General features: G+C 42.2%; 1 protein-coding gene and 1 pseudogene across 1 annotated transcript; both read right to left on the bottom strand.

Annotated features, from left to right (window-relative positions):
* Window positions 1-22,924: 22,924 nt before the first annotated feature.
* LOC147439851 (uncharacterized) lies at window positions 22,925-29,189 on the bottom strand (annotated as a pseudogene).
* A 661-nt stretch (window positions 29,190-29,850) lies between these two features.
* Window positions 29,851-33,249, bottom strand: LOC147439850 (pentatricopeptide repeat-containing protein At3g09040, mitochondrial-like). The gene has a single exon (XM_086485584.1). It carries the CDS (start codon window positions 33,132-33,134, stop codon window positions 30,612-30,614), a length of 2,523 nt encoding a protein of 840 aa, XP_086341710.1. The 5' UTR covers window positions 33,135-33,249; the 3' UTR covers window positions 29,851-30,611.
* Between the last annotated feature and the right edge of the window lie 38,840 nt (window positions 33,250-72,089).

The raw sequence follows: 72,089 nt of genomic DNA, 5'->3' as shown, positions 1-72,089 counted from the left end.
CTCTTTTGGCAGGAAAAGCAACTGAGCCTACAAAGGCTGAAATCCTGTCACAAGCTCTGGGTCTAGTTTCAGCCTCTTCTGTCTATTGGACCTTAATCCTATCCATCAGGAAATATGACAAGTCTCTCTCTCTCTCTCTCTCTCTCTCTCTCTCTCTCCCTCCAAAGCACAAACAAAGATACACATAGACTCTCTCTCTCTCTCTCTCTCTCTCTCTCTCTCTCTTTTTCTTTCTCTCTCTCTCCAAAGAACATTAAAAAAACACACAATGACTCTGTGTGTGTGTGTGTGTGTGTGTGTCTCTTTGTACTAAAGGCGCACATAGACAAAAACATACTCTTTGCAACTCTCTACGCGCACCTTGAGTACAATTGAGAGAGAGAGAGAGAGAGAGAGAGATGGTAGGTGTCATGAAGGTACTATAGGCGCGCAGAGACAACTGCAGCCAGTGTTTGGTTGGCTCTGCGCGCCGTTAGTACACGGGGAGAGAGAGAGAGAGAGAGAGAGAGAGAGAGAGAGAGAGTGTTTGTTTGTGTGTGTGTCTGTCTATGTAAGTATGTGTTGAGGTCTGTGTGTGTGTGTGTGTGTGTCTTTGTGTGTGTGTGTGTGTGTGTTGAACAACAGTATGGGTTTTTCTTTGTTTCCACACACACACACAATTTTCTACCTACCAACTGTTGGAAATACAGAGAGACATAGTGAGAGATCACCTTTTGTTGGTGGAGTTTGCAGAAACTCCATGGGAGGTGTCTCCTCCATTGCTTTTTCTCTGTCAATCTCTCTCTCTCTCTCTCTCTCTCTCTCTCTCTCTCTCTCTCTCTCTCTCTAGTTCTCTCTCTTTCTCTCTCTCAAAATCACACTTATAACGGATACACACGGCGGCGCCACACGTGTTACTTAAAAATAGAATATAATTGCATGATGCCGCACGTGCGGTCATTATTGAGCCCGTATAATTTCGTACGTCACATATAAAGGTGATGAGAGAGAAAAACCACACCGCGTCAAAGAGAGTGAGAGAAAGAGAGAGAGAGAGAGAGAGCCGTCGTTTGCATCTTCGACAGAAAGCACCTGCAAGATTGACTTGACCCATCTTCGATATAACGCAGGTCTGCGTCCTTAGAAGGTTTGGCCCTCTCTCTCTCTATCTCTCTCTCCCTCTGCTTCTGAAATGTCCCTCTATATGTTCCTCTACCTCTCCCTCTCTCTCTCTCTCTGTTTCTTTGTCTATTTTTCTCTCTCTGTTTCTGTCAGAGTACATTCCATATCTAGCTCTGTCTTAACAAACAACACACACATACACACACAAACACACACAAATACAACACACAGACACACACACAAAAACACACACACACAGACACACATATGATGCATGGTTTTTAGGACCCCTTCTGAAGATGCAATAAAGGCACAGTCAGTTGTTGGGGAGATGAGGATACTCTAGTCCAAGGAATCTCGAAAGAGAAGAAAAATCTACTTCACAAGCACCAAAGAGTAAAAAGTGCCATGGACAGAAGATACGTGGGAACGAGCTCTTATGCATGCCTACAACCTATATCTTACAGAATAGCCCATTCTAGGTGTGAATTTCTAGTGAAATTTGCACGAAGATGTTCGTGTGGACTCACAGCACAGCATACTCCGTTTTTACTTTTTTACCGACAGTAAATATTTTTCACCTACATGGTAAATACAAATCATTTTTTACCTACAGTAACTTTTTTTACCCATGGTAAATATTTTTTACTGCACCATAAGTATTTGGTAGGTAACAGTTCACTGTTACTAGAAGCAGTGATTGGGCATCAACAATGCAGTTACAGGAGGAGAAAAAGGGAAAATCTTATGGTAAAGGTGAGTCAACAGGGATAAAGACTTTTGAGTTGAAAAGAGACATGCTGATTTTTTCAAAGAACACATGTCAAAAGAAGCCATGGTTGAGGATTTTTTGAGAATTTGATATTCAGGAGGACCCAGCTGCCACCTCCTCCCCGCAGGTCCCCCCCTGACATGTGCAGAACCTCCAGTTTCAACAGCCACCTTACCTGCTCTTAAATGCTGGTCAAGGCCTTATCCCCATGTGTCACAATCAGAAAAAATAAGCATTTATCCTCCCCTCTCACATCACTCTAGAGAATATCTTGATGGTGACATATCAGGTGACCTCAATCTGTTGACCACCCTAAACAAAAAGTAACCCCAATCAGCGGATTTAAGCATGTTTATCCCTAATCCTAAACCCTCTCAGAAACCTATATAAGGAGGCCTTCTCTCACTCAAAAACAACACTTCACCCACTTCACCAAGCAATGAAGCTATGACGACATTGCTCACAACGAGGAGCTATGGATGGAGCTCTACTCTCTCTCCCTCTCTCTCTCTCTCCCTCTAGTATGCTACATTACTAGCCCTAAAACCTAAATAAGGAGTCTTCTGTCATGCTCCATGGCCACCATCCTCGCCATCATTCTCTAAGGTATTGATGTGTTGCTAGTAGGATCATACCTACTTGCTGGGTTGATTGTTTTTGACAAGGGATTATGCCATCCTTGGCTTGCTTCTCTATATCCTTGTTATGTATGATCAGATGCCGTTGTATTGTTAAGCTGATGTCTTGTGTATATATATGCTACATAAGGTCCCTAAGCTTCGTTTCTATGTGTTTTGCCATATGTTTTGATGCCATCATAATGCCAGAAGTCTCACTTGCCTATGTGCACTATGTGTGAGGTCCCTAAACCTCTTAATTTAGGGTGGTGCCCTCGTTGTTTTGTTCTTTGCTTGTTTGCATGAGGCGTGGTTTGTGGAGTGTGCACGAGTACAGAGGCCACTCGATTGCACTGCTCTTTTTCCTGCTTTCATTTTGGTGCCCCCACGGAGGAGGGCTACACAGACCTTCAATCCACAAGCAATGAAGATGTGCAATCTACAACATGGACGAATGGCGTGAGGAGTTTGCAAATTGGAGAACAGAAGAGGAGGAAGATCCCCTCTACACCTAAGTGGCCCAAGGCCGCAGCGCGTGCTCAAGCGTAAGGTAACATTTGGCTTAATCTCATTAATAAGGGATTACATGACCACTACAGGCAAGAAAAAGTCTAGTGAGCAACCAACTTCAACCTCCAACTTGCAACCACGACTCTGACCCCTAAATCCTCCTGAAGCAAAGAGGCGAAGGCTTGCCTACAAGATTGCCGCCCGTCTGCGAGTGCTCCCAGTGCACTTTGTGAATCCAGACACCACCAATCCCAAGCCAACCTCCTGTCCGCGTGAAGATCACTTTGGATATTGTCCAAAGTGCTTTGGAGACCGGGTGAAAAGCCTCCCTACCCTACCTTTGCTGCTAATTTTCAAGAAGTTATCTCAATCTAAGGAAACTATCTTAGTTGATGATGTGCTGCACATTAATGGTGTCACTTTCATTCGTCATGCTGATTATGGTAATAGCATCCAATTGTTGCTTGCTAAAAGGCTCGGCATTGTACAAAGTGTTGCCATCACGCCTTACGTCTTCACAGATGCATCAGGAAGAGTCGAAGTGATCCGAGGTGCTGACCTTCTGTGGCTGATCAGGCTCATTGGTCCCAAGGTGGTGCAACTAAGCTAGGCTCTTGTGTGTAAGTATGGATGCCAATAATGAGAATGATGATCCCCGCATGTTTCCTTTCCATTTTGTGCGTCATATCCGTGTGAATATTTGTATTGATAGAAAAATCTTTTATCAGCAAAGAATAGCCCTGTTGTTTGGAGCCGAGAGACTTGGGGAAATCTTGCGCTCTCCTCATCCTGTCATTCTACCCTTACTAGACTATTACCATTCCTTTGATGTGTCGATCTTCATCCTATTTTGAGCTAAGTTGTGCTAAAGATCCAAATTGTAATTACCATACTCTATTTTAAAATAAATTGGAGCTGTTTGTGTAATTGTTTACTCTCTCACTTATGGCCTTCCCTAATTTTTATGGTAAGCCCGGGGAGGTTGCTCCAGACTTTTTGGATAATTTGGAAATGGCCTTTCTGGTATCGGGAAGGGATGACGAAGCTACTAAGTTAAGGGCCTTTCCTTTGGTCTTGAGGGAAGGTGCAAAATTATGGTATCAAACTTTGGCACCTGAAGAAAGAAGAGACTGGGAGTCCTTAAAGATGGCCTTCATCGAAAAATTTCGCCGCCATGAGCCTCCAGAGGAGATATGGAGACAGCTCTTAGAGCTACGCCAAGCATCACCCAATGACTATAGAAGCTATGAAGGAAAGTTTTCCAACCTGTGGGAGAAATGGTGTGCATCACTAGGTGAAGGAGAAAGGGCGCCAGAATGCCTAAAGAAGGACTGTTTCCTGGCACGGCTTTACCCCATCCTTCGAGAAAAGGTAAAAGGTAAATTCCCAGATACCTTTGATAAAGCTATGACTTATGCAAGGGAGAAGGATAGGAAGTTAAAATTCCAAGCTCAACTACAAGGGGGAATGGAGCCTCCACCGCTAGCTCAACCTACGGCAAGGGTAGTAGCAAGGACAGGAGCAACAGACCAAGAGTCCTCTCAACAAGAATTACTTCAACAAATCACTAATCAACTAGAGAGCCTGTCCATCAATCTGGTTCAAGGTGTAAGGGCTCCCCAGCCAGGAAATGAACGAAATAGACAAGAAGGACAAAGGCAAGCACGTGAGTACATTTGCTACACTCCTCCACCTTTCCCCAAAGATGCGTAGAACCTGGTCTAAGATGGTCAGCACCAGGAGGGCTAAGGCAAAGTCAGTTGGGTCTATTAGTGCAAGAGGCATGAAGGATATCGTGCCAGTCATTGATGCAGAGATTAAGAGTCAGCAAGTCTCCAATGTGTACGTAGATGGTGGAGCCGAGATTTGTGTTATGACAGAGAAATTAATGCACAGGTTGGGTTTGGAAGTAAATGAGCAAACTTCCTTACAAGCTAAGATGGCAAATAATGTAAGGGTGGCTTGTGTGGGAAAGGTTAATGGAGTGAAGGTTTCAGCTTTTGGTGTTGCAATCTCAATTGATGCTTATGTGATCCCAACTAAGGGGGAGGGCTATCCGCTAATCCTTGGAAGACCTTGGCTTATGGCTATGAAAGCTAGGCAAGATTGGGAGACAGGTTCCCTTGAGTTGCGACCAAATCATAAGGTAGGTGGCAAGCAACAAAAAATTGTGTATGACATGAAGCAGGGTAGACAACAAGACCTAGAGATGGAGACTTCTATGGATGAATGGAGTACAAGCAGCTGCTCTTCATCTGAGGATGAGTCATCTGAGGAGGATGCTAGCTCTTTGGAAGTCATGGGTATAATACTGCGAAACCCAGAAGGAGAAGGTGGTCAAGACTCTCTAAACAAGGAAGAAGCCACAGGCTTAGAGGAGATGCTAGCTAAGGACCTACTAGAAGAAGAGAGAGAACCCTATTTGCAGGTACTAAAGAAGCATGCTGGCCTCTTTATAACGGATTACGAGCACATTAAAGGAGTGACGGTAACCCAACACCATATCCAATTAAAGGAAGGCGCCAAACCAATGGTGCAAAGGCTAAGGAGATTAGGGCTAGTGCAACAAGATGCACTCTTAAAATAAGTAAAAAGATTACTCAAGGCAGGATTTATCTACCCAGTGGAAGATTCTGAGTGGGTGTCTCTAGTTGTGGTAGCACCAAAGAAAAATGGGAAGTGGAGGGTATGTGTGGATTACAAGCCTCTAAACACAGCCACAAAAAGGGACCATTTTCCTTTGCCTTTTCAAGATGAAATACTAAATGAAGTGGCTGGTCATGAAAGGTACACAGTGTGTGATGGGTACTCAGGCTACTTCCAAATCAGAATTGCAGATGAAGACCAAAGAAAGACTACCTTCATAACACCTTGGGGGTGTTTTGCTTATAGAGTTATGCCTTTTGGTTTAACTAATGTCCCAGCTACTTTCCAGAGGTTTATGAACTTGGTGTTTCAACCTTACTTTGGTAAGTCCATACGAGTCTTCATTGATGATTTTTGCATTTACAGCTCTAGGGAAGTACATCTGTCCAAGGTTGACTGTCCAAGGTTGACGAAGGTTTCACCCGTCTGGCCCAATTGGGTGGGCAATTGAATAAAGACAAGTGTCACATAGGTGAGAGCAAGGTCACTCTACTAGGCCATGTTGTGTCTCAAGATGGTATTGAAGCTGACCCTGAAAAGGTAAAGACATTGTTAGCTTTACCTACTCCTTCAAACGTGAAGCAACTAGTCTCCTTCATTCAAAAGGTTCGCTACATGGGACGATTCATACATCTCCTTTCTCAGGCAATCTATCCTTTGCAGCAGCTCACTAAACACACTACATTGACATGGAGTGAGGAGGGTGAAAGGTGCTTTCAAGAAGTTAAAACCATTTTGAGCTCATTGCCTGTCGTCCTACAACCCACATGGGGAGAATTATTCTATGTAAATCCTAGTGTAGGTCCAGAAGCTCTAGGAGATGTCTTGATGCAAAAAGACCCAAAGACATCTCTCATGAGACCAGTCTACTTCTCTAGTAGAGTGATGACAGCTGCTGAAAAGGGTTTCAGCGCAACTGAGCAATTGGTGCTAGCTCTTAAGTTTGCAGTGGAGAAGTTTCGGGCTTACTTACTTCCGAGACAATTTGTGGTGATCACAACTGAGGAGGTTTTTCCATATGCCCTACAACACATGGAATTGTCTCAAAGAATAGCAAAGTGGGTGGTGCATCTTCAAGAGTTTGACTACACACTACAAGTAGAGGATTCCACCCGTGCTTGTTTGGCAGATGTCCTCACACAAAGGTGTTATGAGAAGGCCAAGAAAGAGGCACCTAGTAAGGTACCGCCTATCCCGGAGCCTGAAGTTCTACTGGGAGCACACAGTCTGTATTTTGATGGGGCTTACAAGAGGACCAAAGACAAGGCATCAGTAGGCATTGTAATATTAGGTCCAGAGAAGGAGAAGATCTTTGCAAAAGGGTTTCATCTAAAAGAGTTTCATTCTAACAATGAGGCAGAGTACCATGCCCTTGTTTTAGGGTTGCAATGTTGTCTTTCTCAAGGCATCACAAAGCTAAATGTTTTTGGTGACTCCATGTTGATTGTTAAGCAAATGGTTGGTGTATGGGCCTGTAAAAATGACAAATTGTCTGTTAAGATGAGGGAAGCAAAGGCCTTGTTGAAGGGTTTTAAAGAAGTTCGAGTGCACTTTGTACCTAGAGATCAAAATCGAGAAGCAGATGCCTTAGCAGGTGAAGAACTACAAACTCTCATAGTAGGTGCTATCCTTGTGAAAAGTCCTTTATACCAGGGAAAGGAGGAGCTGCATGATTTAATTTACTTTCTTGAGCATTGTGAAGCACCCTCTAGTATGAGTAAAAGTGAACGTAGGTGGTTGGCAAAAAAGGCTACCAGCTATAGCTTAGTGAATGAGGACTTGTATTGTAGAGGGAAAGATGGTGTCTTAATGAGAGTTCCTGCATCCCAAGAGATAAAGGATATTTTGTTTAGTTGTCATGAAGGTGTGTGTGGTGGCCACTTTGCACAAGAGATTACTAGCAGAAAGATTTTACAAGCAGGGTTCACGTGGCCAAGCCTCCATCGAGATGTACAACATTGGTGCCGTACATGTGAGGTTTGCCAAAAAGCTGGACCAAGGCGTCTTACCCATGAAAATCAGCATCCAATCAAAACCTATGGGCCATTTGAAAAATGGGGGATAGATGCAATAGGGCCACTACCTTGCACTCAATTAGGGAAGGAATACATCATTATGGGGGTGGAGTACATGACCAGATGGGCAGAAGCTCGTCCCACAAAGCGCATCACAGCCAAGGACGTGAGTGATTTCATTTTTTAATGCATTTGTTGCCGTTTTGGCACACCTTTGGAGATTCTCTCGGATAGGGGACCGGGATTTCGAGCTGATTTAGTCGGGCAATTGATGAGCAAGTTAAAAATCAAGCGCAGGCACTCTACACCATACTACCCTCAGTGCAATGGTCTTGTCGAAAAGGTAAATGGTCTTATATGTAAAATCATCACTAAGCAAGTGCATTTACATCCTAAGGCATGGGACAAACACCTAGATGCAGCACTTTGGGCCTACAGAACATCCTTTAAAACATCCTTGGGGTATACACCTTTTCACTTGGTTTACGGGCAAGAGGCACTATTGCCTATAGAAGTGGAGCTAGCGAGCCTCCGAGTTCTAAAAGCACATCAAGAGGATAGTCAAGAGAAGCAGGTGGAAGGAAGAATCATCGATTTGGAGAGGTTAGGGCTAGATCGAGAGTCAGCAGTGAAGTACTATGCAGCCCAGGCAGAGAAGAAATGAAAGAAGTTCAATCGCAACCTTGTCAAGAAAGGTATCAAGGAAGGTTCTTTAGTGCTCAGATACGACAATCGCTTTGATCGCAGGAAGGATGGTAAGTTCTTGCTTAAGTGGGAAGGCCCTTTTGTAGTGATACAGAGGTTCTCAAATGGTAGTTACCAACTAGGTGACCTAGATGGTAAGGTACATTAGACCCCGGTAAATGGTTGGCGATTGAAGGCCTACCAATGTCGTCTTTCACAGCCATATGCTGGTGAAATCAATGCTAAGGATCATTCAGAGGAGAGCTCATCATATTCGAGCTCCAACTAAGGTAACAATCATGTACATAGTCGTTTCAAAAAAAAAAAAAAAAGGGAAGACAAAAAAAAAGGGAAAAAAAGAGAAGAAAAAAAGAAAAAAAGAGAATGCTATCAGTGAAAGCGGATATTGACAATGGATGGGGTATGGCTTTCAAGGGTCTAGGAGACCAGTTGTTAGTCATGGATGGATACAATTATTTATCAGAAAGGACTAAACAGGGTGCATCAGCCAAGAAAGCAGTAACATGGCAAATTCAATTGGTACCAGGTGGGTAAGTATTCAAGAGAACCCTATTGTAGCACAACCTACAGCTAGAGGCATCAAATACCTCTAGCTTAAGGGGGAGGGCTATATGATGCATGGTTTTTAGGACCCCTTCTGAAGATGCAATAAAGGCACAGTCAGTTGTTGGGGAGATGAGGATACTCTAGTCCAAGGGATCTCGAAAGAGAAGAAAAATCTCCTTCACAAGCACCAAAGAGTAAAAAGTGCCATGGGCAGAAGATACGTGGGAACGAGCTCTTATGCATGCCTACAATCTATATCTTACAGAATAGCCCATTCTAGGTGTGAATTTCTAGTGAAATTTGCACGAGGATGTTTGTGTGGACTCACAGCACAGCATACTCCGTTTTCACTTTTTTACCGACAGTAAATATTTTTTACCACAGTAAATATTTTTCACCTACATGGTAAATACAAATCACTTTTTACCTACAGTAACTTTTTTTACCCATGGTAAATATTTTTTACTGCACCATAAGTATTTGGTAGGTAGTAGTTCACTGTTACTAGAAGCAGTGATTGGGCATCAACAATGCAGTTACAGGAGGAGAAAAAGGGAAAATCTTATGGTAAAGGTGAGTCAACAGGGATAAAGACTTTTGAGTTGAAAAGAGACATGCTGATTTTTTCAAAGAACACATGTCAAAAGAAGCCATGGTTGAGGATTTTTTGAGAATTTGATATTCAGGAGGACCCAGCTGCCACCTCCCCCCCGCAGGTCCCCCCCTGACATGTGCAGAACCTCCAGTTTCAACAGCCACCTTACCTGCTCTTAAATGCTAGTCAAGGCCTTATCCCCATGTGTCACAATCAGAAAAAATCAGCATTTATCCTCCCCTCTCACATCACTCTAGAGAATATCTTGATGGTGACATATCAGGTGACCTCAATATGTTGACCACCCTAAGCAAAAAGTAACCCCAATCAGTGGATTTAAGCATGTTTATCCCTAATCCTAAACCCTCTCAGAAACCTATATAAGGATGCCTTCTCTCACTCAAAAACAACACTTCACCCACTTCACCAAGCAATGAAGTTATGACGACATTGCTCACAACGAGGAGCTATGGATGGAGCTCTACTCTCTCTCCCTCTCTCTCTCTCCCTCTAGTATGCTACATTACTAGCCCTAAAACCTAAATAAGGAGTCTTCTCTCATGCTCCATGGCCACCATCATCGCCATCATTCTCTAAGGTATTGATGTGTTGCTAGTAGGATCATACCTACTTGCTAGGTTGATTGTTTTTGACAAGGGATTATGCCATCCTTGGCTTGCTTCTCTATATCCTTGTTATGTATGATCAAATGCCGTTGTATTGTTAAGCTGATGTCTCGTGTATATATATGCTACATAAGGTCCCTAAGCTTCGTTTCTATGTGTTTTGCCATATGTTTTGATGCCATCATAATGCCAGAAGTCTCATTTGCCTATGTGCACTATGTGTGAGGTCCCTAAACCTCTTAATTTAGGGTGGTGCCCCCTTTGTTTTGTTCTTTGCTTGTTTGCATGAGGCGTGGTTTGTGGAGTGTGCACGAGTACAGAGGCCACCCGATTGCACTGCTCTTTTTCCCGCTTTCAACATACACATAGACACGCACACACACACACACACACATACACACAAATATAACATACACACAAACACACAGAGACAGCAAATATAACATACACACACACACACACAAATACAACACACACACACAGCCTCTCTCTCTCTCTCTCTCTCTCTCTTTATATATATATATATATATATATATATATATATATATATATATATATACACTAAAGGCGCGCGTAGACAGGCACATCCGGTTTGTATGTCTCTTTGCGCGCCTTTAGTACTGTGCATCCACGAGTGAGAGAGATGGAGTGTATCCACGAGTGTGTGTGTTTGTTTGTGTATGTGTGTGTGTTATAGAGAGAAGAAGAAAAAGTGTAGAGACTGGGGAAGGCGGGAGAAAGAGAGAGAGAGAGAGAGAGATTCTTTCCGTACCCTTATACTAACGGCGCGTTGAGGTGTATTTTGGGGTCAAAACATGTTTCACGCGCGCCGTTAGTAATGGGAGTCTCTCACACTCTCTCTTTAAATATGCTAGGCTATAGAAAGGAGAGAGAGAGAGAGAGAGAGAGAGAGAGAGAGAGACAGAGAGAGACTCCTCTATTTTTATACAATGAAATGGCTAGAACAAAGTCCACTGCAAGGAAGGCAGGCAAGGGACCAGGATTAGCAGCTAAGGCAAATAGCAGATCTGCAACCCCAAAGAAGAGACCTGGAAAACCAAATAAAATTTTGAAAGGTCCAAGGGTGAAGAAGTTACAGAGCTGCATGGGACTTTTCAGAGAAATCAAAAAGGCACAGAAATGTGTAGATTTGTGCATACCAAAGCTGCCCTTTCAGAGGATGGTGAGGTCCATATGTGAAGAAGCTACCTGGGGCACTAAAAGGTGGAAGGTGGTGGCATTTATGGCTCTACAAGAAGCAGTAGAGGACTTCCTACTCGAGTACTTCAGTGAAATCACCATTGTAGCAGCCCATGCCCACAGGGTTACTGTAATGGACAAAGATAGTGAGACACTAAAAAGAATAAGGTGGAAGTATGACAAACTACTGGTCCCCAATGTCTGCAGGGATAAGAAAATGAGGGAAATTTTGTTATACCCCCCTAAGCTATTTCCACAACTCACAGTTGTAGATGTCACACATGATGTGAATACAAGGGCAAGGGCAGAGACGGTTGCTCGCCAAACAGAGGACATAAGGGAAGCAGAGCTTAAGGAGAAAGCAAAAGTAGCAGTGGAGTCCCAGAGGCAAACAGAATGCAATGTGACTCTGTCCATAGAGGCAAGCAATAAAGAAACTCTACTTTCAATGAAGGATGGTTTGCTTGCAAAGATACCATTTGTAGATGGAGCCAGAAAGCTGGCTCTGGAAAAAGTGGACATTAATTTATTGCTGAATCCAGATGCTCAGATCTCAGACACAATTATCTATGCTTGTCTTAAGTAAGTGTTACTATCTTGCTAACTTTGAAAACTCAGATAATAGGTTTACTAACTCAGGTATACTCTCTACAGCTTGATCAAAAGTCAACTCCCACCGCACACCCACACGGAGGTGTTTCTTCTTGATCCACAAATGTCAATGATTATTAGACAGAAGAACAGTCCATCAGAGACCTTTGAGAGTTGGTTTCTCCACTGTGCTATGCTGGAAGTAACTGTCATCATCTTTCCATATGAGAACAACCATCAGTGGAGTCTCATATGCCTTGATGTTGACCAACCAGTAGTGTGGGTGTTCAATTCAATAAAAGGAACCCACCCTGAAATTAGGCTGTAAGTGTTATGTATCAGAAAGTGTTTCTTATAGATATCCATGTAAATTTGAAGCCTCAAGCTAACATCTTGATACTGCTTTGTGCAGTTGTATAAAGAGGTTGTTGCTTGCTTATGGCAAGTTATGTGGAAGGTATGAACTATACAAGGCCCAATTAAAGATGTACCTGTCCCAAATCAAACCGATGGAAATTCTTGTGGCAAGAGATGTCTTCTCCATGCAGAATATGTCCTACAAAGCTACTTTGCATTAAAACCTTTCATGACTAAGGTAACCATTTGGCAATGCATTCAGTCAGTTTTGGTTTAGTTTATACAAGACTTCTCACCATGTGGTCTTTCAATTTTACAGAGTGCTTTAAAAAACTACACATATGATTATTTGCAAAGATACCGGGTAAGTTTAATACAACACCTGCTTACTATGTCGAGCCCCAGAGAACCTGAAGATAGAGGCTTGGACGACCGCACAATTGATATGACAATACATGACGTGCCACCACGACAAACCCCTGCATCAGATACAGTGGAATAACAACGGGCCGAGGGGGTCACATCAGTCGAAGATGAACGAGCCGAGGATGAGGAAAGGTCAAATGAGCATATGGAAGGTGCTAGTGTACAACTAGAGGGGCTTATGGAGGAGACAATGAAAGAGCCAAGTCAACCAGTGGAGGAGACAAAAGAGCCTATGGATGAAACCCTGGATGAGGAAAGCAGGCCTAGGGATGAGCAAACTGATATGGATGAGGAAAGCAGGCCTAGGGATGAGCAAACTGATATGGATGAGGCAAGGACGGATGATGCAAGCCGGCCAACCGAGGCAGAGGAAAAGACCTTGGAGGAAACACTGAATGAGGCAGAAAGAGCCATGGGGGAGACCCTTGATGAAGATGTGAATGATGACTATGAAGATGTGAATGATGAAGCTAAAGCAGAGGAGAGCAACAACGACAACAACACTACAGAGACCCAGTATGGACCCTTGCTACCTGTAGATACAGTTGTTCCGGTAATGTCTATTCAAGTATGGAAAAATATGAAGATAAAGATGTGAATGATGAAGCTAAAGTAGAGGAGAGAAACAACAACAACAACACTACAGAGACCCAGTATGGACCCTTGCTACCTGTAGATACGGTTATTCCGGTAATGTCTATTCAAGTATGGCAAAATATGTTCAGCTTCTAACTACTTATATGTACTTGTCAACTTTTACAGAGGTTGATTATCTTGGACTTCAATGGATTGCTGCTGATGCGCGTGCCTCTCGGTGACACAGAACCCTTTGAGGATTTGCAAACATTTCGGATGGGAACTTATCGAGTCGTGGTTCGTCCAGGAACCAAGGAATTTATTTAGTTTCTTCTTCCGTGCTTTAGAGTTGCCATATGGTCCTCAATGCAAAGGCAAAACTTGTCGCCACTAGTTACAATAGTTTGCGGTGTATGCGGCGCTCACACATCAAATTTTGCCTTTTTGTATGATCAAAGAAAATGTGTTACCGTCGAGGGCCACTACCACCCTAAAAAACCACATTTACCTCTTTTGTACAAACCGTTTAGCCAAATCGGTGTACCCTTTGATGCAACTAATACACTACTAATTGATGATACTCCTGAAAAGGGAGAACTAAATCCATCGGGAACAACTATCTCACCACCTTCTTTCGAGGAGCATTCCTTTGATTTTTACCTTGAAGACATTCTGATTCCATACTTACAGAAATTGTATCTCAGTCCATTGTTCACGGACGAGTTTGTACTTTCTAATGAATTAAGATGACTCTTCTATCATGTCTTTGTCTTGTCTAACATGTTGAGATGTCGAGCTCTACACCTTGAGTTGGCATCCACTACGTGTCTTGGCCGCTTACGGCATTTACTCACTGGCGCATTAGGTGACCCACACGGAGGATCTCTGCCAGTGATTCTACAGATGGACTACACTTATAGTGCCAGCCTAGTACGCTTCTAGCGAGTTCACACTTAGTGACAGCATATACATATGTGCTACTTTTCAGCTTTAGCACTTAGTCATTTTGTACTCTCGTTTCTGTGAAGAAGAAGAAGAAGCTTTCCATCTCTGTGTGCTTTGTGCTTGTCTTGTGTAGCTCTCTTGCATCCTCATTCTTTACATGGTATCAGAGCCTGGTGCAGGCAAGAGAGGCTAAGAGAGCAAGAGCATCACAATCCCTTCGTATACAGAGATTTACTCTCCAAAGTGCAGTATACAGAGATTTACTGTACAAGTACAGTGGTTGTATGTACGCTTGATTGTGGACACTCGTTGAGTGTAGAAAGCGTTACAGGTACCACGATAGCAGGTTCAACAAATTTGTAGGTTTTTGCAGATTGCAGCTATTTTGTCTTAGTGCTTCAAGATGTCTGACGGTTTCAGTCAGATTGTTACTGAGAAGCTTGAGAAAAATAACTACCCTGCATGGAAGTTCAGAATAACAAATTTCCTAAAAGGAAAAGGTTATTGGGACTATGTAGAAGGAGACAATGAAAAGGAACCAGAGATTCCCGAGGCAAATACTACAGCAGAACAAAGGAAAGCTTTGAGGGACTGGCAACAAGGCCAGAGCAAAGTGATGTATTGGCTTTCTATGAGCATCACAGATGGCATGATGGGCTATCTACAGGATGCTGAAACCCCCGCCATTGCATGGAGAAACTTAGGCAGAGTGTTCGAGGTGAACACCAAGGCCAGGAAGCTTCAACTAAAGTCGGAGCTAAATCAAGTTAAGAGGAACAACCTCTCAATCAATGATTATGCCTTGAAGATCAAGAGTATCATTGAAGCTCTTGGATCTATTAAAGTCTCAGTGGAAGACGATGACATTGTCCGTGCATGCTTGGATGGTCTAGGAGATGAGTATGTACATTTTAGGTCTTCCATGAATACAAAAGACGACATCCCCGTGTTCCAAGATTTGATTTCTATGCTTATTCTTGAGGAGAAGAACCTTGACACATCTTCTTCTCATGGCAGAAATAATTCTGAACAGGCCTTCTATTCTAACTCCAACAGAGGTAGAGGTAGAGGTCGTGGTCGAGGCCCAAGGGATTGCAGGGGCCAATTTCTGGAAGGTCAATCAAATCAAAACAATACAGGTGGCAGGGGAAACCAATCTCAAGGCAGGGGGAGTCAAAGAGGTCGTGGTGCAGGATCAAGCAGGCAGCAACATACTCCAGATAGCAGAGAATGTTGGACTTGTGGTGAAAGAGGTCACATGTCACGTGACTGTCCAAAGGGAAAAGCAAGTGGAAAGAGAGAATAGGGCAACTATGCATCTACTAGCAGAGATGCAGATGATAGCAAAAACGAGCGCATGTTTGTTATGCAGCATGTAATGAATACAATGACTGTAGAGAATTCCACCCAAGATGATGTTTGGTATGTGGATTCAAGTGCCTCTAATCACATGACGTCTCTTGGAGAGTGGTTTAGAGATATGCACAAACCTGATGTGTCAGGCTATGTGCAGACAGGAGATGACACAGCTCACCCCATTGCTCATGTAGGGGATATACCTCTAAATACGAAGAGTGGGAAATCAAAGTACTTAGCATATGTACTTCATGTCACAAACATTACAAAGAATCTTGTTTCTGTTGGACAAATGGTTGAGCAGGGTTTGCAGGTTCGCTTCAATCCAAATGGTTGTTATGTAGAAGATTTCCAGAATGGCTGTAAGATGATCACAGAGGGCAAATGTGTGGGCAGAATGTTTACGCTAAATGTAGACATGCCTGAGGTAAAAGCTGCATTATTTGCACAGAGCACAGGTGTTGTGGCTGATGTTGATATTTGGCACAAACGCATTGGCCATGTCAATGAGCAGAGATTGTGCAGCATGCAATCAAAACAGATTGTAAAAGGTTTGCCCAAATTCAAGGTGGATGGTATGCATAAAGTGTGTGCAGCATGCCAGTTTGGAAAACAGTCAAAGGGCTCATTTCCACATGAGCGCAATGTATGTAAAAAGCCACTTGAGGTGGTGCACACAGATGTTTGGGGTCCAACCGATATTGCAAGTATACATGGTTGCAGGTATTATGTCTCTTTCATTGATGACCATACAAGGAAAGTATGGGTCTACTTCATGCGTAACAAAAGTGAAGTGTTTGGTCACTTTCAAGACTTCAAAGTCATGATTGAGAAGGAGACAGAAATGCAAATCAAGACATTGAGGTCAGATGGAGGGGGAGAGTACTTCTCCAATGATTTTTCAGATTTTCTGTGAATGCATGGTATACGCAGGCAGTTTACATGCAGATATACTCCACAACAGAATGGGGTCGCAGAAAGGAAAAACAGGCACATTGCAGAGGTTGCACGTGCATTGATGAATGAGAAGAACATGCCTCATCATTTCTGGGCTGAAGCCGTAAATACAGATGTGTACATTATGAACAGAACACCTACAGCTGTGGTGCATGATGTAACACCTGAGGAAAAGTTTACAGATACAAACCCTGATTTGGCACACTTGAAAGTGTTTGGCTGCATAGCTTACGTGCATGTACCAGATGAATTGCGTAGGAAATTAGATCCTAAAGCAGAGAAATGTATTCTTGTGGGATATTCCCTTGAACAAAAGGGGTACAGGTGCTACAATCCTACTACATGAGAATTACGAGTGAGCAGAGATGTAGTCTTTGATGAGATGAGCAGCTGGTACAGTAATGGACATGGCACTATTGGGGCTGATGTAAAAGATGATGTGGTTGTACAAAATGTGAGGCCACAGTCACAGGTTTTGAGTGGACCACAAGAGTCCTCTTCTTGTGGCTCTGTTGAGAAACCATGGAATGGTAGACTACGTACGCAGGTTACTCCACCAACAGGTACAGGGAATGTATCACGAAAAGGAAAGGAAAAGGTTGATGAACCTCCCTTTATGGCTGATGCATCATCAGTTTTTTCACATGTAGACATGGATTCAGATGGTTCTGAACAAAGTCTTGATGAGGAATTTGGAATTCCGGCTGTCAGGACACCTAGTGTAAGGAAAGTACAAGAAGATGCTAGAGGGCAAAGGAGTGACCCAAGACCGTGCAGATCTAATAGAGTCAGAAATCCAGTTCAAAAATTGACTTATGATGGGTATCTAGCGCATCACCAAGACTACATGGCTAAGGTGATACAGGATGTGGAGCCCACATGTTTTGAGGATGCAGTTGGAAATGTGCATTGGGATGATGCAATGAATGAAGAGATGGCTGCATTGGAAGCAAACGACACATGGGAGTTGGTGCCATTGCCAAGTGGCAAGAAAGTTATTGGCTGTAAATGGGTGTATAAAACCAAGCATAAGGTTGATGGTAACATTGAGCGTCACAAGGCAAGGCTGGTCGCAAAGGGTTATGCACAGACGTATGGCATAGACTATGAGGAGACCTTTGCTCCAGTGGCAAAGATGACGACTGTGAGAGCTGTCATAGCAGTGGCTGTATCTGGAGGATGGATTATGCATCAAATGGATGTAAAGAATGCTTTCTTGAATGGTGAGTTGCAAGAGGAAGTGTATATGGATCAGCCACCTGGTTATGTCGATCCAGGTTACCCAGATTATGTATGCAAACTTCTCTAAGCTTTGTATGGTTTGAAGCAGGGCTCTAGAGCATGGTATGACAGGATTGCCAAGTATTTTTTCAGTATTGGTTTTAGGAGAGCTCATGCTGATCATTCACTCTATGTACGTGAGAGTGATGTGGGGATTGTGGTCATTACCATATATGTAGATGACCTTATTATTGTTGGTGACAATGCTATGGAGATTGACCATGTGAAGGGTCTTCTCAAACAGGAGTTTGAAATGAAAGATTTAGGCGAGTTGTGCTACTTTCTTGGCATTGAGGTGATCAGGACTCCAAAGGGTGTATGGCTATCACAGAGATAGTATGTTTTGGACATGTTGTCAAAGTATGGTATGGCTGATTGTAAGCCAATTTCTATTCCCTTGGATGTGAATGCAAAGCTGAGTGCAGAGAAGGGTGATGTTGTTGAGGATGTCAACATGTACAGAAAAATTGTGGGTAGTCTAATCTACTTAACTATCACGAGGCCAGACTTGAGCTACACAGTAGGCTTGGAGAGTCAGTTCATGCAGCTTCCGAGGAAGCCACATTTGGATGGAGTACGACGCACACTTAGGTATGTGCAAGGTACTCTTGACTACGCATTGTTCTATGCAGCAGATTCACCATTAGCATTGTATGGGTATACAGATGCAAATTAGGCAGGTAGCATTGTTGATAGGAGATCTAAGGTGGCTTCATGTTCTCTTTTGGGAGTGCTGCTGTTACTTGGAGCAGCAAAAAGCAGCCTACGGTTGCTTTATCGAGCACAGAGGTGCAGCAGTTGCGGCGTGAGAGGTAGCTTGGCTACGCACATTACTTGAGGACTTGGGAGTGCAGGTGGAGCAGCAGATTTTCATCCATTGTGACAACCTCAGCAGCATGCAGTTGGCTAGGAACCCAATGTTCCATGCCAGGACCAAACACATAGAGGTCCATTACCACTACGTTCGAGAGCAAGTGTTGGCGGGTGACATCGACTTGGTCTACGTCAGCACAGAGGAGCAGATAGCGGATATCTTTACCAAGGCCCTCGGAGCTGAGAAGCTTCGATGTTTCTGGACTATGCTTGGACTCTGCAACATGCAGAGCTTGAGGGGGAGTGTTGAGATGTCGAGCTCTACACCTTGAGCTGGCATCCACTACGGGTCTTGGCCGCTTATGGCATTTACTCACTGGCGCGTTAGGTGACCGACACAAAGGATCTTTGCCAGTGATTCTACAGCTGGACTACACTTATAGTGCCAGCCTAGTACGCTTCTAGCGAGTTCACACTTAGTGACCGCATGTACATATGTGCTACTTTTCAGCTTTAGCACTTAGTCATTTTGTACTCTCTTTTCTGTGAAGAAGAAGAAGAAGCTTTCCATCTCTATGTGCTTTGTGCTTGTCTTGTGTAGCTCTCTTGCATCCTCATTCTTTACATAACATTGAGAGAGAGAGAGAGAGAGATATTTGACATGCTAAAGAAATGTATTTCAAGCACACTTATATTCAGAGGGCACAATTGACAAATGAGCTCAAAAAACTTCATGTATTGAAAGTCATTCGTATACACTTGGGTTCACAAGAATCTCTATTACATTGACACTATTTCAACCCAACCATCCAACTCTCTGCACAAAATATCTTTTTCCCTTCGCCGCATCAGCTTACGGCCAGCTAGGAAAAAGGAAAAATCTGATAGGTCCCTATCCATTGACTCTTCAATTATGTCATGCCGCAACTGCAGAAGACTGTATAGCTCCCTTATTGTAACCACCAACATTAGGCCATGCTCTTTATCAATCACTTCCACATCCACAGCAGGATTATCTTCCAAACCTGCAGAAACCTGGTCCATAGGAATGTACTTACCTTTGAGTAGTTGTGATCGCATATACCGAAAGGAGACTAACAGTGATTGGGTTGCAATCATGTACTTGACAACTAGAGTATCAAGCGCAACCTCGCATTGTAAGCCAATCTCTTCCTTTACATACCATCCTCTGTCAAGAAGTTTGTCACAGGATGACTGCTGAAATGACTTGCACATGAACATAGTTTTCGTAACACGGATATTGTAGCTATGAAACAACTCTATGAAGAGTGCAACAGGACAGAGGTTTGCAATTCTAACCAGTTTGGTGGGAATAGAGCTACGTAGAGACCTCTGTATATCCTTGTAGAGCTTACTTCGCATTGCCTCCACCATTGTTTCCTCGGGAATTGGCCAGTCCACAGTGTTCCAATCGGTTGGTAGAGGCAGTTTCACCAACATGCCATTCTTATTCCCTGAGCTGAGTTGGTAGAAGTGGTCATAGAAAAATATTCATTCATTAGCCAGGCTTTTGCTGCTCCTCCCTGAATACTGTAGAGAACCAATGTGTGCATGAACAACAAGGAAGAGACCTATTATGCACTCCACAAGCTCCCATTGCTCATAAGAAGAGGGATAAACATCTACAATATATATAACAAGAGTTAAACTAAGAGTATCAATAAGTAAAAATGACAAATCTAATGTAGTTGAGCTGTGAAGAATGGAGACATTGCTCATAAGAAGAGGGATAAATGTTGCAAAATATATAAGAAAAGTTATAATGAGAGTATCAATAAGTGAAATGACAAATCAAATGAAGTTCAGATGTCAAGAGTACTTACAGTTGCAACGTGGTTGATGTATATCTGATACATTTCCACCGTTTGCTATCACGTCTGGATGGGTAAACACATGCTGAACAAGAACTTCCTTTACAGATCTTTTGCCGATTTCAATTGAAATCCAACACTCTGGCGTTCCATGTTGAGCGGTAAACATTGATACCAATAGACCTCTTGGGTCTTCTTGGTTGCATGAGGACCCATGAACCTTTGTTTATCCTTTGTTCAACCCATTGGTTCTCTGCATTTATTGAAGTTGATATTGTAATTGAGGATATGCTACTACTTGGCCTTCTAGGCAAAGTGCAGCTGTTGGTTGTTGGTGTGAAAGACAGTAAACACCTAGAGCTTCTTAGGCGAGAAGACATGGAAGCCATAGCTCTCAGAGAAAAGCTTTAGTGGAGGGAGATTCACTTTGAAAGCATTCTAATGGAGGGAAAGTGTTTTAGAATTCCAATATCTTGTGCGGGCTTAATGGTCACCCTCCAGTACGTTAATGACCATAAGAGAATATCAGCAGTGGGACCACTGGCAAGTACCTATCAGCTCGGTAAAAGCAAGGAAGTTACAATGCCACAATCCTAGATTCGTGAAAGTTTTTAGGCTATTTTTCTATTTTTTGAGTCTTTCCATGTACTTTCCTACGTAACGTAGCTCTCCTGCTCATTAGACGCGCTCTATTTTTCTCTCTCTTCATATGGCCCTCCAAATGACCTCCGAAATTTCCTAATGGGTGTTGGGGTTGCTTTCTAGGAAGGCGAACATGCATCAATGACTTACGGAGTACCTTATTTTATTGATGGTGATGTTCATTTATGTACCTTGACATACATTGAGTGTTGGAATTTACGTAGCTTGACACACATCTTAGAATGTACTCTCACTTTCCCTCTCTACAGACAAACTCCTTGCTTGATTTTAATTATGGTTTGAAAAAAAATTATTAATTATGGTTCAATTACGTAGATGATGATGTTATTGTGCAAGATGTTGTGGAGTACATGAATTACTTGAAGTTGACTTCATTGAGTTCTATTTTTTGTAAGTGAACCTTGGTATACTCTTGATCTACCGTGTCTATGTGAAAGTGAGAGAGAGAGAGAGGTAACTATGTTAACTCTCAAATGTAACTCTCTCTCATACACACCACCTCTTTAAACAATAGCAAAGAGCTTTCATTACTTTGATCTTCCATAGTTTGTGTGTGTGTGTGTGTGTGTGTAGGCCACTGTGAGAGAGAGAGAGAGAGAGAGAGGTAGTGTGGTGAGGGATGCCAACAAGGGAGAGATAGAAAGACTTTGATGTGTGCCCTATGAAGATATATAAGGATAGACTCTCTCTCTCTCTCTCTCTCTCTCTCTCTCTCTCTCTCTCTCACACACACTCACTCACTCACTCACACACACACACACACACACACATTTTTATACACACTTAGGTATGTACACACATAATCACATGTTTGAGCTTGAAAAATTGTATAGGAATGACCTTGGTAAGAGCGAACGAGACCCGCCCTCGACGGGTCGCGTGAGCTCGTGGGTGCAAAGGACATGGAAGATAGGCTCCTATAAGAACGATCTGTCCTTGAGAGGGAAGGTTTTTTAAAGCAAGGAGCTGCTCATTGCAACATATAATTTACTCACCATTGCAAGCTTTGTCAAAAAAAAAATTACCATTTTGCAATATCCACCCATGGCCTACTGCAAAAAGGAAGCTTAAACTCTTCGTTCCACCACATCCACTTGGAGAGTTTATGTTTCCTATGCGAAGGATTTTTTTGAGTGGAGGATAAGTAAAATAGTTCTCATACCCTTTCTTCAAGGGGAAATGGGCGAGAAATACTAACAAGAGGTTTTCAAAACATTAAGGTTCCTATCCCAAGCTACACTCTAAATATGCAACCCTCGAAAAACTCCCTCCCACATCTAAACTAGAGTGCGTCGTTAGCTAAAAATATTGGGAACAAAATATTGGAAACTGAGAGAGAGAGAGAGAGAGAGAAGAGAGAGACATTTCATGAAAGAGTGTTAGATTTTTTTACCTGTGAGTGTTTGGGATACCGATCGTCGTGGTTTAGTGGTGTACCTTCGCATAAATTGGTTACCGATCGTAGTGCTTCAAAGGGGTACCTTGCCAAAAACCACAAGGAGTGTAAAGAGTTTTGTCAAGCTCAATGTTCATGATCATACAAGATATTAATGTTATTAATTCTATGTTGTTTCATTTTTATGTTTTAATAAAAAGAAAACATGCAAGTCTCCTTGCATGGGGGAGTTTGCAGAGCCCTCCCCAATTATTATAATACGAGGGAACGTGCCATTCCCACGGTAGTGTGCAATTTTCAGTGTGTTGATTAACTGCATTCTCAGTGTCAAAAATCAGAAAATGATAATGTTTACTCACTGCGCGATTGAATGTCTATCGCCAATGGACTTCCTTGCATCAACGATGTTGGGCATCTCCCGCACTTAACCCGCTGCAAGAGACGACATCCCAAGGAGGATACCCTTCAAGAAGATTTTGTGCTATTGTGACCTCAGCAACAGATTGTTCGCCATCAGTGGGCAGGTTTTCCTTTGACTTGTTTATCATGGGTGACGGTTCTCTTGTGAAGTTTTACGAGCGCATAACCTTTGACACTGTCTACGGTGCATTCTTCCATAAAATATGTGCACCCATCATGATGCTTAGCTTTGTACGTGAAATAATTTAAGGTATAGTCATTGTTATTTTTCACCACCGGTGGCCCTTGTTGCTATTGGGGTATAAAGCCCAATGTGGTCGCCCAGGTAAGTGGGCGGGCCGCCAGGTATGTACACATATTCTTTTGTAAAAACCTAATAAGAACTCACTATGCTCTACACATTACAGTAGAGCGAGTTCACCATATCGTCGTGCTCTTCTTCTCGCACTCTCTCTCGCGTCGCACTTCCACTCGTACTCCTTCAACTGGTATCAGAGCTCAGATCGAGGCTCGGGGCAGCACTGCAGGAGGCTAGAGTGACCAGCTCAGATTGGAGTGAAATTCGACAGGCGAAGACACGGCCCCAAATCCTGTGGGTATGCCCAAAGGGCTCAGTGTTCTCAGAATTTCATTCTGAGGTCATCTCGGCCACCGTTCAGCTTCAACAAAGGTCTACGCAGGCCATTTTCGACTACGTGGTCTCGACGGGTGCAGATCCGACTCTGCAAATTTGGGGTTTTCGGCCTACGACTGCAGGTGCTGAGGATATCGACACTCCCAAAGTGTTGATTTGTGGCTGTCTACACATCGGAGAACGGCTCACAGTTCTTGGAGGCGTGTCACATACGACACGGGCGCATCTACACACAGACTGTAGGCGACATCCACTAGTTCATCAGGTTGATATTGGTTCAGAGGTCAGTTTACAGGGGAAACTCTGCCGAATTTTTCCCAGGAAAGTAAACCATTGTGAAGCGTAGCTATGGCTGGATCACAGGACACTGCTCTTTACAATATCAAGAAGCACGATGGAACCAATTTCCCATTGTGGAAGAAGCAGATTTGGCACGTGTTGGTACAAAAGAAGCAGATAAAACCTATAAAGCTCAAGGGGATAAAACCAGAAGATATGGACGAAGATGAATGGAGCGAAATGGATGAATTGGCACTTTCTACCATTATGCTAACTTTGGCAGAAAGCGTTTACTTCAATGTAGCAGACGAGATGTCAGCTTATCAAGCATGGTTAAAGCTGAGTGATCTTTATGAGAAGCAGAGTGCAGCTTCACAGGTATGCTGTCTTAAGAAGCTTGTTGACTTGAAGATGAAAGAAGGGACACCTATGTCCAATCATCTGAATGAATTCAACACAATCTATAGTCAGTTGTCAGCTCAAGGTATCAAGTTTGATGAACCTGTTAGAGCTATGTTCCTGTTGATCACATTGCCGGAAAGTTAGGACACTTTTTGCACAGCTTTGAGTAATTCTGCACCTCCATATGGTTTGAACATAGCAGGTGTAGAAGGAAGTCTGCTTACTGAAGAAACCAATAGAAAGACAATGGACAAAGGCAAAGGAACGGCCTTAGTTGTCAGGGGAAGGACCAAAGAAAAGTACAAAGGTGGAAAGAGGAATCAGTCTCGTAGCAAGTCCCGCAGTGCTAAAGGCAAGAGTGACATAGAATGCTACCATTGTGGCAAGAAGGGTCACATGAAAAGAGACTGCAGAGAATGGAAAGCAGAAAAAGGCAAAGAGAAAGCTGAAGACCATGGTGAGAAGAACAAGTCCTCAGTGAAGATTCAAGAAATAAATGTGACAAACACTGTTGCAATGGATGACAGTCTAGTGTCAGGAGACAACTACTTCTTGAAGAATACAATGGACTCAGCTCTTCTTACAGCATCTGATGGAAATGCACTGAGTGACTGGATTATAGACTCAGGGGCATCACTTCATGTGTCTCCAAACAAGGAGTGGTTTACCTCTTATGTGCCCACTAAAGATCATGTTCGGCTAGGCAATGGGCAGACATGTGAGATCTTAGGTGTTGGAGATGTTCAATTGAAGTTTCAGAATGGCTCTTCTTTCACGCTGAAGAATGTGAGACATGTTCCCTCAATTACAAAGAGCTTGATCAGCACAGGTTTACTTGATGATGCTGGCTACGTCACCACTTTTGGACAGAACATGTGGAAGATATCCAAGGGTTCTATGACAGTAGCACATGGAGTAAAGTCTGGAGGACTTTACATGATTTATGTATCAAATGTCTCTAAAAATGTAATCAATGTAACCGAGCAGCCGAACATTTCTTTGTGGCATAGCCGGTTAGGACATATGTCCAAGAAGGGAATGGAAATCTTGTCTCATTCTGGTTATTTGCCTGGCTTTTCATTTAATGATTTTGAATTCTGTGAACATTGTCTGTATGGTAAGCAAACACAGCAGCCACATAAGCATAGAAGCAGTAGAAGAGATACACAGTTGGCACTTGTTCATAGTGATTTGTGTGGACCTATGCCTAACCTATCTCTAGGGGGAGCTTCTTACTTTATGACATTTATAGATGATTACTCGAGGAAAGTATGGGTTTACTTTCTCAAGCACAAGGATGAAGCGTTTAGTGTTTTCAAAACGTTTGTGACACTTGTGGAGAATCAGAGTGGCAAGAAGCTTAAATGCTTACGCACTGACAATGGTGGAGAGTATGTTTCAAAGGCCTTTCAGGACTTTTGTGAGTCAAAAGGTATAAAACGTGAACTTACTGCTCCTTACAATCCTCCTCAAAATGGTGTTGCTGAGAGGATGAATAGGACCATACAAGAGAAGGTCAGAAGTATGTTGTCTAATGCACAGCTGCCAAATGGGTTTTGGGCTGAAGCTGTATCAACAGCTGTTCATCTTGTAAATAGATCTCCTAGCAAGGTTTTGCAGAAGGATTCAGTGCCAGAGATGGTATGGTCAGGCAAAATGCCCTCATACAAGCATCTCAGAGTCTTTGGCTGTGAGGCATATACTCACGTTCCAAAGGAATTTAGGAACAAACTTGAGCCAAAGAGTAGAAAGTGCATCTTTCTAGGCTATGGTAATTCTGGTGAGATGGGGTACAGACTTTGGGATCCCGAATCCAGAAAGGTTGTCCGCAGCAATGATGTTCACTTTAATGAATCCAAATATCATTCTAAACCAGAGAGGGTTGAGGAGATTAGAAGAGTTGTCTTCCAAGAAGATGGACCTGCACGTGCAAGACAAAATGCCAGGGCTCAAGAGGAGCAAGGACAGGATAGATTGGAACCACAGGTTGTGGCTGAGCCTGAGCCACCTATTGTGCGTAGATATGGACGTGTCACGCGACCTCCTGATAGGTTTGTTCCATCTATGAACTATGTCATGTTGACTGATTGCAATGAGCCTTCATGTTACAAGGAAGCAGTGCAAATGAAGGACTCCGGGAATTGGCAATTGGCCATGCAGTCAGAGATGACAGCTCTGCATAAAAACAAGACATGGAAGCTAGTTAAATTACCACGGGACAAAAAGGCTCTACCCTGTAAATGGGTTTACAGGTATAAGATCACCGCTCATGATAGTCAGCCAAAGTACAAAGCAAGGCTTGTTGCCAAGGGCTTTAAGCAAGAACAAGGCATTGACTTTGATGAAGTCTTCTCTCCAGTGGTCAAAATGACTACATTGAGATGCTTTCTTGCATTGGTTGCCATATTAGATTTGGTGTTGCACCAAATGGATGTCAAGACAGCGTTCTTGCATGGTGATTTAGATGTGGAAATTTACATGCAGCAGCCAGAAGGGTTTGTTGAGAAAGGCAAGGAAGATTGGGTATGCCAGTTGTTAAAGAGTCTTTATGGCTTAAAACAATCACCGAGGGAATGGTACCATAAATTCCACAAGTTTATGCTTTCTCAAGGCTACAAACGTAGTGAGTTCGATCACTGTCTATATACAAAGAAGGCTAAGGATGGTAGTTGGCTGATCCTTATTTTGTATGTGGATGACATGTTGATTGCTGGCAAGCACTTGGAAGAAATTTCAGCTTTGAAGTCAAAGATGGCAAAATCGTTTGACATGAAAGACATGGGTGAGGCAAGTCATATACTTGGTATGCGCATTGAGAGAGACAGATCAAAGAAGTTGATTTGGTTATCTCAAACAGAGTATATTGACAAGGTTTTGCAACGTTTCAATATGGAGAAGGGAAAGGCACTGAGTGTTCCATTGCCACCATATGTGAAACTTAGCAAACAAGATTGTCCTGTGTCTGAGGAAGAACAGGCTGAAATGGATAAGATTCCATATGCGTCTGCAGTGGGTAGTTTGATGTATGCAATGATTGCCACTCGCCCAGACATTGCATTTGCAGTGGGAGTAGTAAGTCGATACATGTCAAACCCAGGCAAGAAACATTGGGAGGCAGTGAAAGGAATATTGAGATACCTGAAAGCTACAAAGAGTATGCGTATATGCTATGGGAGTCAGGAGCTAAGTGTAAAGGGTTTTACAGACTCAGATTATGCAGGTGACTTAGACAACCGAAGGTCTACGTCAGGGTATGTCTTTACATTGGCTGGTGGAGCAGTATCATGGCGTTCTAGATTACAAGATTGTGTTACTCAGTCTACTACAGAGGCTGAATATGTTGCAACATCAGAGGCATGCAAAGAATCAATTTGGCTTAATCGACTAGTAACAGATTTGGGAATCAAAGAAGAGATGTCTGTGTTATATTGTGATAGTCAAAGTGCTATACAATTGGCTCGCAATCCAGTTTATCACTCAAAGACAAAGCATGTGGATGTGAAGTATCATTTCATCAGGGAAATGCTCGAGGATAAGAAACTTCAGCTTGTCAAAGTTCACACCACAGAAAATCCTGCTGATCTACTTACAAAAGGACTTCCCTCAGAGAGCTTTGCGCATTTTCGCAAGCAGTTAGGTGTAGGGTAGTACATCACTTCTCTACATCTCTTGTATATTAGCTTGTATAGTAGCTTCTCTCACACTTAAAGTACCACATTGGACTTTAAGTGGGAGGTTGTTGGGGTATAAAGCCCAATGTGGTCGCCCAGGTAAGTGGGTGGGCCGCCAGGTATGTACACATATTCTTTTGTAAAAACCTAATAAGAACTCACTATGCTCTACACATTACAGTAGAGCGAGTTCACCATATCGTCGTACTCTTCTTCTCGCACTCTCTCTCGCGTCGCACTTCCGCTCGTACTCCTTCAGTTGCTTCCAATGATAGTCATCCTTGGTAAGCATCACTCTTTTCCCTTTACTCGTGTATTTGCAACATACTACCAACAAGTATGTGTGATCATTTGCTACATCATATGATGAGAGAAAGACGAACTCACATTTACTGAAGCTAGAAAACTTCCAAGTCCACTTAAAAAATAAGAAAATGTGCTTTTCTCTACCTGTACATACATCCCATGGATGCTTGAGAAAGAAGTCCTCATCCACTTGAATGTTTCTTAGTGACATTGTTTTGAATGCATAATCCCGTAGAGTAGGCACAAGTGATTCCAAGGAGGGCACATGACCACATTTTCTCTGCATTGTCGTACCTTGAAACATTAGAGAACTACATGATAATACTAGAGTGATCTTCATGTGTCGACAGGCTACTGTTTTGGACTGTGCATCCATATGATTCGTAATTGGTGATGACCTATACATCCAGATTGCAATGCTTCACTAGAATATACCTCAGCACAAGACGACGGGGATGGCGGACTGTCCTGCTAAGGTGGTTGCTGGCGTTGGCGTTCCAGAGCAACAAGCATGACATGCTCCTGACAGTGGCGCCATCCACAGTATTGCGAAGGCCTGGAGTTATCATCAACAAAGACATGGTGGGTGCAACCAGGCAGCTTGCAGATTTGATCTGGATGGAGGTGTGAGGTAAAGTCGGAGAGCCACACAAGGTAGTGAGACCGGGAGCACCATGAATGGCCAGGGTGGGGGGATTGCAGAAAGAAGGTAGGGCGCAAAGCCCAGCCGCGTTGCGATCGAGTATTTTATGATGAGGGTGAGGCAGAGACAGACGGAAGCGTCCGGCCATAAGAAGCTGATGATGCAGATTGCCGTAGGTCAAGTGAGATTTGGCACATCCGGGAGAGGAGAAAGGGGGATGGCTGCATCCTGGGACAGTGCAGGTCTCTCGTCCTGTCATATTCTTAAAATAGTGATGGAGAAGCTGAAGATCGCAAAAGGTCCGGCATTCTGCTGCTTGCTGGTGGGTGCAACCAGGCAGCTTGTAGATTTGATCTGGATGGAGTCGGAGAGCCACACAAGGTAGTGAGACCGGGAGCACCATGAATGGCTAGGGTGGGGGGGATTGCAACAGGAAGGTAGGACGCAAAGCCCGACTGCGTTGCGATCGAGTATTTTCAGATTGTCGCAGGTCAAGTGAGATTTGGCATATCCGGAAGAGGAGAAAGGGGGATGGCTGCATCCTGGGAGAGCGTAGGTCTCTCGTCCTGTCATATTCTTAAAATAGTGATGGAGAAGATGAAGATCGCAGAAGGTCCGCTGCGATCTGATGAAAAAGCTAAAAAGTGTCGCCACGTGGACGAACCTCCAGCCAGCATTGCGATTTCAGCTTCTACGCTAACGAAGTAATAATCCGCCAAAGCTCCCCTCTCCTTCTCGCTCTCTGGAATATGGCAAAAACAGAGAGAGAGAGAGAGAGAGAGAGAGAGAGAGAGAGAGAGAGAATGCATCTCCCGGTGCGTACGTGCTGCGTGTGCAGCCAGAGAGAATGCGTGTCATGCATCTGAGAGAGAGAGAGAGAGAGAGAGAGAGAGAGAGAGAGAGAGAGAGAGAGAGTACCTATATACCTCCCCCATCGCCTGCGGGCCTGGTCGAGAGAGAGACAGAGATTTCTTTTAGGAGACTATCTTTTTACTCCTCGGGTACCTTTTCGAGGTAACGGAATTGTTCAACCTCATATATTCGACCTCATATATTTAAGCAAGTATCCTTATCCACAAAACCCCCACATGACAATTGATGAGTGCTAACTTCCCGCGCCCTGAATATGTTGCTTGCAAGAGTCAATTGAGAGGGGCTGTTAAGAGATTGGCCCTCTCTAGGTTCGTCTTGGTATCTCCCTAAGACGGGTTACAAGGAGTGGGTTGTTTGTGGCTCTGTCCGGCCAAGTGAGGTAGATATTGCTCATTGTTGGGTGATGTATGGTCGTGCTTGTGACCAGGGATTGGCTCTCTGTCTAGGTTGCCCCCTACGGGCCCCCATATAAGACAGTGGAAACTCCCTAAAGAAACCTAATGTAGGAATTTACAAACTGTGAGACAACTTGTTCTTGTCACATCTATTATCAGCTACACATAATGAGCAAGGCACACCTATCTTGCGTATGTTTGCACAACCTTTACACAATAAAATGTTGCTTGATACCTTCAGGTAGTGGCACAACATGAAGTACATAGATGTGGACCTAGACCTTCCAATTAATCAGCACAATGCAGGTAGTTACATCAATGAAACATGTATAAAGCGGTCCCAACGCTACCAACGTATGCGTAATTGAGAGTGGAAAAGAGGCAAAAATTGTGCCGCTCACAAATCAATTGTTGTTACATTGAATTGATGTGTCTTTAGAGAAGTAACAATGTGAGATGTCTCTACAAGCCGCATGAAACCAAATTTTCTAGTCTCCTTGCATCCTCCCACATTAGATTTGCAGCGAAAATATTAGACAACAATACTGCAGCAGTAGTATTTCCTGTATCAAGATTGATCAGGGCATTATAGCTACGGATTCCTAGCTCTACATCTCCAAGCCTAGCACAAGAACCTAGCAAAGCAATCCAAACAACTGGGTCTGACTGGATTGGCATGTTTAATACCAAACCTTCAGCTAATTTTAGTTGCCCAGCTCGACCAAGAAGGTCCACCAAACACGCATAGTGCTCAGGCCTTTGTGTGAGGTCATAGTCAACGTTCATTGACATGAAGTAAAGATAGCACTCATTAATCAGCCCAGTATTGCAACAAGCAGAGAGTACACTAATGTAGGTCACATCCACTGGTTTAAATCCATGATTTCTCATCAAATGGAAAAACTTCAAAGCTAGGTGTGAGTGTCCATGGTTGGCATACCCCTCAATCATGGCAGACCAAGATATCACATCTCGTACATGCAGTGCATCAAAAACGCGGCGTGCATCCTGTAAATTGCCACATTTCGCAAACATGCCTACCAGGCTATTCCCAACAAATAGGTCAAATTGAAGGCCTTGCTTCATAATTTCTCTGTGCACTAATCTGCCGTGGTCAAGGGATGCTAAGGTAGCACAAGCCTTAAGAATGCAAGCAAAAGTAACCTCATTGGGTTGTATACCATCTTTGTGCATTCTTTCATACAGGTGAAGAGCTTCCTCTGCATTTCCAAACTCAGAGTACCCTGCAATCATTGCTGTCCAAAGTATCACATCCCTTGTTTCTGAACCATCAAATACATTTTGGGCATCCAGCAGGTTGCCAGACTTTGAGTACATGGCAACGAGAGTCACTTCGACTACCTGAACTGACTCGACGCTTTGCTCTACTATACTCATATGTGTTAGCCTCCCCAACTTCAAAGACGGCATGCCCAAACTCGCTTTAAGCAAGCAAATAAATGTAACTTCATTTGGGCTTATACCCTCTCGCTGCATGCTCCCGAGCAACGTAAAGGCTTCTAGACAATGACCTTGCTGGACCAATCCAGACATTACAGCAGAATATGACACGACACTTTTTACAGGCAGCAAGGCAAAGAACTTCTTGGCACAGCTAATGTTACCAGACTTTGCAAAGGCGTCGACTACAGCACCACCAACAGCCACATCGGAGTCCAGCCCTTCTTCAATGCACTCAATATATGCAACTCTCGCAAGATCCAGGTCGCCCACGCTAATGCAAGCTTTGAGCACACACAGGAATGTGGCAGCAGCAAGCTTTGTTTTTTCTTTCTGCCGCATTCTATGATAAATTTCAAGAGCTTTCTGACAGTTTCCACACTCCACATGTCCTGCAATTATTGCAGTCCATGTCACTGTACTTCGAACACCCAGGTTGTCAAAGACCATGCACGCAGAAGGCATGCTGCCACATTGGACATAAAAGTCAACCAGACAACTTCCAATGATAGAGTCTCCTTCAAAACTCCCTCTAAGAATCCTTTCATGAAATTGCATGCCTTGTTTGAGAGATGGTATGTCACTACATGCTTTCAACGCAGCCGTGTACGTGATCTCATTGGGCTCAAAGCCAGCATGTTGCATTGCATCGAGCAAATGCAGCGCTTCTAGGTTAAGTTTAGAGGAAACATAACCTGCAATAATAGCATTCCAGCAAACCAAATTTTGAACAGGCAAGCAATCAAAAACTTTTCGAGCTTCTTCAATGCAATTGCACTTTCCATACATATCAATCAAAGTACTACCAATGAAAACACCAAGCTCAAACCATTTTGTAATCTCTACATGTACAAGCCTACCATCTGTGAGTGCCCTCACACTTGCACATGCTCTGAGAATACACAAAAATGTAACTTCATCAGGGCTAGGATTTTTATGCCACATTTGGTGGAAAATATCAACAGCTTCCCAACCATAACCAGAATTTGTGTAGCCAGTTATGATTGCAGACCATGATGTCGCATCTCGCAAAGATAACTGATCGAAAATTTCTCGCGCTTTCACAAGGTTGCCATGTCTGGCATACTTGTCAACAAGGCAGTTACCCACAAAGGAATCTTTTTCTAGCCCATGTGTGGTTATGTCACTGTATACTTCGTCGAGCAACAGAGAGTTATTGCATGCTTTGATGATGGCAACAAACGTATGCGTATTCGGTTTTATGCACGAAATTTGCATTTGGTGATACAGCAGCAGTGCTTCATCACCATAGCCGTGGTGAGCATGAGCAAGGATGATGCAAGACCATGTGTAAACATTTTGCTCATGAGTGTTGAAAATGTTCAAAGCGTCAAAAATGTTTCCGCAAGCAGCAAACATCTTGATAAGAAGGCAAATCAGCTTAGCTTTTAGATAAAGCCCGTCTTCAACAATTAGGGAGTAGGCTGCTCTACCTGCAACTACGTCCTTCTTCCATGCCGATTCTTGCAGAAGATCCAGGAGGTTTGCAAACGAGACCCGCATAACATCACATTGTTCCACCCGCCTACTGATCCCACTAAAACACTGCTAGCCAACACCAAGAAGTTAATGTTGCTTTTTCATGCTTCCTATTTCAAAATTAGGCCTATACAAAGGCAAAGTTTCAAATTTCAGTAGAAACTTTGCAAAACTTTCCATACTTTTGCTAGAATGCATAAGTTTTAGTATACGTATGGGTGAAGGTCGTTCAATTTTAGTTGTGTGACATGTGTCCTGCTGAGCTTAAAAATTTTCAAGAGAAGAAAATTTTGTCCCTTTCAAATGCTATTTACCAAAGGCTATATCCATTTTTTGGCATCAAAGTCTTAGCCATAGGTTCGCAAGGCATGGATTAGCAACAAGTGGTGTGTTTTGTTGAAAGGTAGGTTTTCTAAGGTTTAAGTCACTTTCCTTGGGCAGATCGCATGCTCTGCAATGCGAAGCACAAGGGGATGGAGGCGGGCAGTGTTAATGCAAGGTACGAGGCGTGAGGAGATGAAGGCCAGTGCTATCGCATGCTCCTTGTATGAATTAGAGAGAGAGAGAGAGAGAGAGAGAGAGAGAGAGAGAATCGATAAGGACCCCGTGTCTGTGTATTCATCTCTCGACTCTGGATGTAGTTTATGGGGACAGAGCTCAGGCAAAAATGGCCCTCTTCGTTGGTTTGAGCAGATCACCACAAGAGGCCTTTTTTTCAATGTTGTCATAGACGATGTCTTCTTCATCGTCATACACCAGTTGAATCTCAGCATCAGTGGCATCCCCTCTATTAAGAGGCAGCTGGCCTTCTTGATGGTCAAGCTCATTGAAAGACAATGAGTGTGATATAAGACACTCACAACATCACATTAATTTCTTGGGGATTTTATCAAAGGATTAGTGGCTTCGATACTCGGACATCGAAAGAATGGGATAGAGTAAACGAGGAATCTGAAAGAAGAAGTTTTTCTTACCCATGGTTTCGTTCAATGCCCATGTGTTAGTGAACCAGGGGAAGGTGTGCCTGCTTGATGTTGTGCACATATATCAATGAATGAGAGAGAGAGAGAGAGAGAGAGAGAGAGAGAGAGAGAGAGTACGTTATTAGATATCCTTTAGGAGTAAGTTTTTTGCAAGAAAAAACACTAGAGAGCAGATACACCAGTTATTTGCAAAAAATACCCAAAAGCCTTTTGCATTATGTAATTATAGGAAGCACATGTTAAGAGAAGGGTGAATTTTTCAACTAGTAATGGGGAGTGTTTATCTTGAAGCAGCGTAACCGCGAAACGTTTCAAGGCCGAAATGTTTCACCTTGAAACGCGACGTTTCACCACGAAACGTCTCAATCAAAATTTAGAGAGCAGTGAAACGTGCGATCGAAACGTGCGTTAGCGACTTTGAAACTAAAACTATGCTTGTATTTCACTTAGTGAGCGAAACGTTTCACCTATCCTGACCTGCCGAAACGCTTTTCATGGTGACGTTGTCTTGAAGTAGAGGCATAAGAGAGAGGAGTGTCATGTTACCTGCTACAATCACTCATAAAAAAACACAAGAGTATGTTAATTCAAGGGTGGAAAGCAGGTGTCATAGACAACTCCTACATGTTATAGATGTCACTCAAATGCATGCATCTAAGATAAAGCACCACCCGATTAGTAGGGTCCATCTTGTGTTATGTGTAGAAAGTGAGTGAGACAAGAGCTTCTTGAGTGAATGTTCCTCTTGTGAAATTGAGTAGGAACTATGAACCTTTTATAGGTGCTTCCCGTTTCTTGGTTTCCCTCCAAGAGGTAGTTTCTTTTGAGGGGAGTAGTGTAGTTTTTTATTTAAGAGAGGGGGAGTGGGAATCAGTTATCATGTAGTACTAGGTCTAGCCTTTGGTATTCCCAAATTGAAATAAGCCTACGGTTTCCTCTTCCCTCTTTCTCCTATTCCTCTTGAGACGCCCTTAAAATTTTTTGTAGAGGAGAGTATGTGGGCCTACTAGGCCAAGGTCACACCATAGAGTTGCTACTCTTTAAACCAAAGGGGTAGATGGTAGTATGTGTCAAGAGGGAGGGACCCTCTTGCACCCACACTAGGAAAATTCTTCCATTCCATCTTAGGGGACACTAGGCCCCCTAAGGGGTTCTAGTCCCCTCCAATTTCTAGGTGTTCTAGGACTTCACTTAATTGGCATGTGTATGAGGATGATTCGTGCTCCAATAGATGCCCTCTAACTAGTTTCCATAACTTGGCCTTCTCGAACTTGTTATTACAAAATGCCTTAGTGAGTGCTTGTATGTTGTGAGCGGCTTCAGAGGGGTATGTATTGCAAAAAAAGATTGGTTTAAGTTGTGATAGAATGACCTTGTGTGTCCAATCTAATGGTCAATTGCTTGACCATTGCAGGTATTTGATAATAGGGCATGGGAGGATATCATCTTTGTTTGTGAGGTGCTTGATTATTTTCCCAATTGTTGATGGAGAGTTGTAAGCTAAGGAAATTAGCTTGTGTGCCTTGCGTACTCTTAATGGTAAAGCAGATAGGGTAAATTATTTGATTGTGCATAAAGTAAAGAGGATCTTGAGAATCAATAACGAGGATTTCATCGAAGTATCTAAATGGTGCACCCAACTTTTTATGTGTGTGGGTCGAGACTCCTAAGGAAGTCAAGTGTCTTGGCAAGGAAATATGTCAGAGAGTTAGAATTGAGGTGCATCAAAAATTATATATTAACTAGAGTAATCAATCAATTGTGTAACATTGAGGATATTTGATCATAATTGTAGAGCATGCATTAACTTAGATTCAATCACACATCACACACATGTATCAAAACTGCAAGAGAGAGAGAGAGAGAGAGAGAGAGAGAGACAGAGAGAGAGAGAGAGAGAGAGAGACAGAGAAGAATTCAACATCACTTGAGGGCCGGACTTTTTGGAGCCGACCTTCCCTCTGAAAGGACTTTGTATCAATAAATTCTTCTGCTTCAAAAGTGATTTTGATCAATACAACTGACTAATCACACTTTCTTTTAACTACACAATTAAAGAGATGACAGCTCTAAAATTTGGCATAGTTTGTGATTACAATCTTCACGTAAAACACCTCGTTGAACTCAATCCCAAGGCTCTAAATACCTTGCGAATGATAGGATCTATAGGGATAAATCAAGAATCAGGTTGGAAAGAAGACATGTAAGCATTAAGAAGTAGTAACCTATATCGTTAAATATGTATAAAATTGAGCAACCATAGCTATAGACTTGTGTGTGTGTGTGTGTGTGTGTGTGTGTGTGAGAGAGAGAGAGAGAGAGAGAATATGAAGAGCATGGAGAGCTTTTTTTTGGTTGAAGATTGCATGGAGCTTCCTGAGAAACGAAGACAGAAGTTTCCCCTCTCTCCAATGCAGCCCTGCAGAAAAACGAAGAAAACTCTCTCTTGCGGTCCTCAAATAAAAAAATTATAATCTACATAGTTGTTAATCTCGTCGTTTTTGATACGTGTAGTGGGCCCTTTTAACATTTTTTTTTAAAAACTTATTCCAAAAATACTCACCCTAGGTTTTGAAAAAATAGTTTTCTATTTTTAGAGCTACTCCTCTCACCTTCTCTTTTGCGTGGGAGTCTTGTGGACCACATTCTTATCTCCACATAGCTTTAGGTTGGCAAGCGTGGGTGATAACACCTTGACTCCTATTCCCACCTTTTGGTTATCCTTCTCACTTTCAAAGGCTTTCGAGATCCGTTTTGAACTCTTTTGGACTCGCTAATATCCCGACTGAATCCTTATCATGTTGTCATTTATGAAGAATGCATTTAAATTTTAAAATCCTCTAGTTCATAAACACATTCCTTTGCCCATTGTACATAATTGGCCCTTCTACTATTTTTATTTTCTATCACTAGAATGGCCAATTCTAGCAAGAAAAAATTCATTTAAGGAGACCAAAAATGAAAGTTTGTGGCATTACCCCACCCTTGAAATCATAGTGCTCATCGGCTATGCTTCTATGCCAGAGAGATATCTTTGGTCCATTGGATTTTTGCTCACGGTCCACTTTTAACACATTTAACATCGTTCCAAACTAGATGACCAATCTACTTGGTACTTGGGTGAAAATCTACCGCAAGTATGTCTACCCTATTAGCACTAGCACCATCTTGCAGTAGATTGCAAGTCTACTTGATACTCGGGAGAAAACTCTGTCACGAGTGTGCAATATTTGATATGTATATATATTACATTAAAACATTAATGAAGAACTTGAGAAAACAGAGTTCAAAAGTGACAATCATGTATTTTTTTCCTCATTGCATTTCCATTGAATACATTGATGTAAAAAAAATAGGGCTTTGCATGCAATTCATTATACGTAGCTACAAGTGACATACTATCCTTCAATTGTGGATCTTGCCCCCATTTATCATCTTCAAAAGGGTAGTTTTAAATTTAATGAGATACTTACGTAGTACCTTACCATTGCGTATCACATTGTCTTCATGGCGGATGATATGCTCGAGTCGCAATATCTCTTCAGCCCCTTCAAATTTTGGAGGATCTTCTGCTATTGGCTCTTGTGGTGGATCACCCTTGTAGCGCTTTAGTATACTTACATGGAATGCATCATGGATTGGCCAATGAGAGGGTAGCTTAAGTTGCTAATCCATTTCATTGATTGGTTGTAGAATTTGGAATGGTCCATAACACCTGCATGTTGATTTTGCATAGTACTTTTGATGACTTGTGAGTTCTCCATACCAACTTTTTCCCATAGCATGCCTTAAGTGAGCTTTGGGAAACTTTAAGAGAACCCAATCATTCTCTTTGAACTGAAGGTTCTTATATGCATGTCATCACTAGCCTTGTGCTTTTGTTGTACAATAGAGATAACTTTTTGATCTTAGCAAAAGCATCGTGTAAGTCATGACTATACTCCTCAGCAATAGCGAAGATCTTCCCATGCACTTTCAAAATGGGGGAAAGTTTGATCTTCCTTCGATAACCTCAAAAGGTGCTTTACCTATAGCAACATGCATAATATTGTTGTATGCATATTCTACTAAAGATAGATACTTCTTCCATTGGTTGTGTTGGTCTACTTCCATTACATAGGCTTTGAGTAGATCAAGCACAATGGAGTTCACAATTTCACTTTGCCCATCCATTTAAGGATGATAGTCTGATGAGAAATTGAGCTTTGTTCCAAGATTCTCAAAGAGTACCTTCCAAAAATTACTAGTCATTCTAGGATCTCTATTGGAAACAATACTTACTGGCAAACCATGATACGAATCCATACGAATACCATCCTTTGAGATAACATGACCTAAGTATTGAATCTCTTCTAAGAAGAATTCACTCTTCTTGAGATTAATGAATAATTGATTCTCTTGTAATGCTTGAAACGCTGCTTTGAGATTCTCTTTGTGTTCTTCAAAAGAGTAGACTGTGATATTTCAAAGAAGACTCCAGTGTAAATCCCTATTTGCACAAAAAATCCTTTCCATCATTCGATTGAATGTGGCTCGAGTATTGTCAATCCAAAAGGCATGACAAGATATTCATACAAGCCAAAGGTGGTCCTAAGGTTGTCCTGTGAATATCTTTTGGTACAATTTGTATTTGATGTAGCCACTTTTAAAATCTATTTTATTAAAGTAGGTAGATACTTGTAGCTTATCAAACAAATCCTCAATCCTTGGGATTGGAAATCTGTTCTTTACCGTCATCTTATTTAATGCACAATAGTCTATACACATTCTGCATGCACCATCCTTTTTGTGAACCAATAAGATAGAACAACAAAATGGTGAAGGGCTAGGTCTTACCATTCCTTTTTGCACAAGTTCATTAACTTGTGACATAATCTCCTCTTGTTGAGTTGGTGAGACTCGATAAGGAGGCTTGTTAGGAGGAGAGCTTCCTGGTATGAGCTCAATCCTATGGTCATCATCCCCCCTGTTAGGAGGTAACTCTCAAGAGATGCCATCGATAAAAAGATGAGCATGTTCATTTAGAATGAATGAAAATCACTTTCTACTTTAATGAACCATTAGAATAGTCAACATTATTTTAGGAAAATCCTTGACAAATATCATGTAACCAAAAATAGAACTCTTTATTGATTTGTCAAAATAGTCATAAGATACAATGGAAATGGTGTGTCCCTTTTCATTGACTCGCAGAGTGATGTCTCTACCCTTGTGCTGACATGCTACCAACCTCTCTCGAAATATGATGGAAGCAGTCATACGATCGAACCATGGTGCTTCAAGCAACACATCCTCATTTTTGAATGGAGAGATGAGAAAATCCTCTTTGTCCACATACCGTTGAACAAGCCTTAACTTTCCTAACAAAGGTAAGACTAGAGTCTCTTGGTCTTCAAAGGGTCCTCTAGAATGGTAACAGAACACTTTTATGTCCTTGGACACTTTTGTGTCCTGTTAAGTGACCATTTTTCTTGAATTATTTGAAGAGTATGAAAATGAATTTCTAGGTGCTATATATCCACAAATTGCCTTATGAGCTGAAAAAAACTTAGCAATTTTTTTTAGTATCGATCTCACCATTAACCTTACTCTTGCACAACATTTTTGAACCTAAAGTGTGTGAAAAAACGGGTCCAGTTTTTGGCTTTTTTTCAATTTTTGGCAACTATACCACTCTAAACTTCATGTTTGTGAGGTTTAGATGGCTAGAGGTTAGGCCTTCATAGTTCTCAACATGTTTTGATGCTTGTAGGGAGAGCTAAGTGTTAAAATTGAAAGTTATGACCAATTTACAAGAATTGCATAATCCTGTTTTTTGGCCAAAATTAGCACTTTTTTAATTTTTTTGGTGGCTTTCTTGATATCCAAATTCAATTTTGATTGTGTAAGTGTAATGTATAACATAAAGCTAATCTTCCTTGAGTTTTGGGGGACCTAATATGCTATATAGCATAGTATATGATGATGGTTGAGTTTTTTGATTTGCTGAAGAATACGATACATTTTAGAGTAGCAAGTATAACTTTCTCAATATTGCTAGTTTCTTAGGCCAATTGTGTGTATTTTGTAGGTAGTGACCATATCTAATCATAGACTACAAACTTGGCTAGATATTGAGTAGTTTCTATGGGTTTCTAGAGGTCATAATGCTAAACCCAGTTTTTTCATGTTTGCTGTATTTAGCACTTTATCATTGTCCCCAAGGTTCCAATTGTAAGAGATCCATTATCCTTTTGACATGCTACATGGCCAATTTTGAATCCAGAGGCCCAAAGGGAACTAAGAAAACATGTATATAGTATATGTATTGAGCGTGACTATAGAAACTTTGATGATAGGTCCGCAGAATGGCAAAAATATAACTTTTTTGTACCTATTTTTAAAAAATTAGTGAGGTAAAAGCAACCATATGTTTTGGTCACCAACCCATTGAAGTTAACGGGGCATTTTATCTCATTTCTTACAAAAATCTCCACTCTTATTTATATGCAATCAACCGTAATAAATTGTTGTTTTGGGCAAAATGCAATGGTCCATCAACTTTGGAGGCTTGTAGTGACCAAGGGATGAGAAAAAATACAAGTTTCTCATTTTTTCCATATGTAGTAGTTATTGAACTATAAGCACATGAAAGGATTTTTCAAACTGAGTGGATTTACTATGGTTTTGGAATTTTTTCCCAAAACCCTGAAAGGACACTTTTATGTCCTATTAGGTTACCATTCTAGTGTTAATAGCATGTGTTTGTCCCATCATGAGCGTGTATCCCTAGCTTTAATGCCAATCCCACAGATATATAATTGTGTGTGGAACCAAAATCAAAGAGAATGAGTGCATCATATTCTCTCACCTTTCCCCATGCATAACTGTTACCATACACATGTGGTAGTGACGTGTGTGAACACACTAGGACCGCCGGGGCATTTTTTCCCTCTTTAGGAGTTTTTTTTTCCCGTGCATTGTATATACACCCATCACTCTAGCGCTATCCATCTTTTTCATTGCACACTAAGTAATACACTCTCTGTTGTGTGCCTTGAGCTTCCTTTGTCTTCTCCAAGCTGTGTGTTTTCTTGCAACCCTAATTCCAACGATTGGTATCAAAGCACGTTGTATCCTCTTGGGCTTAGTCACCAGCAACTCTAGCACACGCTTGCTCATTTTCTCCGATTTCAGTGAGCTTTGGCAAGCGTTTGCAGGTCAACAAAAATTTCTTTATAGCTCAGATTTATGATTCGGGATCATTTCGATGTCCGTTTCCACTACAATCAGGTCTGCACAGGCAATTTTATCATTTTGTGCAAAATTTCTACCAGTGTTCAATACTGCATAACAGGTCCCATATAGTCTACTACGGGCAGTTTTCACATCAGGCGTAGGCATTTTTCATGGCTGACAACAACACAAATGTGTTCAAGATGTTTGTTGTTGAGGATAGATTGGATGGGGACAATTACCCTATGTGGGCCTACATGATGCAACATGTTCTTGTGTCAAAGGGTGTCTAGAAGATTGTGCAGGGCATTGATGTACGTCCTAGTTCTGAGGATGTAGGCGGTGTTGAGGATATGGCAAGTCTTGCTGCTATTAGAGTTGTTTTGCCTACATCAGAACAAGCTCGTTGGGGTGTAAAGGATGCGCAGGATCATGCATTGATTGCGTTGTTTGTGAAGCGCACCATTACTCCTCACATTTGCTCAACAAAATCTGAAAAACAGACTTGGGATATAACGGCTGGTCTTTATGCAAGCCGCAATGAGGCAAAAATTGCATTGCTGCGTAAAGAGCTAGAATCAAAAATTATGCATGAGGAAGATGATATGGACACTTTCCTTGCTAGTGTCAAGGATATCAATGAGCAACTTATTTCTACAGGTGAAGTCATTTCAGACAATTCCCTTATGCAGACTATTCTTGATGCCTTACCAAATTCTTACCAGCCTTTTGCTAGTACCTGGAGACTTATGACCCAAGGAAATCCTAAAGTTGTCAAGTTTAATGCATTGTGGACATTGCTATTGCAAGAGTCACTTTCCAAAAAAAATAGGACTAGACAGCATGCAATTGAACAAGCTTTTATTGCTTCTCAAAGAAAGGGTGGTAGCAGTAATGTAGCAACTTCTTATGGTTCTTCTGTGAGTGGAAAATCACATGTTCCTAATGCTTCTGCTGGTAGCAATTCGTCTAGATATTTTGGTGATAAGGGCTATCATCCAAACCACTGCAAACAGAGAGGTGAAAATTTTGAATTACTTATAGATTGTGGCAGCACACACTCTTTTCTCTCCCCTAAATGTTTAAGCAAACTTAAATTGAACCAATATCCCACCAAGAAATTAATGGTAAAACTAGGTTAAGATAATTATCACGGGTTCCATAAGATGTGATTTACCTCTGATAATTATCTCAAAGCATTTTGGATCAATTTGCTATTTTCCCCCTCTTAATTTCTCCTAAAAACAATGTAATTATGCTGAGATAATTAGTTAAACTAATTATTTGAGGTTAAGATAACTATCACGGATTCTATAAAATGTGATTTACCTCTGATAATTATCTCAAAGAATTTTGGATCAATTTGCTATTTTCCCCCTTTTAACTTTTCCTAAAAATAGTGTAAATATATTGAGATAATTAGTTAAACTAATTATCTAAGAATTTTGATAATTATCACAGGTTCCATAAGATGTGATTACCTCTGATAATTATCTCAAAGCATTTTGGATCAACTTACTATTTTCCCCTTTTAATTTCCCCTAAAAATAGTGTAATTATGCTAAAATAATTAGTTAAACTAATTATCTGAGGTTAAGATAATTATCACAGGTTCCATAAAATGTGATTTATCTTTGATAATTATCTCAACTCATTTTGGATCAATTTTCTATTTTCCCCCTTTTAATTTCCCCTAAAAATAGTGTAATTCTGCTAAGATGATCAAGTAAACTAATTATCTAAGGTTAAGATAATTATCACGGGTTTTCTAAGATGTGATTTACCTTTTTTAAATATCTCAAAGCATTTTGGATTATTTTGATTATTTCTCTCTTTACTTTTCTCTCAAAAATAGTGTAATTCTGGTAAATTAATTATGAAAATTACTCAAAAAATTACTAGATAATTTTCCTAGCATAATGACAGTTTGAAAAATCTATGATAATTATCTCATCTTAATATAAATGTAATTACTATAATTATCATTAATTTATGGTTAGAATGAGGAATTCCAGTCCTAATATGATATAATAATTAATTAGCTTAGTATCCCTAAGCTTAATCACAATAATCAGTAGAGAATTTTGAATTAAGAGAGGATTTTTTAGTATACATAGGTTTAATCTTCCATTAATTAAGAAATTTGTAAATAGGTTAACCTAACTTTGCTAATTAAGAAAGGTTAGTGCTAATTACTGTTGATTAACCAACTAGAGCTTTGCTCTCTAGTGATTTCTGCATAGAGGTCTCCCTAGATGAGAGAGAATGTACCAAGGCTCCGAGTCTAATTTTTTTGTGAAGGAAGAAGGTCTTTTTATAGTTTTTCTGGGCCCCTGCGCTGCTCTTGGCAGGTTCTGGCACCTCAAGCAAGGCCCCAGCTTTCATGTAGCGCCACCTGCTGCTAAAACTGTCTCGGATAGGTTCTCCACATCTCCATAGAGTCCCCCTCAGCTTCCAGAATTGATTTTGACTAATTTCACTGATTTTTAATGAATGAAAATTGGAAATATCAATAATTTTTAGAACCTTAGGATAAGAAAGTCTTTGTTAATAATAATTATTAAAACCATCCAATTTTACTTAACTAATTGAATTCCTAGTGTAACCTTTCAGGGCCCGTAACTTTTTCAAATTTTATCAGAATCTGATTCTGAAAAATACTAACCACTAACCATAGTAAAGCTCTGGTTGTGATTTCAAAAATACCAATATCAGCCATGATTGAATCATTCTACAATGTTTTCAAGTTAAATTTACAGGCTTTGTACAATTTCTAAGGTTTCAGAAAATGGAAACCTTACATTTTGAACATGCATAGATGCATAAAAATATGTAAAGGTCAAATTCATAATGTTCAAGCAAAAAATTTGCAACAAAAGTAAATAATCGTGATTAATTACAGTTTATGATTTTTTTAAACTTTTTGCAACTTTGGCATCATAGGCTTGAAATATATATCAATTAGATACTCTTAGTGAAATGTGGGCTCATTTGCGTACACAGGATGAGAATGGTACCATATTTAGGCTTTCAGTCTCTGAAACAGTAGATATAAGGGGATTATGAGATTTTGAGCTCCAAATTTGTTCAAACTTGGTCGATGAGCGTGGGACATCATGTGCTTTGGTCCCATGAAGTCAAAGTTGCAATTTCCCTCCATCTTGGCAAAAAAGTAAATAATCGTAATTATTAACTTTGTCATCAAAATGAATATTTCTTGGTGCAACTTGATTCTAAGCATGATGTAGGCCATGTGTATGAGATATGGTGTGATTTGGATCAAAAAATATGACTAATAACTCAAAATTTGCATTGGAAGGACTTCCTTGCGTTTTTTGACAATTTTCCAAGTTATCATTGATCATTTTGGCTCATACTTGAAATGTGGCATGTAATAGGTGTGTACAAGTGATAGGTGAGGTGAAGGTACCATTTTCAAGCCAAAAAATTACAAAAGTAAATAATCTCGATTATTTATAGCAGTCAACTTTTTTTTGCAAAACTTGACAAATTTTGACATAAACATATTCAATACACCTAAAACAAGTCCTAAATTGAATTTGGTAAAGTTTTGTCCTGTCGGAATCACTTTGTGCTTTGTCGACTCTGAAATCACCGACTTTTGTGATTACATAGTCTGTGGAGTTGGTTAGTCACGTTTGAGGCTACTGATTTGTTCGCTACATAGTCCTTAAGCAACTCATCTAGTTTTGGCCCATTTGGAGTCAGTTTGACTTCGTATGTCAAATTTGAGGCTTTGTAGCCTTCGACGGTTTTCTGCTTCTCGAGAGCTTGCCTTGATTGATTTTATGAAACCAACCATATACATTGTGTGTAGACCCAGTTCTATAAGCTGTCTGTGGAATCAGAATCCAATTTCGGCATCTGCCAAAAACCTAGCTTTTCTATTTGGGACCCTCCTCGACCCTTGTTGAATGGTCATCTAGTGATATAGAAGTGTTCTATCATATAGGAGCATGCTACAGTTCAAGTCTCATCTAATTTGGTTGAGCTAACTAGCCGCTATGGTCAATTTTTGTCGTAGGACTTTGTGCACTGCTCGGATTCTAGGGATTTTTCCTGGGGTTTAGACTAGCTACCATCCATACAGAATGGATCATTGATAAGTATAGAGCTTACCACTCATGTCTCGTGTGAGACGACGCTGTAAACACTCGACTGTTGACTCCAAAAATCGTGCGCGAAGAAGGTCAAAAGCTCTCTCTCCAAAGGTGACAAGAGGAAATGAGGTGATGTTAGACTACCTTGGATACCTATACTCGGCCTTTCCGAACCATTTTTCCCCAAATTCCCTTGTTATTCCTACTCGGCCGTGAAATCTCTGTTAGACTCAAAAATTTTCTCAATCGGATTCTTATAGCTCATTCTGCAAAAGTAGGCCTTGGCCGCCTAATTTAGGCTTCCGCTTCCATCTTCCGATTTGATTGAAATTTTTTGTGCATGTCCGCCTTGTCCTTTTGATCATCAGTGTATCATCAATTTTTCCATCTGAACACAATTGCTATTTATTATTAAATTTTTAACTTGTTTATTGAAAAAATCAAAGAAAATAACAAAATGTGCTAAAAAAGCAAAGTGAAAATCCAATAATAAAGAAAATTCATTGAAAAAACACAGCTTTATTGTTTTTTGTTGGATTTCTATATTTTTAAGTCTCAATATCAAGAAAAACGATGAAAAATAATACAAAAGACTATATTTTGATGATTTTTTCATAGTATATACACTATTTACACTCATCGGGAAGATGTTATCAGTTAAATTCCCATGTTGATGATTTGTAAGGTCATTATTAGGTAATTTTGCAAAAAATCACACGTTAACATCAAACTTTTTTCTCCCTCTTCAAACATTGCCCTTAATTGCTTAGTTCCCTTCCACCCCTCCTAGATGGCGTACTCCGGGACAAATTGTGTGCATTGGTTAAATAAGCGCGTCTATGCATAGCCTTGATTGGCTCTACCATGTTTGAAGATCAATGCAGTTTAAACCATTCTGTTGTGCAAGAGTTGGGTCTTGAGTAATAAACTCGAGGGTTTCTGATGTCGAGGTTTTCTTTTGTTGTCTTCCAAAGAGCAAATCTTGTAGCTTGTGTGCTCTTTGCTTGATTGTACCATCAGGATGCTTTGGCACACTAATTTCCTGAGATGTTGGTATCAATAGTGAATGTTGTCGAGCTTTTACACGCCATTGATATCTTGGTTTGCTTTGTGCAAAATGGTGTGGTTGAGTCTTCTGAGACTTAACTCTCCATTGCTTTATCAATTTTACAGTTTGTGGAGAAGATAAGTGCTCCTTTTTTTTCCAAATCCATTTTGTGTTAGGTTCCTTGCTAGGAGATGCTCCTCTTTGTGTTTTGAACCTTGGAACCATCTTTGGTACAATAGATGATATTTTGGGCACCTAGATTTGAATTGGCTTGTCCTTAAGCTATGCTTTTGGTACCCAAATTTGCCTGACTCCTTGCATGCTACTTGTAGCATTTCCTTTTCTATAGGATGGAGAAGACTGATTTCTCTTTGGTTTGCTCTACCGGTAACCTCCTTTCCATTCCTCCTTGCTTGGTGCAATTGGAACAATGAGTTGTCCACCTTTAGGTGATAGCTTGAGCTGATTGGTATCCCAATCTGGTACTCCCTTGTACGTTCGCATCCAGGAGATTCTTAGAATCATTGTTTCATTCATGTGTTCATCTAGTAAGCATACAAATTGATGAGGGCATGAACATCCATGTTTATCACATTCAAGTTGACTACTCCCAATGTTGTGATGGGGGTTTTTCACAAGCCAAGCTCCCATACCCCTCTTCTCTCGTCCCCACCCCATGAAAACCCCCTCTTAGGGAGGGAGTGATAAAAGGCATTGGAAAAAGTAAGAAAAAATAAAGTATGATTATGTAAATATATGAGAAAGGTAAAATAGGCCACCTCATGCTTGCGGGGCAGCCCATCTCCACCTTGCCTCCTTTTTCTTCACTGTTGCCTCGCCGTGTGTCCCTTTTCCTCTCCTCCACTCAAAAGGTCAACCCCCTCTCTCTTCCCCTTGTCCTTTCTCCTTTCTCTCTCCCCTCAAGCTACCCCACCCCTCACCAATAATACATTCTAACTCACCAATAATGCACCCTAACTCACATGCCACTTATCCTATCTTCCAAAACAGTATACCCCACCTCTCTTTTCTCTCTCCTATCATTTCCCATGACCCAAATACCCCCCTCTCTCTCTAAAGGGCGTCATGTCTCTTGTCTTGTAGCTAAATAACCTCCCCCACACTCACACACACTCAGTTTCACTGAAAAAAAGGTGCCCACAGACCCATCCCCACCCGATGGTTACCTGATTTTTCTTATGTTCACACACATCTGCACACAGGTTCACCTCTGAACACACTCCCCTCTCTCCCCTCTTTTAATTACTTTATTCTCCATGTCACCTCTCACTTTTTTTCATCAACCCATCTCTCTCTCTTAGTCTCTCTCTCATGAGACTGCTGTTCTGGCACATATACACACAGCCAGACAAAAGGGGCCCACAGTCACATGGCCTATGTAGATAATGATTTCTTCATTTCTAAATTTTAGAATTTCTCTCCCCTCCTCCCCTATATAAAGAGGGGTCACCATCACACTTCACACACACACAACATCACCAAAGAGTACACTATGCACTGTGTGTGCGTAGTGCACACACACCCACACCATCACCATCACCACAATCACCATGCTCGTCTTGAGCATGACCTCTACACCCTTGGGCTATGGAAGATGAAGGGCAGCTAAATGAAGGATGATGGTCATAACCCTCGTGCAAGTCTTCTCCATCAGCTCCCACCTATCCGCCATGTGCTCTACCACTCTTTCCCTTCTCATTCCCCTACCCTATGCTCCCCATTTCATCGCCTTATTCTCTAAATAAAGCTTGAGGTTTTGTGAGTATGTTTTCTTGCAATGTTTTGCCCATGTGAGGTGTGCGGAATCGCCACCTAGTTTCGTGTTTGGAGTGAGCTTATGTATGTGTGAAGGGTGTGCGGATTCGCCATCCTTCTGTGGTGCCTAAGTACTAAACCGCTATACCCCCTCCCTCACTCTCTCTCTCTCTCTCTCTCTCTCTCTCTCACTTGATCTCATTTCCCTTCCTCTTCATCATTACTCCCAAGCATCCATCTCTCTTGGATGAAAAATTTGTTATGGTGGTGTGTTGTTTGCGTCCTAGCCGCTGAAGCTAGGTGGTGCCCTCTGTTTGCTTTACTATGACAGGCACGAGGCGCGCCATTCGGTCCCCGGTGTTTTAGAGGCCATCGGGGGTTCGGGGTTCGCTTTGCTCCTGTCATTTGGTGCCCCCACTGAGGATCTTTTGATGAAACCCTTCAGTTTACAAGACTGAAACCCCTAAACTATTGTGAATGGATGAATGTCTAGCAGGATTTGCTAATTGGACGACAGAAGAAGAAGAGCTCCAAGCACAACTAGACGAACTCCGCATCTCCATCGAAGCTCGAGTGCCAGGCGTATCGGTAATCGATTTGCAGTGGGAGAGTCAACCAACACGCCAAACCCAGTGGATATACATAGGCCAAGTGCCAAGAAGAAGAAGGAGAAGGTCGAAACCATGTCCGCAACCTACAACCAACCCACAACAACAAAATGGAAGGAGCTCTGCACAATAGAGAATCAACACTATTCTACTTTGAGAATCGGGTAACTCAAGTCACCGAGGTAATTATCACAGTCAGTTTTCAAGTCGCACCTGATGATGCAGCACAGATAACGGAATCATTGGCTCACACTCTCACTAGAGAAACTAGGGATCTACTGAGTTTGTTTCAGGAAAGAACACCACCCTCTCCCACAAGCTTGGACAGTGATTAAGCACCTCTAAGCTTCACATGAATCAGTACAACCTACCTCAAGACAGATCACACATACCAACACGTGTACGCTCAATCAAGGTAATACTGGACTTGAAGGCTCACTACCAGCACGTCATTGACACCATGCTGGGTGGGGAGCGGTTTTTTGAGGTTCTGGCATCAGATCAGCCATTTGTCTTACCTTTGGTACAAGGCAATGTACCGTTTGAAGTTTTAATCTATGTCCTAGTATAAGAGGGTATACACGCCTCCTTGTAAAGAAGAAAAAAAACTTTTGCAAGTTAAGCAGTGTGTCTTTGTAGCTCTCTCTCAGTAATCATGGCAAGTGTAGCATTTCCAACATTTAAAGGAAAGAAGGGGGAGGATTTGGTAACAAACTTCCTAGATGACTTTGAAGTAGCATGTGTAGTGTGCAACAAAGATACGGATGAATCCTGGGTTAGAATCTTTAAGCATCTCATGAAGCTAGAAGCTAGATCATGGTACAATGCACTTCCACAAGCAACCAAGGATGACTGGGAACCCTTAAAAACCGCTTTTAAGAGGCGCTTTGGGAGAGGTACCACTTCAGAAAAGTTGTGGGACAAGTTGAGAGACTTGAAGCAAGAGGGTCTTTTAGAATATGCCACCTATGAGTCCAACTTTGTGGATTTGTGGGAACGGTGGGTTGAGTCACTGGCAAGGGGAGAAGCTGCACCCGATTTCCTAAAAAAAGATCGGTTCATGCATGGCTTATGGCCGCTTCTCAAGGAGAAGGTGAAAGGTAGATTCCCGGCTACGTACGAGTTAGCCGTTGAGATTGCTCCCCTTAAGGACAAGAAGCTGCGAATGAAAGCCAAAGAAACCGAGTCAACAAAAGCAGGAACATCGCGTCGACCAGCAACTACGACAACCACCATTCCACCACCACCACCGGCTCTTGGGATAAGAGATGACCAACAAGATATGTTGGCCCATATTACTGACCAACTGCAGAATTTGTATGTCCACTTAAGAGGAGGTAGGAGGATCCAATTGTCACCCCCTAGAGAAAGAACACCCCCACCCCGAGCACCAGCCCCACCAACACAAATTCTACATCCACCCCAGTCACCACTACAAGCATCCATTCCACCTCTTCCACCAGCCCCACCACCTGATCGCCCTGTAAACATCATAAGGCTAGAAGAGAAAGGAAAAGCCGTAGTAGTGGATCCACCCAGAGCAAAGGAGAGGGACAAGGGTAAGGAGAAGGTAACCTTTTTAGAACCACTTGAATCCATGACTGTGAAAAGAGCTAGGAGGGAGAAAGCTACACAATCATATGATGAGAGAAGCATGAGAGGAGAGACTAGCAAGAGGCCATCCAGGCCACGACGAAAATTGGGCATCACCGACTTCCAGCTAGGGGAAAGTTCTAAGCCCTATGATCTAACATTGGATGTGGCAGAGCAAGGACCGAAGATTACATGGCCACAACTGCTACATCTTGCACCTAAACTAAGGCGACAATGGTCCAAAATGGTAAGTACAAGACGCTCCAAAACAAAGGTAGTCGGAGCAATTTCGGGTTGCAACATGGATGACATCCTTCCAATTGTCGACGTAAACATAAAAGGAAAGAGGGTTGGAAACACCTACATTGATGGAGGTGCACAAATCTGTGTAATGAGCGAAGCTATGATGCTTCGATTAGGGCTCGAGGTTGACAGGCCTTCTCCATGCAAGGCAAAGATGGAAAACAACGCAAAAGTAAAGTGTGTGGGTGTGGTAAGTGCCGTGAAAATAAAAGCTTTCAACACTGAGGTAGAGGTAGATGTTTTTGTAATGCCTACTAAGGGGGAGGGCTATCCACTCATCTTGGGAAGGCCATGGTTGATGGCCATGAAGGCAAAACAGGACTGGGGTACTAGCCTTCTACGCATGACCGGTAAGAAAGGGGAGACAATCTACTACGACATGAGGATTGGCAAGCAGAAGCAAATGAATCTGGAAACATCATCAAATGAAACCACTAGCGAATCTTCCAGTTCTGAGGAGGAGACCACATCCACCGACGAAAGTGACAGTTCCATTGATGTGATGGGTATCATTATGAAGGATCCACAAAGGGTAAGCACAACTGGTGATCCATCACCAAAAGGGCAACCCAATGAAGAGGAGAGCAAATCACCTGGCCTAGGAGGAAGTAGGTTGAAGGGTATGTTGTCTACAGAATTAACACTTGAGGAGAAAGATAGTTTTTTCAAATGTTGATGGGATTTCCTAACCTGTTCATTGACAACTATGAAAGAATCACAGGCATTACAGTGGTGGAACATCATATTAAGCTGAAGGAAGGGCTAAAACCAGTTGTGCAAAAGCTACGACCACTGGGGGTCATACAAGAAAAGGCACTCTTGGCCGAGGTAAGGAAACTGCTGGAGGCGGGATTCATCTATCCTGTAGAAAACTCAGAATGGGTGTCACCCGTAGTGGTGACGCCTAAAAAGAATGGTAAGTGGAGGGTCTGTGTTGACTACAAACCACTAAATGCAGCTACAAAGAGAGACCACTTTCCTCTCCCTTTCTTGGATGAAATTCTGAATGAAGTAGCGGGTTTTGAATGCTATACCGTCTGTGATGGTTATTATGGATACTTTCAAATACGCATAGCCTTGGAAGATCATCTAAAAACCACTTTTATCACGCCATGGGGTTGTTTTGCATACAGGGTTATGCCATTTGGTCTCACAAATGCACCTGCCACATTCCAAAGATATGTCACATATGTTTTTCAACCGTTCTTTGGAACATCCATAAGAGTGTTCATTGATGAATTTTGTATATATAGCTCCCGTATTTCACATTTAGAAAAGGTAACTGAAGGTTTGGCCAGGTTGCAGAGCCTAGGCGGGCAATTAAATGTGGATAAATGCCACATTGGGGAGAGTAAAGTCATTCTACTAGGCCATGCAATTTCAGCAAAAGGTATCAACGCCGACCCAAGTAAGGTGTCCGCACTCATAGCCCTACCTTCACCAACGATCGCACGTCAACTGGTCTCTTTTCTACAGAAGGTGAGGTACTTAAGTAGATTCATACATCTACTATCACAACTTGTTCTACCACTGCAACAACTCACTCAAAGATCAACTTTCACTTGGCACGAGGAAAGCGAACATCACTACAACAAGGTAAAGGAGGTCTTAGCCACCCTACCAACTATCTCACCACCTAAGTGGGATGAAAAATTCTATGTCACCTCAAGTGTTGGTAATGACTCATTGGGAGTTGTGCTACTCCAGAAGGATACGACAACATCTTTCATGAGGCTAATCTACTTCTCTAGTCGAATGATGACAGCAGGAGAGAAAGGTTTCACCCATGTGGAACACTTAGTCCTAGCTCTTCGATTCACAACTACAAAGTTTAGGTCATATTTGTTGCCTAAGCAATTTGTGATTCTAACCACGGATGACATATTTCCCTATGTCGTACAACACATGGATGTGTCTGCTAGGATTACTAAATGGCTAGTTTGTCTGCAAGATTTTGACTACATGGTACAGGTAGAAATCACGACGAGGGCAAGTTTGGGGGGACTCATGACCTACCAAGTCTTTGAAGGGAAGGAGAAGAAATCTAAGGGAGGAGAAGTCCGATTACCTCCAGTACCACTGATGGTAGAAGGAGCACACTCTCTCTACTTTGATGGAGACTACAAGCGAGCGTCTGACAAAGCAGCTGCAGGCATAGTGGTCTTTGATGACAAAGGTATTTTTGTTGGGCCAATTGTTAGATTTACATTCTAACAATGAAGCTGAGTATACAGCACTAACCAAGGGTCTACAATGGTGCGTCTCGCAAGGTGTACAACGCCTTAATGTATTTGGGGATGCTCTACTTCTGGTAAGGCAAGTAAATGGAGCATGGACATGCAAGAATCCTAGTTTAAGGACTCACTTAAGTGGTGTAAAAACCTTGTTGGGTAAGTTTGAAGAAGTTCAAATACACCATATCCCAAGGGCTCAAAACCAAGAAGCAGATGCCCTAGCAAGTGAAAGACTACAGGAAGTGGTGGTTGGAGCAATAAAGCTAAAGCTCCCTCTATTTCAAAGCAGTGATGCCTTGCCTGACATCATGCATTTTTTGGAAACAGGAGAATGCCCATCAGATTTAACAAAGGGACAGAAGCAATGGCTGACGCGGAAGGCCACAAGGTATCGACTCATCAATGATGGTTTGTACTGTAAGGGTAAGGACCAAATACTCAGGAAGGTCCCTCTCTCTCAGGAAATCACGGGAGTAATTGATAGATGTCACGACGGGGTGGCCTAGCCTCAACCGTGATGTACACCACTGGTGCAAAACATGTAAGTTGTGTCAAAAGGCCGGCACTATATCACTTATGCCTGAACCACAGACACCTATTCTCTCATATGGCGCATTTGAAAAATGGGGTATCGACGCCATTGGGCCATTACCTAGGGCCAACTTAGGAAAATTCTACATTATCATGAGGGTCGACTACATGACTAGATGGGCAGAGGCTACAGCCACCACTAGAATCACAGCGGTCGAGGTAGCTAAATTTATCTACGAGCACATATGTTGTAGGTTTGGCACACCTTTAGAGATCATCTCTGATAGAGGGCCAGGTTTCAGAGCAGACTTGGTAGGAGAATTAATGCAGAAACTGGGCATTACAAGGAGGCACTCTTCACCATATTACCCTCAATGTAATGGCCTAGTTGAAAAGGTAAATGGAATGGTTTCTAAAATTATTACCAAGCAGGTAAACAATCATCCTGGAGACTGGGATAAGTACCTACTACCAGCTTTATGGGCCTACAGAACTTCATTCCGTACATCCTTGGGATTCACACCGTATCATCTAGTATTTGGTAAGGAAGCAATCTTGCCCATTGAAGTGCAACTACAAAGTCTCAGAGTAATGGCAAGCCAACTTCAACAGCCCAACATGCATTTGAGAGATCACATCATCAACTTGGAAAGACTGCAGTTGGACAGAGAAGAAGCAATAAATTATTATGCGGCACAAGCAGAGCATAGACGGCTTAGCTTTAACCAGCATCTCCGGCAAAAAGAACTGAAGAAAGGAATGTTGGTGCTCCGCTACGACAATCGCTTCGACACGCGCAAGGATAAGAAACTCCTACTCCGATGGGAAGGTCCTTTCATCATCAGGAAAAAGTATGCCAATGGAAGCTACCAGCTTATGGAGGCTAATGGAAAACTTCATAAAACCAGGGTAAATGGTTGGCGACTTAAACCTTATTTTCTTCGATTTGACCAGGCTCCACCTATTGACATTCCAGATGAGGACACACCATCAGCCGCCACCTCCGACGATAATGATCAAACAGATGAGCTAGAGACATGAATGCCTCTAGCCAAAAGGGGAGGGCTAATGATGGGGGCTTTTCAAAAGCCAAGCTCCCATACCCCTCTTCTCTCGTCCCCACCCCATGAAAACCCCCTCTTAGGGAGGGAGTGATAAAAGGCATTGGAAAAAGTAAGAAAAAATAAAGTATGATTATGTAAATATATGAGAAAGGTAAAATAGGCGACCTCATTCTTGCGGGGCATCCCATCCCCACCTTGCCTCCTTTTTCTTCATTGTTGCCTCGCCGTGTGTCCCTTTTCCTCTCCTCCACTCAAAAGGTCAACCCCCTCTCTCTTCCCCTTGTCCTTTCTCCTTTCTCTCTCCCCTCAAGCTACCCCACCCCTCACCAATAATACATTATAACTCACCAATAATGCACCCTAACTCACATGCCACTTATCCTATCTTCCAAAACAGTATAGCCCACCTCCCTTTTCTCTCTCCTATCATATCCCATGACCCAAATACCCCCCTCTCTCTCTAAAGGGCGTCATGTCTCTTGTCTTGTAGCTAAATAACCTCCCCCACACTCACACACACTCAGTTTCACTGAAAAAAAGGTGCCCACAGACCCATCCCCACCCGGTGGTTACCTGATAACTTTGTGCTTATGGAATTTCCTTTCCTCTCCAAGAGGAGAGAGAGCTTAGGAGGCCTCTTGAAGAGACCCCCAAAAGAAGACTCTCTCCCATTCGAGAGGAGGAATCCAAAGAGCAAGAAAGCAATGAAAGTTTAAGTTCCTCTGAAGATGTGGCTCCACGAAGACGGCGGTCTAGAAGATCGCCCACTCCTTCCAAGAGGAAAAGATCAACACACAGTCCTTCTCCTCATCACTCTGAAAGGCAAGAGAGGAAACAAAGGAAGAAAAGGGGTAGGAAGAGGTCACCCTCTTCTCCTTCTTCTTCACCTTCCTCCTCTTCCGATGAAAGTTATGGCTATTCTCCTAGATAATACAAGGGGGGAGGACACCGCAAATCATTTCCTGCATGGCGAAGGTCACAAAAGCTAAAGAAGTTCAAGGAGGGAGGAAAGAGTATTTCTTTTCTCACCTATGATGGCACCTTCGGTGCTACTGACAAAGTGTTGGCCTTCATCCAGCAATTTGATGTGGCCTTTGGAGAGGAGGGCTTCACAGAGTCCTCCAAGCTACGCCATGTAGCTATGCACTTCCAATAATCAGCTCGTCAATGGTGGGCTAGCCTTCGTGGCAATGGTGAAGCCCCAAAGACATGGAAAACTCTACGAGTTTCCATCATGAAGCAGTTCCTTGCAAGTGATGCAAAGGACAAATTTCTTACTGAATGGCGCAGCTTGAAGCTTCTCTCTCATGAGTCTATCCACAAGTATGTAGACAAGTTTTGGGATTTACATCTCAAAGCTACTGTCTTTCAAAAGATAGACTTTGCTAAGCAAAGGCAGCAATTCTGTGCGGGATTACCTGAAGAGATGGTCGAATACCAAGTTATTGAGTCAATAAAACTCCCACATTGATGAGCACTGAAGAATTCATGAAATGAATGCAACACACCTTGATTAAAAAAATCAAATATTAGTTCATTTACACAGTTATTCTTAGTGCGTCATAACCAAAATTCTAAGATGTATGCAAAGACAGACAATGGTACTACTACAAATCTCTACATACAAGATGGAACAAAACCCAATATGGTTAGTGAGCAAAGCTACAAGATCATTGGAAATAGGAATGAAGCCCACTGTTCTTACCAACATATATGCTAAAGGAAGCCTGATGAGCTTACCAAAAAATGCTCATGTGCGAAACCTCCAAAATTATGTGCATGAGTGAGGGGAGACCATTTCAGATCTAGATGAAGAAGAAGGATCGAGGAAGGTGTTGATGAAGATACTCTAGAAGCACCCAATGCTTTAAATCTATAGAGATTTGGAGGTGAGCTTGAGTGAGTGACCTCACCTTCACACCTAGATGAGGAAGAAGGACCAAGGAAGGTGTTGATGAATATACTCTAGAAGCAGCCCGTACTGTAGTTCTATACCTTTTGGTAGATGTGTGAAGGTAAGATTGAGTGATCAATGGAAAAGGGGGGCATTGATAAACATACTCTGGAAGTAGCGAGTGCTACACATCTACAACTTTTTGTAGAGGTGTGAAGGTGAGGTTGAGTGATCAATGGAGAAGGGAGGTTTCAAAACTCTGTTGCAAGAGATATTTGGAGGGAAAATTGGGCTTGAAGAAGGAGATATAGGTTTCATATCTAGAGGGGAGAGAGGATAGATAGCATCCTTTGAGAGAGTAAAGAGGAGAGAGAGGAATGTCAGCATGTTCTTTGAAAGAACCCCTTTTAAGGGGGAGGGGGTGGGGTCTCCATCAAGCTCAGCCCTAGCTTACCTAAGGTCAAAGGACTTTTACACTAATTATTGGAGGTCTTCAATGAGTTATCCCTAAGGTCTTATGCTCCATTTCTTAGCCTTGCTCTTTGTGATAGATCATCTCTCATTTGGGCCCCTTTATCATTGGCCCCGTGTTGAGATAGATCTATAAGCACATGTCTATATCTTAACTCTTGTTCCCATTTATTATCCCACATTAAATGATCAGTTTAATATGAGAAAATAATTTGGATTGGTTAGATATTAGATTTTATGACATTACCTCTCTCTTGAAATCATAGCCATCCTCGACTATCAGGTAGAAGAGATAAAGCCTTAGTCATTAGTCAATCTTACTTCATAGGTAGAGGATCCCTTTTCACCTTAAAACATCTTTCCAAGATGGCTGACTAATCCAGTTGGTTCTTGGGAGACATAGTGGCCGCCTCATGCATGTCTGCTCTTTAGTCCATTTCATTCTCCCAAAGTAGAGTGACAAATTCTACTTGGTGTTTGAGAGACGCCGTCATCACAAACATGATTCTAAGCATGCATACTATTTAAATTTGTGCACAATTAAAAAGAGAACTATTGTTATAAGACAAAAACATTGGTCATTTAAAAGAAATTTGTACATTTGCTTACTCTAATGGAGCATTGTAAGCATTGACAAGGTTCATCTTATCCTTAACTTGTATTCCTTGCATCCATCTAGAATCTTCAAAAGGATAATTTTTGAACTTAATAAGATACCGTCAGATAATCTTACCATGACGTAGTACCTTGTCTTCATGCCGAAGGATAGCTCTGGGTTGTAGCACCTCTTCTTGGTCTTCAACTTCGAGAGGGTCTTCAATAATTGGTTCACTTGGTGGATCTCCTATGTAGGGCTTGAGTAGGCTCCCATGAAAAGCACTATGTATGAGACAATGGTTGGGCAACTTGAGTTGGTAGGCCGTCTCACTGATAGGCTTCAAAATTTGGAAAGGACCATAGTATCTTTTTTCTAGCTTAGCATAATACTTTTGATGTCCCGTAGGATTTTTTCCCATGGTTTGCCTCAAGGGAGCCTTAGGAATCTTAAGCAAGACCCAATCATTTTGTCTTTGAACGTTAAGGCCCTTCTGTGATTTTCAACAACATCTTTTTGCCTTTGTTGAGAGATGGGTATAGCCTCCTTAATCTTTTGAAAAGATTCTTGCAGGTCACGGCTATACTCATTGACAATGAAGATCTTCCCATGAAATTTGAGTAGCAAGGGACTTTTAGGTCTTCCCTCAATGATCTCAAAAGGTGCTTTTCCTGTATAAGTATGTACATTATTATTGTAGGCATACTCTACAAGAGGTAAGTACGTTTCCCATTGTGAGAGTTGATCTACGTCGTACTATAAATCTTGAGTAGATCGAGTATCATAAGATTGGCTATCTCACTTTGGCCATCCGTGTGCACTCCTTGCCGCACTGTCGAACTTGCCGATACACCGTGTACGAGCCGCAGACGGCTCCAAGCACACAACTAGTTTAACTAGCAAGCTCAAAGAGGGCAATGGTGTGTCACTCACCGCCTTATGCTCCTGCCGTAGAGGATTCCTCGCCGCGAAGAAGAGGGAGACGCCGCTACGCCGCGCTCAACCGCCTCGCCACCGTCGTGCCGCCGCAACGCTCGATCACACACACACTCTCTCTCTCTCACACACACACACACACACACACGCACACACACAAGGAGATGGTGAAGGAGAAGGTGGAGATGGAGCAAGAGCAGCTTCTATTGCACAATGAGAGAATGACTCAATTTTAGGTTTAATTGGCTTTTATGTGAGCTCACCCCATTCACACTTGGGCGCCCATGCTTAGCCAACTAACCCTAGCATGTTCGTGTTAGAGTGCGCCTCTCATCGGCAATCACTCTACCTTTCCCTATTGGACCGACAAGCCCGGTGCCTGACTCTACTCAAATAAATAATACGGTTACAGTGTCCGTCGTAGGCGATAGGGTGTCCGTGAGCCACGAGGGTTAACATTGCCCCCCTTCCTGATGTAGATTCCGTCCTCGGAAGCTATTGAGTTGAAGCTTGGTAAGTCCATGTTGTAGAGCATCTAGATTTGAATCTGCAAGGCAAAGTCACTGTTTTAGCAAGCGGAATTATATTGCCATAAATCATGAGGGGAATGTAAAGTACATGTGGAAATGAGTAAATGCAAGATTTATGAAATGTTAGACTGCCATTAAGGACAAATAAATTGCACTTTGAGTAAATTAATTAATCAAGAGTTTTGAGCTTATGGGTGAGTCTCTCAATTAGTTAGCTATGACTAAGGTTAAAACAACTACTCTAGTACTAGCTAAGCTAAGAAGATTATCTAAATTCAAGATTCCCTAATTATTCTTTTCAGCTTTGATTAGCCAACTCGCTCTCACAACTGCAAACAAAAGCTTGAAATGTTAACTGTAAGCTCAATGGAAGTCTTTTAATAATTTTTTTTTTAATTTTATAATACTTTTTTACTTTGGGTCACAATCATGTGACGTGTGTGCTTATTTTGTATGTCCGGGGTTTTTTGCTTCTCAAGGAAAAGCGCCCACACTGGGAACCTCTAGGGCTCTAGTACCATAGACAATACATGTGAGTGAAGTACCAATTCAAGCCAGGATTTTTTTTTTGCTTCCATTTCCTTGGTATTCGCACTAGTGTTTTTTGTTGTTTGAGTGAGCAAGCCTTTCTCTGCCTAAAACATTCCTAAGGTCTCAAATACTCGGATAATTTTATTAGCTAGGCCTAGTGGTCAAGTAAATGAGTTAACCTAAAGTCACGGTCTCCTAATCTCTAGGCTCATCCATAAGATTAAACTGTAGTTCAATCAACTTAAGCAAAGACAAATTTATACATCTATAATGGCAAATAACATCATAACTATTGCACTCAAACAAAGAATGAAAAATCATTATTAGCAATTACACATATCCACCAACATGAATCATGGAAAGTAGTACACCTGGAGGTATGGAGTGGCTCATTTCGTTGAAGCAGATGTCCTCAGCCATGTGGATGGAGATCCATATAAGTTCTACCTAACACATCCAAAAACAGACACTATACCTCTAAGAGGCATGTCAGTGTGAAAAATTAAAATGCCTAAAAAACAAACTCAAAACACAATCTAGACCCCTAACCTACCTATCTGTCACCCCTTTTGGAATCAAGGAAAGAGGATATTATATAAACCGGGTGGCCACCCTAAGGCTAGGCCTCTATCCTCATCATCTAGATAAATAAAATCGTTGTCCGTGAGGCCATAGTCTTCCTCGGTCTCTATTAGTTCCTCTTCATCATCCTCTTGTGCAAGCATGCTAATCAAGAACCTCGCGATGCGTGGATACTCATCTTGTGCAAAAGAATAAGCATGTGCCATTGGAGACACATTCGCTACTGGGTAGGGATCACTAGTTAGCCATAGACGTATCAGCCATTCTAACTCCTCAAAATTTCTCTCACATGCAAGGCTCTCTATCAAATCCCATTCGCAAGAAAGTATAGGGTAGCATACGTAGAACACTTGAGGAAAAGACAAAGGGTACCTTTCATCAAAAATAGAAGTGCATGCCTCTGGTGAAGTAGCCATTTCTGACAAGACAGATAGATTTGGTTAGGCCTTTAAAACATAAGAGTTGTTTTTGTGTGTTGCTTGAATTGACACGGTGAATTTGGACTTATATGTAAGATCTGATAGGGTGCTCTCTCGTTGCTAGTCGCTCTTGCTCTTTACTATTTTTGTTTTTTGTGAGTATAAGGCTATATATATACATTCCCTAAGATTGGAATTGAGAGGTCAGGGAGGAAGGTTGAGAGGGGAGCGAGTGAATGATTGAGGTTAGCAAACACTCCCCCCTTCCTTGGGTAGATCATACCTTTTGGAAGGAGGTCGTCACCTTTTGAAACCAATTGTTCCAAGTTGTTATGGGTGAAGGTTTTAACCAATAGTTTTCGACCGCCCTATGCGTTTCATCTAGTTGCAAGGGTGGTAAGGTACTCTCCCATGATTTTATTTGCAACGTTGTTGTAGGTGGTGAACTTACCCCGGGAGGTGCAAACTCTTTCGTGCTTGTATGGATATGTACAGTGGTAGGTGGAGGTTGTGTCGAAGCTTCTATTTGCGTATAGGAACTACATGAAGATCAAGAAGCTTCATTTGATTTCCCTGTTCCTGAGCTAGGTGGAACAAATCGTTCTTTCTTTGGTACCCAAACTAGCTCTAGATCGGGTGTGTAACATTCCATGATTTTTTCCTTTCCGCGATTTTCAATTTGTTTTGGAGCCACAGGATTGGGTCTACATGGGCCAGGTGACAGGTAAGAGTACACTTTACGTTTGGGCACTCAGATTTGATCATTTCCTTCATAGTATCCTTGGGCTTCCAATAGTCGTTTAGGAATCCAACGCAACGTTTCTTTACATTTCTTGGAGTGAGTGGGACGGTTCTTACTAGGTTTCCATTTTTTTGCATCAACCATGCTCACTACAGAGGCTTTAGGGACCCACTTGTATGTTTTTTGTGTTATATTAGGATGGTTCTTGTGTGTCTCAAGCTTTCTTTCAACTACATCAGTTGAAGCTCTAGAGAGTTGGGCTATGGGGACGTGTGGTTCAACCTCCTGGACATGCAATGTCTTGGGTTTTATTTCTTTAGGCAATATCTCAGGGACTATGGCTTGAGTGGTAGGGCTAAGAGTTGGTTTTTGCGTTGTAACACCCCCAGTCCCCCAATCAATAGTGCATTTGGTGGCTATCATCCACGTGCGGCCTAGGTTTATATTACCCTCCATAGTTCCAGTAGGCATGACCAAAAAGTCTTGAGCTACAATCCCATTGTCATAACTGACAGAAGTGTGCCAGATTCCAAAAACCGTAGTTTTTTTCTTATTGACACCCTTGACTTGGATAATACTCTCAGATAGAGGTGGATTCCCTAACTGACACCACACCCCATAGGATAGCAGATTATATTTAGCACCCGTGTCCAATAAAGCGTTATATAGCACTTTTCCATAGGCACTATTTAACTCAATGGGGTATCGTAGAGGTGTGTCAGAGTCCAACCCATCCTCTTCGATTTCCACGTGGAATGCATTTGTGACTCCAAGGTTAGCCTCTCGTTTTTGTCTTATACGTTGTTGTCGCTCCTTAGCCTCAGCTTGAGCTTGTATCTTGTTTAACTCGGTTTGTGATTTGGCGGCCTTCTTTTGATGAATGGCCCGTAGTTCTTCTTGGCTTAAAGGATCATAATATCTTTTGAATTTACTCCCATTGAGGAATCCAATGGTTTCAACTCCATCAAGAGTTTCCACACGAAGGGTACCTTGTGGGGTAATTTCACATACTCTATATGGTCCTTTACCAGCATATTTCAACTTTTTCTTCTCTTTACGTACTCCATACATAAGGACTTTATCACCAACTTTGATGTCCTTGTCCTTCACATGGCGATCAAACCACTTCTTTCTCCTATCCTTTTCCACAAGAGCATTTTGCACAGCCAACTGTCTCTCTTCGTCTAGTTTTTCTAAGATATACAAACGCTCGGTTAAGGGGTTACCATTCCATCCTTCTTGCGAAGCTACCCTAAGACTAGGAATGACAAACTCCCAAGGCATAACCGCTTCTTGGCCGTATACCATTTTGAATGGTGTACAATTAATAGCCACTTTATAAGCAGTACGATAAGCCCATAGAGCAGATGTCAACTTCAAATCCCAAACAGTGCGATGAGCTTCTACCGTCTTGGTTAAAATAGAGATTAGAGTCTTGTTGGTGCTCTCGGCTTGTCCATTAGCTTGCGGGTAATAAGGTGTAGACTTATGGTGGGATATCATAAAGGTCGTGGTAAGCTCTCTTATTACCTCATTTATAAAATGGGTACCATTATCACTAACAATTTCAAAAGGGAAACCAAATCTTGTGATAATGTTCTCAAAAAGAAACTTAGCTGTTGTCCTCGCGTCAGCTTTTTGTGAAGCCTTAGCTTCAGCCCACTTTGTTACATAGTCCGTAGCAACTAGAATATATCGAGATTGAGTGTTGCGAGCTGCGGGACTAATTGGACCTACAAAGTCTAAGCCCCATTTTTCAAATGGTTGGGTTACTTTAATAGGATGTAAGGGCATTCTGTCTTTGCGTTGTGTGGTCTTGTAACGTTGGCACTCATCACACCCTTTTGCAAAAAGTGATGCATCCTTAAATAAAGTTGGCCACCAATAGCCTGATTGCAGCACCTTTCTAGCAGTCAGGTCTCCTGAAAAATGACCTCCTGCTATGCCCATATGTGCTTCTTGCAAGATATACAAATATTCATCCTCGCGGGCACAACGCCTAAGAATATCATCCTTGCCTAATCTATACAGAGTTCTGGCAATCAGACAATAGGGTTCACATTCTTTTACTAGCCTTCGAGCGATATCCTTACGAAGTTCCTTGGGTGGAAAACCATTAACTAAAAAGTTAACAATGTTCTCACTCCATTCAGGCATAGTCTCAACTATGAATAGGGAAGTATCGGGTAATTCATCATCAACTCCTGTAGGGGCTTCACCATTGGGTATGCGAGACAAATGATCAGCCATGACGTGCCTTTTACCGGGTCTCACTACAATCGTGAAATCAAACTCCAAAAGAATTAACAACCATCGTGTGATTCTTCCTGTGGAGCATGGCTTGTTTACCAGATACAGCAACGCTTGATGGTCCACATAAAATACAAACTTGTTTGCCAGAAGGTAGTAGCGAAATTTCTTTATTGCATAAACCATTGCCAAACCTTCTCGCTCTGTAGTGGTGTAGTTCCTTTCAGCATCGTTCAATTGACGGCTTGCAAAGCTAATGGGATAGTCCAATTTATGTTCTCCTGGTTGAGTGAGAACACACCCAATAGCAAAGTTTGATGCATCAATATGCACATGGAAAATGACATCCCAGTTAGGTGTCCTTAAAATCGGAGCACTTGCTAGTGTTTTCTTCAATTGTTCATAGGCCTGGTCACACTCTTCAGTCCATTTAAATTCAATGAGAAGCTTGTACAAAGGATGTGCTATCTCAGCGAAAAATAAAATAAACCGTCGATAATAACCCACGTGTCCCATGAACCTTTGAACTCCCTTGTAATTGGTTGGTGGTGGTAACTCTAGAATCACTTTAATTTTGCTCTCATCGGTTGAGATACCATTCTTGGATACTATATGCCCTAAAATAACTCCATGCTTGACCCAAAATTGGCATTTGAACGGGTTCAATGAGATACGATATAACCTACACTTTTCAAACACCTTCCGCAAACATGATAGATGTTCCTTCCAAGAAGAGTAAACACAAAGGTAGTCTAAGAAAGCTTCACAAAACTCTCTCAAATATTCTTTAAAAGCAGTGTTTATTAATCGTTGGAATGTAGGAGGGGCATTTGTTAAACCAAAAGCCATCACACGAAATGCAAACACGCCAAATTCTGTGATGAAGGCAGTTTTAGCTTGGTCCTCTAGCGCTATCGTGATTTGGTTGTAGCCTGAGTACCCATCTAGAAAGCTATAAGCTTCCTTGCCTGCAACTCTTTCGAGTACATGTTCGGAATATGGTAGGGGGTAATGGTCTCTTCTAGTAGCTGCATTAACTTTTTTGAGGTCCACGCACACCCTGAGTTTCCCATTCTTTTTTGGCACGATAACTATCGGAGACACCCATTCAGAGTGTTCAATAGGATATATGAACCCACATTTGATAAGCTTTTCTAGTTCTTCTTGAATGAATGAACGTATGTCGTACCTTGTGTCCTAGAACTTTGATCTTAAGATCCTTGAGCATCCCCATAGGTTTGGCTATGGTACCATTTGCCATCTTTACCACAATGTTAGTAACACTGAGGCGGGGTTTTTCCATGGATTCCCAACAATCTTTTGTCACGATGCTAACTCCCGCACCACCATCAAGAATTCCCTTTATAGTTAATCCCTTGGTAGTGATGGGTAGGGTCGCATTAGACTCGTCGCCTTCAAAATACTGCCCTAATTCGTTAATGGGTACCTCGATCACAGACTCGTGTCCATCTAAGTCAAGTGATTGCACATGATTTTCCTCATCAATCATAATCGAGTCAGGCCTATTTGGTTGCGCAAATTGCGGTAATCCCGTTCGTAGCTCTCCGTTAAGGAATGCTCGAAGTGCAAGGAATAACTCAGGATCTCCATACACCTTTGCTATGATCGTGGTTCGGACCTCAGAAGACATGAAGTCCACTAGTTTGGCAACATTCATTGGCATTTTGCAGGGTGTAGGTCCTTGACTAGGAACTGGTGAGGATGGAATCTCATATTCCTCAATGGGATCAGGTATTCCTTCGTTAAACATCCTTTCCAACAAGAAAGGTGTATGCTCACTTCCTGATGCCCCGTCCTCACTCCCTTCTTGGATGATACTAGATATGGCTAACGGTCTATGGTTCATGTGGGGTGGATGAACTTGCGTGGGAAACACTGTGTCATGAATTTTGACATGCATGGGTTCTGGTTCTAGTTTCCTTTGAGTCTCCTCCACTAAACCTCTTAGATGTTTCACTTGCTCAATCTCGTCTACTGGGTTTGGGTACGTCCCAACCTTCTTTTTACGATTCTTCCCTTTTTGCCCCTGCGGTTTATCTTGGGGGTCTTGGATTGGATTTGGAAACACTTGTGGTGTTTTCAGAGGCTCTTTATGGTTTTCTCTTATTCGGTTTTCATTTGGTTCCATGTTACGGTTTTCTTTGTCGGTCTTTCCCTTTGTGGCATTGGTTCTAGTCTCCATTAATGTCTCGATTGAATCTGAATCATCCTCGAGGTCATTCATATACACGGGGTCATCTCCTGTTCCTATGTTTGTTTTGGAACTTGGCTTTGAATTTCTCGTATTCTGCGACCTCTTCCTTCGTGTCTTCTTTTTCTTTGCTTGGATAACTGACGCGGTATCTCTCTCTTCGAGGATATGGCCTGGTCCTTGAAGCATGGACCGTGTAATCGCATAAGCGGGTGCGACGGGTGGTATTGGCAATGTCACACTAGCAATTTTGACCAAATTTAGGGGTGTGATTTTAGGCGCATTTGGGTTATAGGGGCATTGGGCAATCAAGTGATCTATGCCACAACGATTACATGTGAGTATTGGCATTGCAGACATGCTCCCTTGATTCATTTGTATCTGTGCAACATTCTTTTGCAGCCTAATAGGGCACTCCGCTGCCTGATGTGGTACACCACACTCGTAGCATTGAAGAGGTGGCCTCCTAGCCTGGGTGTTGATATTTTGACCTCTGGATACGAGAGCAGCAGCTTGATAAACCGGCTTGACTTGCCCCCAACAATCTTCCATGTAGTATATAGGACACTCTTCCAATGTATCAAGTCCGTAGGCAATACTAGTGTCTATTTCCTCCTCACAACCATTTGCATAAGTATTAGATGGCTCGCAACCCACTTGGTTCATAGGGGCGACCCTTGGATGCGGGGGCTGCGGTCCTAGCACAGGAGGTGGTAACGGTGTAGCTTGTACAACATTTTGAGATCTAGGGACCATGTGTTGCGGTAGTTGCTCAACAGGTGGAGCAGGCATCAATACAGGAGCTCGAGGTGCATCTGTCCAGGCTACAGGTGGTCTATTTGCCATCATACATTTGATCATTAAACAATCCTTAGCTTGGTGACCATACCTACCACATGCGTTGCAAGTTCCATTAAATTTTACTCTAAACGTAGGGCACTCACTAGTGCTATGTGGACCTAAGCAAATGGAACACCATTGTTGCTCCCTTCTTGGATACATGTGACTATTTTGAGGGGGTCGATTATCCTTAAGAGACTCTTGGATTGCCTTGGTGAGGTCTGTCAAGAATGTCTCAAATACCTTTGGCTCATTGGCAATGGGCTTTGCAGTCATGGGTTCATACTCAATGGCTTGTGAGCTAGTGGATCTCGTGTCAGTAGACACCCTCATGCCTGCTATCATCAAGTTGTCCTCTAGTTGGATTGCATTGGCAGTGACATCTTCCCAGGTTGTGATACCTCTAATCACTAGTCCATTATAGATTCCTTCATTCCTCAACCCTCGAATGAATCGATCAAGCAGTTGGTTATTGTTGAAGCGCTCATTTACAGGGTAGCGAGAGTTTAAGTGCTTTAGACGACTAATGAAGTCCCTTACTGACTCTCCTTCCTTACGTTCGGCCTTCTGTAGCTGAGATGCTACACCCCAAAGCACACCTTCTCGTATGTACTCCTTTAGAAACAACCTTCAAAGGGTAGGGTAGATTGTTTTCTAGTCCACCCTTAGGGTTCTATACCAATCTCCAGCCTTCCCACTTAATGTCAAGCTTAAGGCATTGCACTTATGTAGTTCGTTGCGTTCCCCTAAGGAATCACATACTTGTTCAAACACTTCAATGTGTTTTCTAGCATCTTCGTCCCCATTGAATTTTTGCGTGAGTTTGGCAATTTGTACTGCCTTACTTCTAGGCTCTCTATCACATGCGTGACGCATATTTTCGGCGATAGATCGACCTATGGTTTGAGCAAACGCTGCCAAGTCACCTATGTGAGGAGGCAGGGCCGGTGGAGGTACTCTTGGAATCATATGTGGGAGAGGGATGGGTACCGGTCTTGGCATATGTGTGGATGATGCAGGATATGGAACATAACCGGGCATAGGTCCACTCGGATAAGGGCTAGGGAGCGGCACTCGAGGAGCATAAACAAGTGGTACAATTGGAGGTGTGGGGGCCATGTGTGCATAAGGGGCTAGAGGCACATACGGTCGAGGCCCCATATTAGGTACTACGACACTAGGTAGTGGCACTGCGCTAACCGTAGATGTCATCGGTACATTCTCTGTCAGGCTTATCCCTGGAGTGAGCACTGTGTTTTCCTTAATAGAGAGTTGAGCCAAGTTAGGGAAGCTAAAGTTGTCGCTCGGAGGCTCAGATTGCATAGAGACCCCAGGTGAAATGACATAAGATGGGTCCATGGGACTCATTAGAGGAGTCTCCATTTGTGATAGAGTAGGTTGTTGAGCCTTGCTCGTATCCAGAAATCTCATGGGGCCAGTTGAGAGTATATTTATCCCTCGGTTTTGCCTTTCCGATTGAATAATGCCATGGATAACATTACAAATCATTTTCTGTTGATCTTTGATGCTCGTGGCACTAGAGGTGGATTGTACAATCTCTATCCATACTACATGGTAGGCGTGGCCAGAGTGTAGATCCGTCAACACCTCAGTGTGGAGGTCGTATGTCCAATGATCATTAATGAACAATCCTTCTAGAGTCGACGTGTTAACGGTTTCTTATGAGGTAGAAGCAATGTTGCTCCCCGTGGTTTTACTTGTCACCAACGGTACTCTAGAGGGAACTTCTGAAGGAGGCAGCTCAACAGGGCCTTCTTGGTAAGAAGTTGGCAGGATATCCACATGGACACTCTTTGGGGGTGTGGGGTCCACGTGCGATGTGAAAGGAGAGTCCACTTCCCCACCCCCTTCGTGTGCTTCATTTGCATCAGGTTCCGAGCGAGTAGCTCTACCTAATGTTTCCATGAAACGGCTAAACATACTAGTACTAGGCTGTGGAGCTTCGGGAGGTGCATGGCCTTCTCTCTCAGTGTTTTGGGTAGGGTATGCTTCCATGATTTCTGAGTCGGAGGAGGAATCACTAGCGGCTATTTTAGGGTCTTGGGTGGTGCTACCTTGTGTCCCCGCTGAGGGTGTAGAGCCTATCGTGGATGGGTAATGGGTGTCCGTATGAACAGAGGCACCCTCAATATGCTCGTGTTCTAGCACCCGCCCAGAGCGTAAGTGCATGTGCTTTTGATACCCTAAGGTGTCGAAAAGCTGCTCTAGGAGGCCTTGTGACTAGTTTTTAGCGTGTTTTTTGTTTGTTTTTTTGCTAGATTTTTTAGAGCGTGTCGTGGAATGGGTCGTGTGATAGCTCGAAACGAGCGTATCGGTCAGAGGGTCGTGCCGTGATTTACAGCCCTCCGTTTGGTCACTCTATGTCCTCGGAATCCCTAAAACTGTCAATTTCCAGTAGGGAACTAGGCCCAAACTAGAAAGTCTAAGGGTGCAAGTGGGAAGAGAAGGGAGGAGAGTGGAGGACTTGTCCCACATGCTCTCATTCTCTCTTGAGGGAGTAGGGTATATATATAAGAGTGAGTCTAGTAGATATCATAAGACTGAGGACTGAGGCTTGGGCTTGGGCTTGGGCTTGGGAACTTTTATACAAACCAACCCGTACGTTTTTATAACTCATGTTTTTTATTTTCGAAAATTTAACCTCCCACTCACGCGCGTTTTTATTTTTCGATTTTTTTTTTCAAGATTTTTCTTTTTGGAGATATTATTTGGTACGCGTTTTGGTGCGCGTTGACCTCACCTAACTATTTACTGCCCCACCTACCTACTGACCTGCTAATCAGTGGTTCACCTAATTACTAACCTACTTAATTAACTAACTGTGCGCCTAACTGTGCACAAACCAAAAAACACAGAAAACACAGAAAATGCAGAAATTGAAACTTGACAGAACTGTGCAGTGAAAACATAGAAAATGCAAAAAAAGCAAGAAATGCTAACTGTGTGTAAACAGAAAAACAGAATTTTGCTAACTGTCTAACTAATTACTGAATGTACGCAGTAGAAAACACAGAAAATGCAAACTGTGCGCAACAGAAAAACAGAATTAACAACTTGCAGAAAAAATACGCCTTCCTCTCCCTCTTCTTTCCTACTGCAAACCACTCATACAAGAAGCACACAGTGCCTCTTGGGCTTAGTGCAGGGCTATTCCCCGGCAGCGGCTCCAAAAATGTGCGCTCCTTGCCGCACTGTCGAAGCAAGGGACTTGCCGATACACTGTGTACGAGCCGCAGACGGCTCCAAGCACACAACTAGTTTAACTAGCAAGCTCAAAGAGGGCAATGGTGTGTCACTCACCGCCTTATGCTCCTGCCGTAGAGGATTCCTCGCCGCGAAGAAGAGGGAGACGCCGCTATGCCGCGCTCAACCGCCTCGCCGCCGTCGTGCCGCCGCAACGCTCGATCGCACACACACTCTCACACACTCTCTCTCTCTCTCTCACACACGCACACACACAAGGAGATGGTGAAGGAGAAGGTGGAGATGGAGCAAGAGCAGCTTCTATTGCACAATGAGAGAATGACTCAATTTTAGGTATATTGGCTTTTATGTGAGCTCACCCCATTCACACTTGGGCGCCCATGCTTAGCCAACTAACCCTAGCATGTTCGTGTTAGAGTGCGCCTCTCATCGGCGATCACTCTACCTTTCCCTATTGGACCGACAAGCCCGATGCCTGACTCTACTTAAATAAATAATACGGTTACAGTGTCCGTCGTAGGCGATAGGGTGTCCGTGAGCCACGAGGGTTAACAATCCGTTTGTGGATGATAGGCCGAAGAGAAACTCAATCTTGTTCCTAGATTTTCAAAGAGACCTCTCCAAAAATTACTAGTCATTCTAGGATCTTTATCTGACACGATGGATGTTGGTAATCCATGGTGTTTGAAAATCTGCGATATGAAGAGAGTTGCCATTTGGTGTGCCTTAATAGACTTTTTGACAGGAATAAAGTGTGCTTGCTTGCTAAACCTGTCGATTATTGTCCATATTCCCATATTCCCATGGATATACTTGGGCAATCCAAAGATGAAATCGATGGATATACTCTCCCATGGTGAGTTTGGGATAGGCAATGGCTGAGTAATCTAGGTTGCTTCCCTCTAGCATACTTGGTCTTTTGGCACAATATGCATTTTGAAACATACTCTTGTATGTCCACTTTCATGGTAGGCTAATAGAAATACGTCTCTACTCCTCAAAGAGTAGGTTGAATACCTCTATGCCCTGCATAGGGAGGAGCATGGGATTCATACATAACTTTCTCACGAAGGGAATGGGTAACACATAGCCTATTTTTGTGGAGAAGATAACCATCCTGCAAGGTGAATAGTTCCTCTTTCTTCTAAAAAGCAAGGGCTGACATTATGTCTCTAAAGCCAGGGTCAATAGCATACTCACCTATCATAGAGGATAGATCATTGTGAGTAGCTATAGACACCACATTAACTTTTGGTCGTCATGAAAGTGCATTGGCACTTGATTGTGCTTACCGGCAATGTGAGCAATATGGAAATTAAATTGTGAAAGAAAATTTTCCCACCTTATTTGTTTGTCGAAAAGCTTGGTTTGCATCATGAAATACTTGAGACTTTGGTGGTCGGTTTGTAGAATAAATGGAGTCCCCAATAAATAGTGCTTCCATGTGTCTAGGACATGTAGAACAACTAAAATCTTGTTCTCATAAATGCCCAAGACTCGTTCATTGGTATTGAGCCTTCGACTCTCATATGCTATGGCATGCCCTTCTTGAAGCAAAACTGCTCCAAGGCAATCACCACAAGCATCACATTGGACCTCAAATGGCTTTGAAACATCCGGAAGCATGAGGACTGGTTGGGAGATAATCTTTTTTTGAGCTTATCAAAAGAATTTTGCTCATTAGCAGTCCATACATACTTAATGTTCTTCTTAGTTAAGTCATGTAGTGGTCCTGCTATTTGAGAGAATTTTACTATGGAACGTCTATAGTATGCGCACATACCAATAAAGCTTCTTAGTTCATGTAGATTCCTTGGACTAGGCCATGCTTTTATTACCTCTAACTTCGATGGATTCATACGGATACCATCTTGAGAGATAATATGACCTAGGTATTGAATCTCTTGAAGGAAAAATTCGCTTTTCTTTTGGTTGAGAAAAAGCTTGTTCTCCCTCAATGATTGAAAAATCACTTGGAGATATTGCTTATGTTCCTCCAAAGACTTAGAGTAGATGATGATATCATCAAAGAACACTCCAGTGAATTTGCGATAAGGTCTAAAAATTTTCTCCATTAGATGATTGAACGATCATGACTAGATATTTATAAAGACCAAACGTAGTGCGAAACACGATCTTTAGGATATCTTCATCCACTATCATTATTTGATGATAGACACTTTTAAGGTCAATCCTATTGAAGTAGGTAGAGCCTTATAGCTTATCAAATAGATCTTCTATCCGAGGCGGGAAATCTATTTTTGATAGTGATATGG

This window comes from Adiantum capillus-veneris, chromosome 16 (genome assembly GCF_014529385.1).
Source record: "Adiantum capillus-veneris isolate H3 chromosome 16, ASM1452938v2, whole genome shotgun sequence".
In the NCBI taxonomy this organism is placed as follows: domain Eukaryota; kingdom Viridiplantae; phylum Streptophyta; class Polypodiopsida; order Polypodiales; family Pteridaceae; genus Adiantum; species Adiantum capillus-veneris.
Note: the sequence above shows the minus strand (reverse complement) of the source record. Positions and strands in the feature narration are given on the sequence as shown.

What these genes read in the sequence shown, in the direction of transcription:
- LOC147439850 (XM_086485584.1), bottom strand. Translation starts at nt 33,134, where the DNA reads ATGCGGGTCTCGTTTGCAAACCTCCTGGATCTTCTGCAAGAATCGGCA.